This window comes from Corythoichthys intestinalis, chromosome 18 (assembly GCF_030265065.1).
Source record: "Corythoichthys intestinalis isolate RoL2023-P3 chromosome 18, ASM3026506v1, whole genome shotgun sequence".
In the NCBI taxonomy this organism is placed as follows: Eukaryota; Metazoa; Chordata; class Actinopteri; order Syngnathiformes; family Syngnathidae; genus Corythoichthys; species Corythoichthys intestinalis.
Window position 1 is genome coordinate 30,948,990 of NC_080412.1, and position 72,089 is coordinate 31,021,078.

The following is a 72,089-nucleotide window of genomic DNA, read 5'->3' on the forward strand; positions in this document are numbered from 1 at the left end:
TTTATTTCCTATTTTGATTGTCCTGCTTTTTACGTTGTATTGATTTAAATGTGATTTTTATGATCTTCATGTCTTATAAAGCACTTTGAATTGCCTTGTGTTGAATTGTGCTATATAAATAAATTTGCCTTGCCTTGCCTTAAAATACAGCAGTTTATTTTAAAGAGGGTTGCAAGAGCAGAAACTGCTTTTTCAGTCTTGTCTGTGTTTTCCGCCGTATAAATTCATTTGAACATGCAAAAATAGTAATTTTAAATTTAACTTTCTTTTTGGGGGGATATGTTTGTATTTTATCCATTCATTCATCATCCCTACTGCTTATCCTCACAACCTCACAGTCACACGAGTCTGGGAACATTCTCTTTCTTTTCTTTTTTAATTAGATTTGCACATTAAGCGAGACAGGTCATATATATTCACTTTCGGTATAGTGTATTATAGAAAGGTATTTGAAAAATATACATCTTTAAAAATATGTAACACGTACTTTTATTTTGAAAAACTCAAAGAGAAGTGACGTCTCCTTCCGAGCGCCTATTACTTTGAAAGCGCTGCGCTTTAGGGTCTGGCTCTCAGTGTGAAAGTTGTCCGCCGTGTAGGAGGAGGAGGAGGAGGAGAAGAGCGGGGAGAGAAGCCTGACAGTCTGCCGGGGCTCGTTCACTTCCGCTCGGCTACCGCCGCTACGTTCCCTCGACTTGTTCATCTCTCCCAGAGCAATGAGACGGAAGGAAAAGCGGCTGCTGCAGTTCGCAGGGCTGCTCATCGTGGCTTTACTCTTCCTCCCCAACGTTGGCCTGTGGTCCTTGTACCGGGATCGAGTGTTCGACCGACCGGCGGCAACCACGGCGGACGAACCGGGTGGCGTCCAGCAGAAACAGGTGAGCGGTGGTGGTACTGATGGTTTTAGGATTGCTTGTAGCTTTGCGTGGGGAGGCTGGGGAACTCTCCGTGGTCCTGAACTATGCTCGGACACGATTTACTGTGGAAACTTAACAAGAACTAGTCGTGAACAACCCAACAGAATTCCCCATCATCTGAACTATTAAATTCACCTTAATGTAATCTAGTTAATAAGAAATATAGAGAAAATTCAGTCTTTTTGATCAAATTAATTTACATTTACTTTTCAAAACTGAAGCCCTACTTTTGTTCCCAGATGGCTTTTGACTAAATAACCAGGTGTACATTCGATTGGCATTCATACATTCATGTTTTATATCACTAGAACATATCCTAAAAGAATTAGGGCAACAAATAAACTTCCATCTATTTCCATTAACTGGAGCGTAACCCATCTTTTGTCAAATAAAGCGGGTCCAACCTAGAGGGTCAACCCATCTGTCCTTTTTCTATAGCGGTTTTACTCGTTAAAATGGCTTTGTCTTGTGTGTTATGCTTTTCTACCTTCTGATTAGCCATAGCACTTTCACAATTATCATTCTAATGATACAGAATTACCAGTTTGTCCTGGGTTGAGGGTCGTCCGCATATCCTTTTGTGCTGGGCGATTACAACCTTTACTGACTCAGACATGCTGCCCAGCTTACGTTAAACAAAAGAAGCGGAGAATCAGACCATTTCCATCCATTTTTGAAACTATATTCCCATCTGAAATTTAACAATAGACGCGGGATACACCCTTAATTATCATCCATCCCTTCTATTGGGCTGCAGTGGGTAGCAGGAGCCAATTCCGTCTGACTTTTGGCAAAAGAAGTGGGTGATCAATGACTGTCCATCCATTTTAGATAACAAACCTTATCCCTGCAGACTTATTATAGTAAATGATTATATGTGACTTCAAAGACTGCATAGATTTTAGTGTGCTGTGATTTTACACTACTTTGCGCTGTACCTAATATTTTGGTTGTTCATCTTCATGAGACAAAATTTAACCAGATATTTTTCAAATCATATTTTTCTAAACAGAAAATCAATTATTCCTTTAGTCAAATACTGCCTGATGTTTAACACAATGAAACAGTAAGCAGACACGAGTACTTGTATTAGTTATTGAGTTTCTCAATGACACAAAGAAAATGAAAAAGCCCGCCAAAAATGCGCTGTTTATCAACGTCTTTCTTAATGAGAGTGCTGCTTGACCTTACTCTAAATAACCTTTAAAAGATCACAACTCATTTTTATTCAAAGTTCCCACATATGGAACCAATGTCATTAATTTCCTCTAAGAAATAACTTTTTTTTTTCTATCTTCTACTTCTCTCACCAAAGATTGCTTCAATGGTCCCTGGTGATTTTTTTAACAGCCTCAATGCTAATTACGTGATATGCCATCACAGCAGAATTGATCCATTTATCAATTGCCAACTATTCATAAATGAGCTTAATTTTGGGGAGACTCGCAGGGATTCTGAAAGTCAATTAAATCTGGGCCTTTTAATTATTTTTGCACAATGGTTTGCTTGGCTTTAATTAGGATCCGACGGTTAGAACTTTATTTTTTTTTAGTTCTACAGAAAGTTCTCTATAATTTGATGGATTTGCAATTGAAAAGGACTCTTTTGAAACTGACTGTTTTGTTGCAAAGACTGGTCCTCAAGAGCTGCTGTGGGTGCAGGTGTTCGGTCCAACCGATCGAGCACAGACATTTTAACCAATTACGTTTCTGCTGAAACAAGTGGTACCTGATTACAATTAACTGATTATTGAAAGATGCCAGATGGGTGAAAATGTGTCCTCTTGATTATTTGGAATGAAAACATGCACTCACTGCGGCCCTTTGTGTAATAGTTTGGCCACAAGTGTTCTGGCATAATGCATACATAATGTAACCAAATGGCATATTAAAGATAAGACAACAGGGGCGCGTAATAGGTTAATGTAACAAGCTCATGTAAGAAAGTAACAGCGTACCTAACAGATTAATGTAAAATTTTAATTTCTCAATTTAGTGGTAAAAAAAAAGGTAAACACAATAGTTGAAAGTTGAATGCAATTTAGCACGCAAGAAATTTAATGCAACAGCGTAGTTAAAAGCTTGACGTAAGATAACAATGTAACAGCGTAATGTATAAGTGTTTTGTAACTGTGCAGTATACCAGCACAATGCTGCAAGTTTGCAATGTAATGTAACAGTTCGACAATACTTTTGTGTGACTAGATAATAACATAGTAATAATATGTAAAAACATAAGTTACCAAATTAATGTAATAATGTAACAACAACATATACAATAAAGTAACATGAGAATGTAAGCAATAATGTGACAATGAAACATTACCATGTAATGTAACAATGTAGCATATCAATGTTAAGTACAGTGATCCCTCGTTACTTCGCGCTTCAAACTTCGCGCCCTCAGTCCATTGCAGATTTTTTTTCCAATTAAAAAAATAAATACAAATGAGCTGTCCAGATCCGATCATGTAGTCTCCTGCTACCTCCTGCTGCTTTTCTTGGTCCGGCAGTGCACTGGAGTTGCTTATTAAAGTTAACGATGATGACAGATGTTAATGTTTTATCTTGCCATAGATGCTTGGAAGCCAAAACTTCAAAGCGCCGCATGCGTCAGTCATCCTTTAGCTTGTTAAACAGTTGCTATGGCAACTTGTAGCAGCCCCTCGGAATGACGATGTGAGATCGACTGATGTGCAAGGTTTCTTTATTTTCCAAACGTCCTCACGACACCGTGAAACTAAAATTCATTACAAAACAATTAACATTTCACAGTGATCAGTTTATGTGTAAGTGATCATTATGTGTAAGTGAGCAGCTTGAGCGGATTTGAGTGGACTCACTCAAAGAAGGGATGCTTTTCGTGGTCTGGCAGTGCACTGGAGGTGCTTATTAAAAATCACGATGATTGACAGACTATCAGGGTTGATCTTGTCGTTTATGCTTGGAAGCCGAAACTTGAAAGCGCCGCATGCGTCAGTTACCCTTTAGCTTGTTAAACAGTTGCTGTGGCAACTCATTGCGTGTAAGTGAGCAGCTTGAGCGGATTTGAGTGTACTCAATCAGTGAAGCATTTAATAAAGACAAGCATTTTTCTAGTTTATTCTTGTTTAAAAATAATTTGGTGGGACAGTAACATGTTTAAAAATTATCTTAATTATTACATTTGAAGTGTTTAAAAACACATTTATTAAAATATATACATTAAAGTTTTTTTTTGTTTTTTTTTTAAATAATACTTTGGGGAAATTCTTTCCAAAGCTAAATCTAAATACAATGAACATTGAGGTTGTTTTGGAGGGAGGGGGGTGTTACTTCGCAGTTTTTCAGTTATCGTGGCAGGTTCCGGTACCCATCAACCGCGAAAAACGAGGGATCATTGTAACAATTTAGCATAACAGTGTGACATCACAATGTAACGTAACAACATAAACTGATAATTTCACAATGTAATTGAATTTAACATAGCATAATAATATAAAAAAAAATCAGTGTAACATTTTAACACAACAATGTAATACAACACAACAATAATCTAATGTAAACATGTGTTAACATAACATAATAACAAAACAGAGTAATGTAGCAACATACAATTAGAAATGTAAAATACGTAAACGTAAAATAACTTAACAATGTAACATAACCTAATGTTAAAGCGCATTTAGGAGCACAATAAAGTATTTTAGCATGACAAGGCATAGTATTAGTGTGACACATCAGAGTCTCAAGAAAAATCAGTAAAGCATTTTGCACTTTTGTGTATTTTGAGGAAACCTTTGAGGAATATTTTAATATGGTACATTTTACAGGGGTGCAAACATTTCGTGGTACCAGTATAACTTCAAAATTGTTCTTATAAAACGGGGGGAGGCTTGTTATTATTGACAACATCAACATACCTTCATATAACAATCATGCTAGAGCATTTTCATTTCTGACAGCGTGACCAAAAAAATCATTTATTTTAAATAATGGAAAAATCAATTTTAAAAGGAAGGCTGTTGGCGGTATATACACACATGCACACCCTTCCAACCCCTCCCTCAGAGCGACATGGCATGTGCGTTCTTTTTCATGTGGTATACAAGGCATCGTCTCGTCGAATTTAATCCACTCTGATCTCGCTGGGCTGCTTTCCCGCACTCGCCGTGTCATCTCTGAGTGAAGCAGACGCAAACCAACAAGGGGAAGCAAATGTGCGCTACAAACGCCTCTAACAAGACTTATGTGGGAAAAAGCTGAATGGGATTAGCGTATTGATTTTTTATTTTTTTAACCAACTACTCGACTGAAGCAGTACCAGCCCCCCGGGATTCAGCCAAACACAAAGCGGAGACATGCGTTTTGTTCCTAATTTGTCTGTTGCTGCGCCTTTTACGGATCATCAAGCAGAGCAAATGATGAACGGTGGCATGTTGCAGTGGGAATTCACATTATGCCACCATAATATAGAGCCGTAACGCTTAAAAAAGGTTTCTATTAAAGCAAATTTACCTACAAAATTCAGAGTGTGGGGCGGCTGGGGTCAGTTGGGTCGGGCGGGGGGTGACATGACATTTGCCCTCCTGCTTCCGGCCCCACCATTCCTTCACGGGGGAGCTACAACGAGGGGCGGTGGAATGTGCGGCTGGAAAGAACGTCCACATCGCGGTCCCCCTGCCCTCTCAGTCGGTGTCTCCTATTTTAATGCATAACACTGCACTAACCTCCCCACACAACCCCATCACAGTGCTGGGTAGTGGTTGCCAGTCCTGGCAGGCACAGTGATAGGACGGTAGGTGTTCCCCCACATTTTTCAATATGGTGGGGCTCCCTGGGCTGTCGGTAGCAGTGGTGGAGTGGTTGGAGCTCCTGTCCAGCTCTGCCCCGCGGTGGCCACTTGGCGTTCTTCTGCTTTCTTTTCTGCCCCGGCATCCTCCTCGCCAGCTGGGCACCGGTGGGACGACGGGGTGTCGCCCCCTTTGGGTGTGGATCCTTTCCTGCCCTTGGCCTAGTTGTCCGTGGGGGTCTTGTTGTGTGCCGCGTCGTTTGGGGGGTTTGCGCCGGTGGCTGAGGGTCCAGGTGGATGGGTGGTGGTGGGGGCGTGCGTGGGGTGGGCGTCTCTTCATCCCTTCTCTGAGGGCTGGTTCATGGGGGCGTGGATACTACAGGGATCTGCCCTGGGTCGTGGAGGGATGACAGGGGCCCCTTTGCCGGAGCTGCGGTAGGAGGGGTGAGCCGCGTTCCCTTCACCCTGATTGGCTGGGATTGGTTTGAGTGGGTTTACGCATGACTGGGTACAATTAGACACACTCAGGTCGAGAGATTGTGAGTGCCAGGATTAGCGATCAGGTGGCATAGAATCGGATGTCAACATATCCACACTTAGAGGTTATTTACAGCATACTAGGTTTCCCACATCTCATTTGCTGAATTGTGTACGCTTCTCCCTGCCTAATCACCCCTGCATTTGACTCACTTTCTCTCCGCTTCCTCCTCAGTTATCAGGCCCTCCACATGGAGTCCTCTGGTAAATATAATTAGCTAACCATAGCACTACTATGTTCATAGGTAGCATAGGCCTGTAATAATGTATTTCTCGTTGTTGTTTGTTCTTCTCCTCATCTGTCTGGTAACCTCTTCTTGTTCACTGCCTTCTCCTAATAAATATAAAAATGAAGAACCCCAATATGAGTATATACTGTAACACTCCCCTGTGATTCAATAAAACTATTCATTAAAACTATTCAGACCACAAGGACACTCAGATTCCTATTCTCCGGCAGGCAAAATAAAAAGTTAGTGGAACGACCACCAAGAATTTTGTTTCTTTTTAATCACATTTACGATCTCTTGGCTGTTTATCCGTTTTATCAGCTTGAGAATCAGTAGAAAAGTCTGTGTTTGTCAAAAGTCACATAAAGTATTCGCTGACCATACACCATAGACTAATGCACTGGCCTGTGAAAAATCAATTATTCTGTATATGGCAGTAACAGTGAACAGTATGTGTGTAACAGTGTGTAACATAACTTGTTATTTGACACATTCTGTCACTACAGTCTTAGTGAGTGCAGTGAATGGCCCTGAAAGAGGTTTTAGTATTTTTTCCAGCACTGAAAGACTTGCTCAAGTGAGACGTGACCAACGGCGAGTAGGCTGAGGTGGGAGATGGCGACAGATGAGGAAGCGGCTGGAGCAAGTGGGAGTCAGGGGGCGGAACCAAAGAGTGACTGCTATCTCCCAGTAGGTGGTGAGGAGGAAGCTGAAAGCGAGAGGTATCGACCCTTGCAGTGGGGCGTTGAGAGAATGAACATGATGCAGTGGTATTATCGCTCTTACGGTGGGATTTGGTTCCTTTGACCAATGAATGACCATGATTGCGCTGACATTTTTGTTGGTGAAGAAGGCAAGCGTGATTTACTACAAGTCTGCCTGCTAGATCTGGGTTTTTCCTGGCTCAAATTGCGGCCTGATGTAATGAGGAGAAATTTGTAACGTTTGGATCATAGTAGCCCAATGTAAACGATCATTACCAAAAAAAAAACGTTGCGGGCATAAAGTTGTAGTATTATCAGAAAAATATCATGAAATTATGAGAATCAAATCACAATGCCATGAAAATAAATGCACAAAAGTCTATTTTAAAACAATGAAAATAAAATCATAGTGCTAGAAACAAAACATAATGTTGGGATAATTAAGATTTAACATGGGAATTGTATAATATTATGAAGAAAACCTTTGTGAGAATCAGTCATTCAATTATTTATGTAAACCAATATTCGGATATAAGTATTTGAGAATAAAATCTGAATACTTGCATAGTGATGAAGACATTAAGATACATTTGTGTGAGAAACTATGTAATATAAAATAAAAATAAATCACTATATTATGAAAATAAGATGGTAACTCAACATTTGAAAGGGAGGTTTACCATTGAAATGAAGACTGAAATGATAGAAAAATATGAGCGCGATGTACGCGTCTCTGAACTGGCTCGACAATATGCCGTAGAATGTCTACGATCTTGGCGGTCCTCCTCCAACTTCTGTTCGCCAGTCTTTATAAGTTAAGGTGACAATTGGCATTGTGGTAACATCGCCCAAAAATCACCAGCTTCGTCAGGTTTTGAATCATTTATTTCAGAACTTGTGCAACATACCTACTGTCCGCCGTAGCTGAACATGGAAAGTGAAAATAAAAAGTCCTCTCTCACTCTGTCAAGTCAGCCACACGGTGCGTTCAGGTACACCACGAAAAACACATCCGCCACTTGAGAACCCAATTCGTTACATTATTCCAGGTATTATTTAGGGCTGTCAAACGATTAAAATTTTTAATCGAGTTAATCACAGCTTAAAAATTAATTAATCGTAATTAATTGCAATTGCATTTTTTTTGTAAATTATTGATGGAATGGAAAGATAAGACACAAGATGGATATATACATTCAACATACTGTACATACGTACTGTATTTGTTTATTATAACAACAAATCCACAAGATGGCATTAACATTATTAACATTCTTTCTTTTAAAGGGAGCCACGGATAGAAAGACTTGTAGTTCTTAAAAAATAAATGTTAGTACAAGTTATAGTAATTTTATATTAAAACCCCTCTTAATGTTTTCGTTTCAATAAAATTTGTAAAATTTTCAATCAAAAAATAAACTAGTAGCTCGCCATTGTTGACGTCGCCGAGCGGTGACGTGACACGGGCTCCCTGCCGTTCTTCCACAGTGTCTTTAACTACGTAAGGTAGTGATTGAAATACACCACAAGGTGTCAATGGTGAGTTTTAAATTACTTAGAAATAAAGCCAATGAGTGTGTTTTGTCCCTCGGCTGACGCCGTAGTTCCCTGCTTACTGGTCCATCCACGTCATTTGAGTGCTGGCTTCACAACGTACGAGACCTCTGATAGTTTGTATATTGTGACTAAATATTGCCATCCAGTGTATTTGTTGAGCTAAACGAAATGTTTGAATAGAGTTTGACCAAAATCTGAGTAAGTATTATGTGTATTTTGCATAGCTATTTTGATTGGGAATGCCAGTTCTCTTTGCATTGAGCGCTTTTCTTTTTGTGAATGTTTTTTTTTTTTTTGAGAGATAGGAATATTATTTTTGTTCTGCTTTCACTAATTGATAGCGGTAGCGACTTAACTGTTCCGTCCAAATGCATGATAGAAAGTTGGGCAACCATGACTGTCAGTGGTGGCTGCAAATGGTATATGTTCTGCATTGTGTTCATTAAAGTGCGCTGTATCTTGGAGTCGTGCGATGTATGGGGCACAGTTGCAGCAAGTGTTAAGAAAAAGATAATCTCCTGTCATTTTTCCCCACATCACCTCAATACTTATGTTTTTTATGAAGGAGTTGCCGGAGCTTATGCCAATTAACGGCGCAGACCAATGAACGCCTGTGTCTACTTGCCTTTCTTTGCCCCTTAGCTCTCAATGTTAAAAAAAAAACGGCATCATTGTAATCTGTTTGAGGCAATGCAGGAGCGGGTCATTCCGCGCATGCGTTAAATGCGTCAAATATTTTAACGTGATTAATTTAAAAAATTAATTACCGCCCGTTAACGCGATAAATTTGACAGCGGTATTATTATTATTATTATTTATATTATTATTATTATTTTTATTCATAATTTATATGTTTTGTTCTGTGTAATTGCTGTTTGAAGTAGGGCCAGCAGCATTTATTAAGAATTTAGTTCAGGTTTTTGGGCTGTGGAACGAATTAATGGAATTATAATGTATTCTTATGGGAAAACCCTGCTCGACATACGACCATTTCGATTGACAAACAAGGTCCTGGAACTAATTTACTTCGTATGTAGAGGTACCAGTGTAAATTTGTAAAAGCATTAACATACTGTATGTCAATCAAAACAACAATGCCAACCACATTTATTAAAGTGTCAGGCCTTACATTTAGTGCTGTATATCTGTGAACTTGTGGCCTTCAGTTTAGTATATTTGTGATTTTTTTTTAACCCAAAATAGCACCGAGGGATTTATTGTGTCGTTCCTATTGCTGCAATGCATTATGGTCCATTGACCTTTAGTGTAGTTGCACAAATTACCTGTGGTATCCCCCACAGTAAAAACAGTGAATGATTTTTGTTTGTTTGTTTGTGTTTGTTTTTTTGACAGTCCGACATGTACAATTGGTAATTCACTGGGAATTCTTGTTTGTGTTATGAGATCATGTCAGATGAAAGGGAATAAGCAAATTAAATTGAAATCACTTGAAAGCCAGATTAATATGTCCACTTGTATTTGTGGGGCATCAAAGCTGAGTGACTTTGGCTTTTTTAGACAGACTTTGATTGTTCCCTTTGCGTGTGTATGTGTGTGAGTTCAGACTGAGACACTGGGGGGTGACTTATTTCTACTGCATATCCTCTTGTGCCCCTCTGCCTGTGTCTCCCATCCCCCATATTTAACATCCCCAGCTTTTTGCCGAGAAAATTATTTTAGGGCGCTCTTGAAATTGCTTCGTATTGCTTGCGTTATTCTTAGGCCAAATAAGCTTTTGCATGTCCAGACAGGTTTTGAATTCAGCACCCGAAGACAGTTCCACTTAGCAAAATGACATTTGGTAGACCCAAATGATAGTCCACAAGGACACATGAATTATGCCGAAACGGCCACATTAGTCATTCAGCCATTCCCAATTCAGTCTTGTCCGCAGTTTTTTTTCCCCCCTAATTTTCATTTTAATTCAGAGTACAAGCTAGTGTTAATTTTTCTGTTCATGAATAAAGTTCACTCTAGTTTAAGCCCGGTTCCAATCGCCCATTTTACTTTTCAGTGCATTTAGTCAGCCACATGCTGTTTTTTAGTGAAATTTTATTTGACTAAATGCCAAGCATTATCTATTAATGATTAAAAAAAATGTTTAATCAGATAAAATGCATACTGATTCTGTTGTAGTTATTGATTGTTCATGTGGGCTTTATTCTCATCTTTGTTATGGTGGCTGGAGGGTGTGACCCAAAACCGCAGCAACGTGGAGTCAGAAATGAGAAGGAGCCAGAGGGCGTGTTTATTAAACAAAGTAATAGAAAGAAATTGGTGAGAAGCGGTGGCACCGCACATCTCTGGACGGAGTTGGGAGGCCGCGACGGCTTGGAGTTGCTGTGAAAAAAGGAAGATTCAATAAGTCGCAAAGTTGGTCAATTGAGTGGCCTGTACTTCACCATACGTGGTTAGGACAAGCTCTGCCATTGAATGATGTGTAGACCGTGCTCTCATAGTGGCAGGCAGTTAATTGCAAAGTGGAGTTAAGGGTGGCGATTGGTGACAGGTGTGCATAGCAGAGTCAGGCCATGTCTAGAAAACAACTTTTTCTACGGTATGGCCTATCATCCACGCGCACATTTAAGCGAGGGTTCTTGAAAACTGCGGCCGGAGTGAAGATGTGCAAATTTTGCCTTTGTGGCGCCATCATCTGGACACTAATAGCTGAAGATTTAACTGTGGAAACGTCACTAACTGCGACAAACATTGTCCCTACGTCACACATGAGACCAATGTTTACATTTCGAGTAAACTAGACAAGTAATCTTTTGCTTCCATGTATTTACAAACTCTTGCAGTGCTTCATATTGAAGAACACATGCGAAGGATGGGAGTATTATAGACAATTATTTTTCGCCCATTGTTATGAATGTACTTCAAAATGAAAGAATGCGGAAGTGGAAGCTTTTTTCCCCCTACAAACGTGCTCGTGTGGTCATAATTATTTTTTTCCTGATGTATTAGATTTTCAGTTAAAAAAAACAACAACAAAAACTGCTAGCTGTAAACATGGCTCAGTGAGGCAGGAACGGAGGATGAGTGACCTGTAACAGTCCATTTTTCGTCCAATGAAAAAATGGGTGATGACAAACATAGTTTGTTTCCAACACTACTTCAAACTTGATTTCAAATCACAAGATAAAAGTTTGGTGTGAGTGACCTTTTTGAGTAAACCCACAAAGTCTCAAGTAGCCAAGCCCCAAAACCATAGCAGGTCTGCCGTATTGCTCAAAAACACCCACGTTAGTGGACGATTTTAGCCATACTTGTTCCCCATAATTCTTTTTAAAAATTCAGCTCATGGGTTAGGGTTGGGTTTCAACAACCAGCGTAAAATATGTTAGGTATGTCTAGCTATCGTGAGTACTGTACATCCCCCCCAAAATCTCCGGAAGGCATTTTCCAAAATGCCCAGTTACTCTCCCACTATTGTGAATTGGTCATTTCCGTTTTTTTTTTTTTCAATTTTTAATTAAAAAAAAAAAATGGCGGAAAACACTCTGGTGACTTGAAGTTGCGCTCTGAACCCCCCAATTTGGCCAACTTTCAAAATTGCCCAATATGCATGTACTGTATGATACATCATTGGAAAGCTTAAAATCTCAATTTTCTGATGGAAGAAAATGTTTGAACAGGAGGGCATTTAAAAACAAACAAACAAACAAACAAAAAAAACAAAACAAAAAAAAAAAAAGTTTTTTTTAAACAGCAAAACCCTATCTGGAGGTGAGAGCACGCGAGAGCAGAATTACAGACGCCATGACTTTAACAAGATATTGTCGCGTACTTACCTTTTTTTGATCCAAAAACTCCATGTAGCATGTATCACTGAGTCTCAAGACACAGCTTTGAATGACCACAGCTGGATTTATTGGGGATTTTATGGGTGAAACATGGTAATATAACAAGGGTCGCGATGCAGAAACTGCAGACATCAAGGAGTGGTCGAGATTTTCTCTTTCATATATTTACCCTTTTAAACTTTTTTTTTTTTTTTTTCCAGTTTTTCTTTGTTTGGATCGATTATTTTTCATCTAACATATCAGAGAAAATGCGACAGTAACAAAAAAAAAAATTACAATTAAGCGATAGTTATAAGGTAGATATCAGTGACGTTTTTACAGACACCATTTTTTTCATTGTGACATAATTTGTTTAAAAGTTTAAAATATGAGAGTGAATAACTTTTTAAAGTAGTTTAAAAAAAAAAAAATTAAAAATGAAATATTAGACACCAATTAATGATTCTAATCTAAAAATGACAGACATTTTGAATAATACATGTAATTAATTACCTTCGTTTTATGGCTGAGTTGAAACAAAAGTGGTTGCGCGATGTCTGTAAACGGGGGTTTCCAGGGTAAAACGGACAAATTAAAAATAGTTCGGGGGCTTAATGCACCATGAATCTGGTATGTCAGCATATAGACATATTGTTCTATCAAACACAACAGTTCTTTTGGCTTAAAATACTGCAGTTTATTTTAAAGAGGGGTGCAAGAGCAGAAACTGCTTTTTCAGTCTTGTCTGCGTTTTCCACCATATATATATATTTCTTTACGGCAATTAAGCAGCCGAACCCAGTGTCACAATTCTTGTTCATTTTTACCAACAGTACAACCAAATAATATTCACAAGACTTCATACCCCCAAAAAACTGTCATTTTGTTCGGAATCAACCATTTGTCTTTTTATCAATTTCCACGAATACAACATAAAAAACCCATAAGAACAAAATTCAAATTTCAAAATACTGAGCTGCTTATCTTGATTGAGCTTGCTCCGCAGCAAACAAATCGGTTAACCAACGACGATTACCTTAAACAGGAGTTGTATCGATTAGGACTGTTAAATATTGCTTTTCCGTAACCTTTAATGAAAGATTCTCTTCCTTCCACACAGGCGCTGAGCCAGATGAGAAAGGATGCCCAGGTGGGGCAAGATGGCGTGCGTCGGATAGACTGGCATGACTACGACGCCATTAGGAGGGATGCTGCCAGACTTGGTGAGCAAAATTTGAATGATTGTTTACAAAAATGAAATGTGTTGCATAACAATACGTCAGGTCACATTGCACAAACAGCTTGCTTGAGAAATCCTCTTTTTTCCATTTGTATTATGCAGTTGATCGACTGATTTGTTAATAAACTGGTAAATATTCACCTGTCGAGCTGGAACGGAATTGAGCCGCTGCAGCTGTTATAAATGAGAAACTAACATCGCCACTGGGGCCAGGTTGACGGATAAACAGTGATGCTGAGCAGTTATAATAGAAAGTAGTGGTTACTAAGATGGCGGTGTTTATTTATACATACAGTATACAGTGGTACCTCGACAGACGATTCTTTCGACATCCGATGTAAAATTTGACTCGTCACTTGCTCGACATATGACGACAAGCTCCAAATGGCACGATTTACGATCGCGTCGCAATTTCATTGTTGTCTCGCAGAATGGACACGCGGCAGATTTTCATGTGAGAGAAATCAACATGGGTCCCAAGTAGGTTAGTACAGGTGGTGGAAAAAAAGACACCAACCATTGAACTTAAGGGGTCGTTTACATGGTGACGCTCCGAGAATACGATCAATTTCATGTGTGCATTTATATCGTTCTGTCTCCATTCGAACGATGTCGCAATTCCGCGTGAAAACGATGTAATATTCATGCCAGGCCCTTGAGGGCAGTGCAGATTTATAAGGCGATAGCCAATGATGCCATTCCGTGACACCAACAACCTCCTCAGCCCAGAAGACAACATACTCGCCCACCCAGAATAATGGCATTTTTCTTTTGCTCCAAAAGGCACAAAAATGCAAACATTAAACATATTTCAATTTAACATATGTTAAAAACAGTAAATTAAAGCCAAAGTTCCGCCACGTTTGCCGTTTTTAATGTTTAGTAGCAGCGCTGCTAGCTGCCGTAGCTGACGCCTAAAACAACATGAAAAGAGAAAGTGAAAACTCTACCGCACCTCTCTCACTCTGTTGTCAGTCACACTGTGCGTTCAGGAACAGCATGCAAAACACAACCGCCACATAACAACCCGATTCGTTACATTATTTATTATTTATTATTATTATTCCGATTTTTATTGTCTGGGTGTCAAGGATGAGGTGGACCCAATCGCATTGAAAACAAAAGAAAAGGACGGGTGTGTGGGAACTCAAAATGCTTTCATAACAGTTAACAAAAATACAAAGTTCAATCAAAAAACCAGGGGATCAAACGAAAAGGTATCAAAACTTTAAAAATCAAAATTTTAGAGGAATTTGAACATGGGCTTGGATGTACAAATAGACAATGATACAACATGAACAGACAGCACATGGGGAACTTAAATACAGATATGGGGTAACAAGATAATGAGGCACAGGTGGGTGACACAAGAGGCAGCGGATTGGTCAACACTCAAGGAGCAGGCACAACAGGGGAAATCAATGGGGGACAACGGGGACAAACCACACTAGGAGGAAACAGACCTAACATTTATTAGTTTTGCTATGTGTAATTGTTCCAGCAGTATTTATTAAGGACTGAGCGTAGGTTTTTGGGCGGTGGAACAAATTAATCGAATTGTACTCTAATGGGAGAATCCCGCTCGACCTACGACTGTTTCGACTTACAAACCAGGTCCTGGAACGAGTTCAATTTATATGTAGAGGTACCACTGTAGTTATACCCTTGGGCATTCTAGGCTCAGAGGTTCAGGGGTGCTTCGAATTTGACAGCGGGAACGGCGGGCTTGATATTTACCACCACAATTTTATTGTAAAATGTAATTATAGTACCGTATTGGCCCGAATATAAGACAGTGTTTTTTACATTGAAATAAGACTGAAAAAGAGGGTGTCGTCTTATATTCGCGGTCTAGACATTATACCCATTCACAACGCTAGATGGCGCCACATATCATTGAAGCGATGTTCTGTCATGACAGATCTCAGCTACTCTCCCCATTCACAACGCTAGAAGGCGCCAAATATCATTGAAGTGATGTTCTGTCATGACAGATCTCAGCTACTCTCAAGTTTACCAGTTTGCATTATTTTATGTCAATGTTTTTCCTTATTCAGATTTGTTTCAAGACTACAGTTACAGTTAGACTTCACTTCACTGATGGTTTATGCAGTTATTGCAATTTTTGTTTTATCACAATAGATTGGATTATTTACATTTCAGAAACCAGAAGCCATTCATTTACGAATGTGATTGCACTTTACATATTTAAATGTTCAGATATTAAGATGTGAATGAGGCAAAATAACAGTTTTCTCTCAAATATATTGTCAATATCATTTGTTTCAGATGTACTATAATTATTTTCTGTATAAAAAATAATTTCGTGTTCAAAAAGTCTTTTTTCAAACTTGTGTCTTGAAAAAGAAGGGGTCATTTTATAATCAGGGCCGTCTTATATTCGGGCTAACACGGTAATTAATCATTGTTAATTTACAGTGAGACCGCAATATATCTTGAACTTCTTTTTGGAAATCCAGCAAAAAGCCAATTTTGGCTTCATGCAGCCCTTCTATCAACTAACTCAGAAACTTGCTCAAGACCCATTTGAAATAAAAAGTCTTAGACAGTAAATTGCCAAGCATTTTATCTTAGGTGACTTATTTCGGCATCACAGCTATTATGAGAAAAGCCACTATTTGCTTAAATATGATGTATTCTTTTTTCACTTACAGCAATAAAATAAAATATATATGGAATGTTGGATTAGTCTGGAGTAAATGTGATCCGTCCACACGGCACAAAGCGTTAATTAGAGGAGTTGATCTCTGAAATGAGCTATTAAGACGAGGGCTTCGCTCGCTCGCAAATGCTGAAAGATCGTTTGTGCTTAATGGAACATGGCGTCTCCGTGTAATTTGATGAACTCCTTTGAGTGTACATCAGCCTCGCCGCGTGTGCCCTACTGCCTTTTGCGCGCATTGACGAGAGGCTAATGGAACACCTCTATTTTGATGAGCCGCTTGAAATAAGCGCATAAACGACCGTGCATTGTGCAACGATTAGTTCTGTTGTACAAAGAGCCACTATAGCTGTTCCTTTCTGTCTTGGTCTGGTCTGAGATTTAGTTAACAAGAACAAAAGCGTTCTATTAATGTTTTTTTCATAGGAAATGGCGAACAGGGAAAACCTTTCCCCATGTCTGAGGCTGACCGTGTGGACCTGGCCTACAGGGAAAATGGCTTCAACATCTATGTCAGCGACCGCATCTCACTTAATCGCTCCCTTCCGGACATCCGCCACCCAAAGTAAGTCATGTTGGTATCGTCCAGGATATTCCTCTTATACTGTACACATAACACAAAGATTACAACGTGAGATGATAATGAGGCATGGCATTTGAAATGATGGTGAGTTCAGGTCACTGGATCAGGAACGTATAATTTCTCAGATTATGTTTGAGTGCTCACTTGTTGCTTGGATTATTCGTTCATTAGCAGTCATCAAAATAATCAAATTTATACTCTGTGTTGTTTTTGGCACTTCTTTTAAATTTCGTCTTAATCCTAGTCTTTTGGACGAAAATACTTATTTCAAAATGTGTTCGTCTTCGTCTAGTTTTAGGCAACGAAAATTTAGACAAATTTTGTCTAGTTTTACCTGTTAATTACTCCAAATGTTTTCATCTGTAAAATTAAAGTTTTAGTCCAAAAATAAATAAATAAATAAAGATTTTCGTGATGACAATACTGTACACTCTCAACAAGAAAACAGTACATTATTTTCAATTAGATAAAAAGTTGTCCAAGAGTTTAGGACGACGCTCGCCACGTTAAATGCTAATGCTAGCGCAAACGCTATGCTAACGCTACAAGTTACATTTAGTGTGTGATGATCACTCAGCACAGACCTTGAAAGGCTAAAGCAACATGGCATATTTTCTCTAGCCAAGTTAACTCACTCACTCCCAGCCATTTTCACTGGTGCAACCCCCTTCGCTCTTGGCCGTTTTACTGGATTTTGACAGATTTTGCAAGGCCCACAGAAAAATCTGTTCTATTGCTATATAAAATTGGAACCCACCAAAAGAGAGATTAGACTCTCTTCTTTCAGCAGGAAAAAAAGTTAGCTCATATCCTTTTCCATTCTTTAGAAATCAGCATTACAAAATAGCTTAGTTTGAGCAATTTTCCAATTTCTGATGAAAAAACAGAGAAATTGAGCTTTTTGTAAAAGCATACATTTCAAACAGAACTTTGACTTTAACACAGCTATTTTTTGCTTTTGTGACATCCCAAACATCTGAATAATGTTTTCCTTCTACAAAATAACATAAACAACAAGACAAGTAGAGCTTTTGATAGCAAAGTAACAATTTATTCACACATAACTAAACTATTGAACTGAGAGATGACGCTGTTGTGGCCGCGACAGCCAGGGTAAATTTTTCCCTCATCTCCGCCTGTCTCATTAAGATGGATTTTTTTGAGTATTTCTTTTGTGGTGACCACTACCTCGTGGCGGAGTTCGCCTGATGAACTTGTGTGGGGCATGTTGTGTTTCTGGGGGAGAACTGGTTTGGCCATGCGCGTTTCCGCGGGACACTGGAGGGTAGCGGGGGATGCAAGCGGCCGAGCACGGTGGCGCGGGCTCTGCTCGGCGAGCAGCACAGACCCAACGGCATCGTCCGCTGCACTGGTGGTCCCGGTCGTCCTGCACGGACTTCCCGCGCCTGGTGTCCTGGTCGTCCATTCGGTCGTCTCCGCCGTGCGGCCCGGCCGTTCGTTCCGTTGACTCAGGTTGCGGGTCTTACCAAATGCGCTACTGCCCTCCAATGGCCAGTTTTATTACTTTAAAATGGATTTTCAGCATTGTGTTTTGGAGCTAGCATCACAAGCTTTAATCTTACTGAGTAGGAATTGTGAAATAAATTTCGCACTACGCCACTTCATATTGTACAACAACTGCATCATTTGCATAATTGTCGCACTATCCCATTTACCTCTGGTCTACTAGTGGTCACTTAATTTTGCTGGATGACTCTCTGTACCTGCACAGCAGACATGGTTAAGTACCTTTGCACTACTGCTATTTTTAAATTGGTAAATGGTTCTCTGTACATATGTGTTATGTCCTGAATCTACCTATGCATGTATGGTGGCTACCACCACCACCACAATTTAGTGTTTCAAGATTTAGTTAATTATTTATGTGATATTTTTTGGACATGTATTTTCTAATGGATGCACACTTTAGTTAATATTTGTCTGAATGCTTACTGAATTTTGTTTGCCAATTTGAGGTAACGACCACAGCTGTGTAAGATCTGGCACCTACCATTTTGAAGGGGGGATATTTAAGTTGATTGAATTATGACTGTTTGGAGTAAAGTTTTCACTGTTTGTTTAAATGCACATTAGTTAACTATAGTTTGAGAATATATGTATATTTTCCACCTGTTGTCGTTTTATTAAGTTGACAATGTTTAGTTAATTTGACATACCTACTTTAGGTGGTCGTTAGTAGAGTCCGCCCTCATTTAAACGGCCACAGAAATGTGTCTGGAGGTCAGTTTGGTTGAAGCCTTTTGTTATGTTGACCTCTGTTATGTTGGGCCCAAGAAAGTTTGTTAAACTGTTTCTTTTGTGAGTTTTATTAAATTGGATTTTCACCTAGGTTGAAACACCAGTGTCCTCGTGTATGTTTGGTCCACTACAGCATGTAATAGCTTTTTTCGTTTTAATACAAGAGTTGGTTTTGGGACCGAAGACAATTTTAATTATTTGATAAAGAATTCAGATCCAGAATCTGTGGTGGTTAAGTCTGAGTCCCAAAATCTGCTCTGAAAGACTAAAGAATTGAGAAGTGAGTCACTCTGTTACACAATTCAGATGGAAGAATCTCAGTTGTCAATGTAGAAGATGGCTTCCTCCTAATTTATGTCTTGGGTTTAAAAAAAAAAAAAAAAAAAAAGGGCCTCAGCGGGTGCGGGTTTCCGTTCCAACCCATCAAGAGGAAACCTTTTCACCGATCTGGTGTTTTGTAAGCACAAAATCTGTTGATCGCAGTCAGGTGCTTCTTGTTTCAGCAGAAACCTCATTGGTTAAACTGTCTGTGCTGGATCAGTTGGAACAAAGACCCACTACGGCCCTTGAGGACCAGTTTGCCCACCCCTGGATTAGGCCTTATAAATTCTGTTGCGGTCAAAATTGGGCATGCACTGCAGAACATTTAGCTGAAAAAAGCAATTAACACATGACAATGTTTTCATCAACACTGATTCTTTGTCTGGTTTTGAAAGCTGCTTACCTGTGTGACATTTATTCTTGCTCAGTTTAAAAAGCCCTCACTTCCAACCAGTGTTGGGAATAACGTCGTTATAAATAACGCCGCTACATAGCGGCGTTATTTTTTTTCAGTAACTGGGCAATCTAACTATTTTTTCCGCCGTTACAACGCCGTTACCGTCACTGACGGTCAAAAGTGGTGCGTTACTTACTTTGAATAAATTGAAGAAACTACCAGCCGTAGCGAGTCCACTCTGCTCTGTTTATTTGTCATCCAAGACTTGGGGTGCGTTCAGGTTCATGGCAATAAAAATAGTAAACACACATAGCCTACCTTTGCAAGAACGATGGAGTTGCCGTTTGATACGGTCATAATGTGCAGGTCCTGCACCCATCCGCAGCAAAACTGTTCGTAGCTTTGTAGCAATTTGTAATTTCGGAATCGCTGATGAGTTTAGTAACATACACCAAACAATAAATACAGCAGAATGTCCATTTCGCGTAATTGTGGAAGCCCGTCGACATCTTTACTCCATTTGTCTTCGGCTTGCTCGTAAGGGTCAACATTGTTCACATCTTAAAGTTTGATGACATATCTGTTCTTCGCCTTAGTAACGAGTTTTACTATAGAGTAATTCAGTTACTAACTCAGTTACTTTTTGGAAGAAGTAGTGAGTAACTATAACTAATTACTTTTTTAAAGTAACGTGCCCAACAATGCTTCCAACGGAAAATGACAGCTGCATTCAAATTTTCAATAAGATGGCTGCTTGTAAAGCCGAACTTAAGTTATTGACACCGTGAGTGAACATGGGGATTATTAACTTCATTCTACCAAGTGGTGCATGGCCATCCGTCAAAGCTATCAAAAGAACATTATTTTCCCATCATTAAAAACCACTGATTAAAAACGAAATTGTTGCAGAACATGAATGTAAATCAGGCAATTCAACCCTATAGGGGCTGAGGTTGTCAATGACCTACAAGTCCATGGCTGTGACAACTTCAAATGATATTGGAAAGTCCACAAAGTTACATGTTCTAAACCTTTCCTCATGCCACAGAAAATATTAATGCATGAAACTGGTCCCACACACTTCACAAAAATAAAAGTTGGATGTCCCTTGCCTATAAGTACTTTGTATCTACATTGTTATTAGGATATAGTATGCACTTGAACAAATGAGTGAATGTTGAGGCCTCCAAAAGGTGATTTATTCATCAAAGGAACAGTGATTTTAAAAAGTGATTTCAAGAGGGTCTTGGCAAAAGGGTAGTGAAAGGACAGGGAGTGATGTTTGGTATTATGACGTAGTCAGACAATAATGTATATAGAGTCAATTTGCATTTGAATCACTACTCCTTTTCAGCAGTAACTGGTGCTGCTAGCCCCTTTCATGCTGCATTAAAGGCCAGCAAAATCTAGTATTTCAACTCAGAATCCCACTGAATCAATCCTAAACATTCCGATATGCTTTCATTCTCAATAGCCCATCTCTGGACATTTAACCTTTTCCTGAAAATCAGTTTCTGTTTTGTCCTATCCAGCACCTTCTCCCAAAGGACTGATGTGGGATGATATTGCTACTTTAAAAAGTCAGCTTGCTTTGACCTTAAGCGGTTCTCATTTCGCTCTGTTGGTGCTCTGCATACATTTAAGTCATGTGTCAGACACAGACCCCGTCCCTGACTCCTCCATGCGGCGTGTTTGATCGGTGTGCTGTTAATGCAACCTTGCGACTGACATGTCTGCCGATGTTTAATTGAAGTGCGTAGACATATTGAATGTCAACAGATGCACTACGGTGTCCCTCGTGGCACAACTGACTGTTGGAATTCACCATGATGAGCGGTCAATGGTCTACCACAACACCATTCTGCCTGCTGGCGGTCGTATTTAAATACAATTGTCGAGTCCGACAGCCTGAAGCAATCTCTGATTCCATGTTTAGCTCCTTGCTCACGTACCACCTGATTGGTTGTCACATATATTGAAATTGATACGACCACAATCTAAACTCATTTAACTCGTAATCTGAGTGTTGTGACCTGTCTTGAGTTTAGCGACGCATTTTGAAAGTCTTGCCCATGAACCAAACTTGGAATTTTTGAGACTGGTCAATACCAGCATTGATCTGCTATTCTTCAATTCCCTTGTTTGAAAACAAGGGGATGCACAACTATATTCCACAAATTTAGTTAGGTTTTACCAAAAAGTTTTCAACAAATGACCATCCATCACATATGCTTTCGAGAAAAGTCTTTTGTTGAGTTCTAAGCCTATTTGTAGCACACACTTCAGACAATTGCAAATCTTCAAAATGAATCAACGAGCTGAATTAATCATCAAATGGATTAAAAGATAAAAATACTGTGCAATTCTTCTTCACTCTTCATCCGTGCAAGTTGGAGAAAATGCAATTCTGAGTCTGCATTTGCCTTTGACAAATGAGAGGGTTTAACTTGTGTACAATTGTGTGTTTGCTGGAGAACTAAATGCTGAAATGGAGTGCTTTCGAGGTAATTGAATTTGAGACTTGAAGTTGAAATTGCTCGAGAAATGTGGAAGGAGAAATGCTGTTCATTATATACATCACTCCATTCCACTAATTTTTCGAATCATCAAATGTAATGAGGTTCTTGTCTGTCTCTCTAGTTGTAAAGAGAAGCTATACGCCGAGAAGCTGCCCAACACCAGTGTAATCATCCCGTTCCACAACGAGGGCTGGTCCTCGCTTCTGAGGACTGTCCACAGTGTCCTCAACCGCTCGCCTCCGCAGCTAATCGCAGAGGTCATCCTGGTGGACGACTTCAGCGATAAAGGTACTCCCTGATCTTGATACATCCCTCATCAATTTGCGATTTCTGTCACGACCCCTCGTTGATGGATGCGTTTACCTCACGTCTCCACGGTAATGAGATGTTCCGCCGCCTCAGACTCATTTAACGCACATCAGAGGCTGAAATTAAACCCTCCTGCTGCTCCCTGAAAGGGCGAATCATGCGCCTTTACAGCAAAGGCTACACCGAGAGATTAGCGATTTATACACTGTGCAGAAATGACAGCACTGTGGTTTTTCTTTCTTTCAGTGGTGTTGCTGGAGTATAACTGTAAGCTCGCACAAACTACTTTTTGTGCTATTTTGGTCAAACTGTGAGTTGTATATACAATACTTGAGAGGAGTCCTATTTTTTAAATCCTAAATAAGAATGGTGACACTTAATCCGACGTGGTTGATTTAGTTAAAGCAAACATTCCATTAAAACAGTCCATTAGGCTAAAGCTAATGTGAGCAATGCCTCATAAACAAGAAGCACTTGGCTCAACCTCACATCATTAAGCAAGTGTCATTTACATATGAATGTTAAGCAAGTATTTTGGGCTTTTTCTCTAGAATGCAAATGGTCCATCCACCCAGAATTTACATATTATCTCTGACTAATGAAAAGCAGAAACTCAAAGGATTTTCAGGGCATCCAAATACCTGGTTTTCATTGGACAGCATCAAATTGTTTTTTTATCTTTACAATGAAAACAACTGTTTTGAACATGAATTACAATATAGCAAGATTTGGGATGTACAGTGGCGCAAAAATGTACTTAGTCAATCACCAATTGTGCAAGTTCTCCTACTTGAAAAAATTAGAGAGGCTTTTAATTGTCAACATGGGTAAACCTCAACCATGAGAGACAGAATGTGGAAAAAAAATCACATTGTTTGATTTAATAAGAATTTATTTCCAAATTAAAGTGGAAAATACGTATTTGGTCACCTACAAACAAGCAAGATTTCTGGCTTTCAAAGAGGTCTAACTTCTTCTAGTGAGGTCTAACGAGGTCTAACGAGGCTCCACTCGTTACCTGTATTAATGGCACCTGTTTTAACTCATTATGGGTATAAAAGACACCTGTCCACAATCTCAGTCAGTCACACTCCAAACTCCACTATGGCCAAGACCAAAGAGCTGTCGAAGGACACCAGAGACAAAATTGTAGACCTGCACCAGGCTGGGAAGACTGAATCTGCAATAGGTAAAACGCTTGGTGTAAAGAAATCAACTGTGGGAGCAATTATTAGAAAATGGAAGACATACAAGACCACTGATAATCTCCCTCGATCTGGCGCTCTATGCAAGCTCTTACCCCGTGGCGTCAAAATGATTACAGGAACGGTGAGCAAAAATCCCAGAACCACACGGGGGGACCTAGTGAATGACCTATAGCGAGCTGGGACCACAGTAACAAAGGCTACGATCAGTAACACAATGCGCCGCCAGGGACTCAAATCCTGCACTGCCAGAGGTGTCCCCCTGCTGACGAAAGTACACGTCCAGGCCCGTCTGCGGTTCGCTAGAGATCATGTGGATGATCCAGAAGAGGACTGGGAGAGTGTGTTATGGTCAGATGAAACCAAAATAGAACTTTTTGGTACAAACACAGGTTCTCGTGTTTGGAGGAGAAAGAATACTGAATTGCATCCGAAGAAACACCATACCCACTGTGAAGCATGGGGGTGGAAACATCATGCTTTGGGGCTGTTTTTCTGCAAAGGGACCAGGACGACTTATCTGTGTAAAGGAAAGAATGAATGGGGCCATGTATCGAGAGATTTTGAGTGAAAATCTCCTTCCATCAGCAAGGGCATTGAAGATGAGACGTGGCTGGGTCTTTCAGCATGACAATGATCCCAAACACACAGCCAGTGCAACAAAGGAGTGGCTTTGTAAGAAGCATTTCAAGGTCCTGGAGTGGCCTAGCCAGTCTCCAGATCTCAACCCCATAGAAAATCTGTGTTGGTAGTTGAAAGTCTGTGTTGCCCAACGACAGTCCCAAAACATCACTGCTCTACAGGAGATCTGAATGGAAGAATGGGCCAAAATACCAGCAACAGTGTGTGAAAATCTTGTGAAGAGTTACAGAAAACGTTTGGCCTCCGTTATTGCCAAAAAAGTGTACATAACAAAGTATTTAGATGAATTTTTGGTATTGACCAAATACTTATTTTCCCACCATGATTTGCAAATCAATTCTTTAAAAATCAAACAATGTGATTTTCTGGTTTTTTTTTTTCCACATTCTGTCTCTCATAATTGAGGTTTACCCATGTTGACAATTACAGGACCCTCTAATATTTTCAAGCGGGAGAACTTGCACAATTAGTGGTTGACTAAATACTTATTTGCCTCACTGTATGCTTTATCCAATGCCTACGAATGCTTGGCTAGAGCTTGACTCATCATTGTGAACTGCATTGTCATGTGGGATAACCTTCTTTTTCCACCAAATGATTGGGACACTGGTGCACTTTATTAAGGCTTAGCTTGCCCTATCCTGCCTTTATTACTTGCTGTTCCATTTGTCTGTACAGAGCTTTGGAAAGGGACTATAGTGTATTCACCCCTTCTACATGTTACGGAAACATCGTAAATAAGTGAAGTGCTTTTTCTTTGAGCACTTTTAAATCTAATCTGAAGCCCTTGAGGCAACCTCCCTTGCTTCTGACTGTCTTTCATAAATATTGTCTTTTATTTATTGCAACTTGTAACTGTTTATAAAATTGTGTTGTAATTTTGGCTGCCTCTTAGCCAGGGCTTCCTTGAAAACGATGTTTTTAATCTCAATTGGGACTTTCCTAGTGAACAAAAATGTTGTACCACGAAGATAATTTTTTTGTGTTTTGGTTTAAATAATCTAATCTGGAGATTCACAATCTTCAGTGACATCATGAAAAGTGATTTACGATCCAAAACAGGATATAGTTTGGTTTTTCAAATTTTCAGATAAAAACAAAGCAAAGAAAAATTCTATTGACAGGATCATTTGAAGGATGGTTGCTGTCCAATCAAAAGCATGTGTGTCCGTTGCATTAACTTTTTGTCTTCTTTTAGTTAGAACATAATACTTGGAAGTACATAAGACACAGTCAAATGTGATTTTTTTTTTTTTTTTTTTTCGCAGTCTCCAATGCAAAGCACGCATCACCATCTTTTTTTTGTCTTCTTTTGGTCAAAGAGACAAAGTCAATTATTTTTTTGTTGTGTTCTCTGGAACAAAAAAAAAAGATCAAGATGCTTGCTTTTCATCCTCGACACACCAAAAAAGAGTGAAAGTAGGATACGAGAACATTACCGAGCTACATTGTCGAGGCTTTAACCCCCGCGGGCTGTCGGCTGTGATGTTCCCTCCCAGGGCCACTGCCCTTTGATTAGATCTCATTCCAACTGTAATTAAGCCTCAGACACCCAAGCAGAACGTGAGCTTCAATCGATGGTTCTCTCTGGATGAGAGACTGCCTGAGGAATGTCAGTGTTGGATAGAGGGAGCTTATGGGAACAGAGGAGGAGGAGTGTGGTATATTGGTAAAGTGTTTCTGTGCGGAATGCCACGCAAATCAATGCGCCATTCTGGTGAAAGGCCGCCAGTATAAATAGGCAGGTAGTGCATTATGGAAGAGAGAAGGGTTTCATCACGAAGCTGGAATGCTTCATGGCTATGCAAACACAATTACCATGTAAAAATGTATGAGGAGGAGGACAAGCAGGTGTGTTGCTCGTGTCCTGGTTTTTTCTTTGGTAATCATTCATGTTTCACAATATAGGTAGCCTAGATTACATTACTTTTGTGTCTATTCATGCCAAGCAGTCAAAAGGTACAAATTAGGCGGCTACTTCAACTTTGTGGTTGTCGGCGTGGACCCGCTGTTGCCATGGTGATGTACCCACAATCAAGCACAGTTATGGTTTAATTGAGTCAAACCGCAACACTCATTCAATTGTTTTTTCCTGCTAAAATTAGCATTATTAAAAATCTTAGCTAATATTTCTGTGGCCTGGGCATTATCTTATGCGAGCAGCATTTCCCTCGACATTAGATCTCATTTTATGAATACCAGGAGGGTTAAACATTTTCAGCAAAATTTCCATGGAAATTTGCGCTAGGGAGTTTTGGGACATTTGCTGATTTGTTAACATTAGATAGGAATGCATGGGGTTTATATCTGAATGTCTTTTAAGGCTGGAACCTTTTTAATGTGCCACAATGAAGTTTGGTATCCTACATTTGTGGTTGTTATTCAGAGAGAAAAAGAAACAACAAGGAATAGTAATTAAAAAAAAACCAAAAACATTGAATATATACTTAAATGCTAACTTAAGTACTAGTAAGTAGTAACAAGCTGTAAGTAGTGGTCACTGATGTCACTTACATTACACATTTTTGTAATCTGATTACTTTTTTTCAGTAATGGGCAATCTAAAGCGTTCATTTTTACAAACCAGTAATCTGATTAGAGGTTAGGGTTTAGAAAGGTTCTCACTACGCGTTCGTTTCCATGGTAGCCGCTCATAGTTACTTCCTGTTTTGGTCTCGAGCAGGGGTCACGTTAACCGAATATTTTCCGTCGTTGACTGGTTTTTTAAAACGGTGACGGAAAAAACTGAAGTCCGTCTGTCATTTTGACAGGTTGCAATTCACACCCCAGACCACAGGGTGGCGAGTGAGCATATTAATTAGCTATTGTCTCTCTTAATGCATGACGTCGTTGGCTATTCAGTCAGAATATTGTAGCGTCACCGGGGTCTGGCGGCAGCACCGTGATTGACACATCAACGCGAGGTTCTTATTGGTGCACCCGGTGTGCCAGCGCATCATCCAATTGGTGGACTAGATTGCCGCCTGTGTATAGACCCCAATCACATGACGTCACAACTCCGCCCCCCTGACTGGAACCGCCATATTGTCCGTCAGCTCGTCGTGTTTACACATTACCGCTACGTACATGCCTCCTATTCCGGCCTCCTTTTTCTGCTCGTTAACATTAATAATCAAAATGGTGAAGGCGTGTGTGGCGGTTGGTTGCAGTAACAGAGAAGATAGACGGAGAGATTTGAAGTTCTACCGTATTTTGAGAGACCCGAAGAGGAGAGCGAGATGGACTGCTGTAATTCGACAAGAAATCTGGGCACCAAACGATCACCACAGACTATGTAGTAGTCATTTTATATCTGGTAAGATGCATTTAACATATATTTAGAAGATTTTGGGCTGACAACCACAATTAAGATCATTGTGTGACGTTGGTGATTGGGGTCTATATAGTTGCCTCTTTTTCTTTGGGGGTGGAGTTGTTGTTTTGTTGGTGTTGTTGGCGGTAAGCAGAGTAAAAAGAGGGAGAAAAATACGACTTCCGTGTCTAATTTTTCGCCGCCAAGCAAGTGTTACAATATTAATTAAAAATGAATGAAAACTAAATACTATTGAATATGTCATCATTATCATTTGAAAAATTTAAGTGACGGGTAAAAATAGATTATGACCGGATTTTTATGACCCTGTCAGTCAAAATGACAGACAACGAAAATGTCTAGCGCAACCTCTGGTCTCGAGTCACACGTGCTAAGTGTTTTGGGACTGAGAGAGCCATGTGGAGTGAGGATGCACATTCCAGCCGAGTGCAGCCACCTGTTCAGATGTACGAGGGAATGTTGATCTGTGTGCTTGCATGAATGAAAGTATTTTTCCTTCATTATGTAGTGCTCCAGCAATAGGTTGTAGCTGCTACATTGCGCGGCTATTTCGTAGCTTTGCTGTTGCAACGGAGGGTAGTCTCCGAGCATTGTTTACATCATATTTGTGCTGTACATTTATGCTGTGAGGTGACGTTTTTGTTTAGCATCTTCGGGATGTGTTGTACGTCCGATTGAGTGTCAAGTGCTTAGTTGCCACCACGTTTGTTAGCCAAATTGACTGCGTGTGTGTACGGCCTACTTCCGGGTTGCGCGCGCACGTTCACGCCTGTCCCCACCTTTGTGTTTATTGCACTGTGCAATTCATTTGTTTTAACACTAGGCTTAATCTTTGAGTTAGCGGGGGTTTAGTTAGTCGGTGGAGTTCATTTCAACAAATTCCATGCAGTTTTTCAGTTATTTGTTCGTTTCAGCGCTCCGGAGTGGCTAAGCTAGCACGAGTCAATGGTGGTTGAAATCAATACCATCGACTAATTAAACCCCCCACTACCTCGAAGATTAAACCTTATGCGAAAAATTCTGATCTTCCTATTTAAGTTCACTAATCAGAAAAGTCAATTACGTGTGATGATATTTTTCCATTGTCACTCTAATGTTGAGGCAGCAAAGGGAGAAAAAAATGGTAAAAAGATACCGATAAATCACTTTTATAGTAACTTAGTTACTTTGAAAAAGAAGTAATCACTAAAGTAACTAAATTACTTTTTTGAGGCATAATCAGTAATGAAATTACTTTTTCAAGACTGGTAACGATTCAGGCTATTTACAACTACACTTACCAATAGGCCACCATTTGGGGAGGGGATACACATTTCAACCATTCGGATAGGTCAAATTAGGGTGTGACAGTGCAGGGTGAGTATGCAAGCAGTGTTCGTAATGTGTGAGGGGGACCTAGTATTAAGACAAATCACCTGTAAGCATTAGTGAGTCAACACTCGACATCCACAAAGAAACAAACACGGTGAAAACAACAACGTAGCCTGCGTCTTCTTTGGGCATTTTGACACATGGACAAGCATGTGAAGTTTGATTGTTAAAAGGTTTGCCGTACGCATTTGGCACTGCTTTTTTTTTTTTGGGAAGGTTGAGGATTAAAGCGTGAAAGCAGACGTGAAGTATTGCAAGCCTGTTGGGGGCGAGCAACAGTGGCGGGGCGTAAGCAATTGGGCCATCAATCTGCTCGTGGCAGGCCTCCGTCATTGGTTAGCTCATGTGCACAAAATTCCACAGCTGAATAAATACACACTCAGCTTGTGGCAGTGATGAACGGCACACATAAGGTGTGCAAAATTAATGCCCGAAATGGCGAGAGAAGACATAGATGGTAGATTAGCGAACATCTACAGTATGTGGCCTCAACTGCCTCAATTATCTTTGATCTGAACGCACCCAAAAAGCAATAATAATCCTGCTTTGACAAATTAGAGTCAAAGCTTTCAAAAGTTTGAAGGTTGACAACGGACTCATTTGATCTTCAACCTCAGCTATCCTTCATAGTCAATACTTTTATGTTTGAGTTTGACAAAGATGAATCATTGCTCAAAGTCTGAAGACTAGTGGAAAATGTAACAATTGGACGGATGTCACGGATCAGCTTTTTGTATGAGAACGTTTAAAATCTATAGTGTTAGTGACTATGCACAAATAGTCCTTGAAAATTGTAAGATGGGCAAAGAATGTAAGTACGACTTTTTCAAATGTTTACAGCGTATTACATTTAACCATCCATTTTGTTTATTTATTTGTTTAGATCATAATTAGATGCTAGACATTAGCTCCTTCCAAAACTACTGTGGTGATCATACGTGTAAGAGAATGTGTGCCAATATAGTACTCTATATTTTGTTTTCGCTATGTCATGGGGGACAGTTCACGCATAAACCTGGAAAAGTATTATTATAGTGAGTGTAGAAGAAGCTATTTTTGTGTGCTGCAATAACAGCCAGGCCGGCATCCTCTACTTGCAAATTATTTTAATTTCTGAATTAGACTGAAGAACAGCAAGATGACAAAACATAACAAAACAGAACATAGTACATACAGTAAGACATCTTGAAACTACAATGAGACAAAACAGACAATACAGTCAATATGTCGTCAACGAAGAATTTTTCTAATGACGATGACGTCACAATGACACGGTAAAAACATGTCTTGGGAGACTAAAACATAACGAGATGGATGCCAGTTGTCGACTGACAACATGAGAACGAGATGAAAATTTGCCAAATTTTCCGTCATTAATTGACAATGTGTGATAATATCTTATTGTATGTGTAGTTAGCACGCATTTAGCAATGGTTGGTTGTGTCACTCATGTGACTTGTTGCGCCTCCCCCAGACCCACACACATGCACGTGTGCCCATTCAAGGCTCTTCTTGTGAAACATACTGTATGTGTCAGGTGCTGCTTGGTAAGTTTTGTTTTCTTATCTTGGCTATGCCATGTTGCTTTAACCTTTAAAGGTCAGTGCTGAGTGATCATCACACACTAATCTAATTTGTAGTATTAGCACAGCGTTCGCGTTAGCATGAGCATTTAGCGCGGTGACTCGGTGAGTGTCTTAAACTCTTGGAAAACTGTTTACATACAGTTTGTGGCGTCCAGGTGAGTTTTCCTGCTGAGTGTGTATTATCATCATGGAGATGGCGATTGATCCTTGTAGACCACAGATGTCAAACCGATTCCAGAAAGGGCCAAGTGGGTGCTGGATTTTGTTCCAACCGATACCGTGCAGAGAGTTTAACCAATGAACTTCCTTCTGAAACAAGCAGCACCTGACAAAGTTTAACTGATTACACATGTAAAAGATCTGATTGGTGAAAAGGTGTCCTCTTCATTGGTTGGAAAGCAAACCTGCACCCACTTGGCCCTTTCTGGAATCGGTTTGACACCTGTGTTGTAGACTCTACAATTATGTGCTCGTGTCTCAATGCTCATTTGAAATTGTTGGAAACCTTTTATTTATCCACAGTATTTATTTATTCATTCATGGACTAAAATCTTTGAAGATTATAGACAAAAATATTTTGAGAATTGTCAACTAAAACTACTTTGTAGACGAAATTGGTCTGAGTGTTGGTTGACTAAAACTAGACAAACTAGAACTAGAATTGACGAACACATTTTGAAAGGACTAAAATATGACTAAGACTAATAAGTATTTTCGTCTAAAAGACTAAGACAAAAACTTAAAAGGCTGCCAAAAACAACAGTGGTTCCAAGAGGGTCTTGAACCACTCAGGTCTTCTGGTCTCAAACTAAATAATACTGTAAGTAAATGACCTAGATAGGAATACATATTGTTTTAAAATAATGAAATAATAAATGCAAAATAAAATTTCTCTACATGAGTCTTTCTCTACATGAGATTTTGTGCATTTTTATTGGCCATTTGCTTTTTCAATGTAAATTATGCTGTAATCTCACTGTCCCTTTAGCGCTGTATATGACCAACAGCCATTTGATGAAGGGATTTTCACCTTCAAGATGGTTTCATTAATGGGTGATGGGTGGGGCTCTGATGTCAATGAAGCTGCTGTCAAAAGTTACGCCAACCCTTAGCCATGCGGGCCATGGTTTTAGGAAATGGAGGGCAGAAACGAGGTGAAACAACTGTGGGGAAAAAAAAAAAACCCTGAATGTTGAGCATGTTTATTCATTAGGGTGTGCGAGAATGCCATCATGTGCATGTGTGTGGCTGCGATAATGAGGTAATGGCGCTCGGCACAGTGTGACGGCGAAGGCGGGATGCGACGCGACGTGACAAAAGCAGATAATTGGGCTATAGCGCTTCAGAGAGACGCCGAGCCGGTGTCAGTGGGTGCCGATCGATTCTAATGTCTTTGTCTCAGGGTGATACACGTTACCTATAGTGTAAACAACACCCGCTGTTTAGCCCTTGTCACGTTCTCCCGCCTCGGTATTAAGTTAGAGCTGTAATTCACAACTAGTGTGCTTTTGGAATTGGTCCGGAAATTTGTCTCACCTTATTACAAATAATCAGTAGGAAGTTATGATGTACAGTCAAGCGTGGTTCCTATTGATTTTGAGATTCATACAGTGAAGCTTGCAACGCTTTTCTTCTATGCTAGGAGTCTTGCTTTAATCCCGTCGTTTAAAAATGAATGGAATGTTAGGTTTCTGTGCATGTACTGACTGATAGCATTGTGTTAACTTTGTCATAGAAAAGCCTTAACACGTTAAAGGGAATGATATCTTTTCTGGTATTTACTGTTTGATTATATTGAGTTGGAGGAATACAAACAGTCAATCAGGGAATCGTATCTTTTCTCATATACACTGTTTGACTGTTTGTATTACTCTAACACACCCACTGTAAAAAAAAAAAAAAAAAAAAAAAAAATAGAATTTATATTATAGTATAAGAAAAAAAAAGCAGATTATATTTGATATTATGAACAGTTGGACTTGAAATGATTAGAATTTGCAGCGTGAAGACAACGGGGAGATAAGGGCAGAACAGATACAGGACTCATTCTGAACGTGAAAGCCCAGCGCGAGCGTCATGCAGCCAACTGAGTAAGATTGACGCTGACAAGCTGGTGATAGGCAACACATATACAAGCCCACGTCTGCATCACCAAATCCTGCAATCAGCTCTTCTGGACAGTCCAGAACAAATGGCAGGACATCTTGTCTTGCCACAAGGAACATCTGATATGAAGGAACCCGCGACAGAGAAGTGAACACTCAGCACTCACGTGGCACTGAGGATGGCAAAATCCCTAACTCTCGTTGCCCTGACAACACTAATGCCCGAATTCTCCTGTCAAATCCAGAAACGGGCAATAATCCTAAACAACGCCCAAAAACACCCTTCTTCCGGGCTACAGCCCGCCTCACCAGAGCCTTTAAAAGACAATGTTTTTAAAAGGCTGTGGGGGTTGGTCACCAACAGGCTTACACTCACAAGGGATTCAGACGATTACTGGGTTCTAGATCACAGAGCTGATTTGTGTACACTCTACCCCTTTCAACCACTTAGCTTATAGACTCTATGTATGATCTCTGGCGAGCAGCCGAGGTGGACCCAATTGCAGGGAAAAACACGGGGAGGCAAGGCAGGGTGTCGGTGTACTCAAAATTATTTTAACGATCGTAACAAAAACATAAAGTTCAAATAAAAGACCAGAAGAAGTAAACAAGACTCAGGGTACTAACAAAAGACTGGGTATCAAAACTTAGGCAGAGGAACAGGAACACAGGGCCTTGGACGCAGACTGAGACGAGAATGACACAACAAGAACAGGCAGCACATAGGGAACTTAAATACAAACATGGGGTAACGACACAATGAAGCACAGGTGGGTGACACAAGAGGCAGTGGATTGGTCAACACACAAGGAGCCCGCCACAACAGGTTTAATCAATGAGTAATGAAATTGACCAAACACACTATTGGGCCGTTTACATGGTGACGCTGCGACACAAAGACGCAACGATTTTGTTGCTGAATGGCCTAGCCTTTACATGGTGATGGCGAAAACAGAAGGCAAAGTCACAAACTTTTGATTCCGGCCTACAAAGCGAAACGATTCGATTGCGGAGATTGCGCCGCAACTGTATGTTTATATACATACTTTTTTCACGTTTTTTAACGCCAAGTTTTGTCGAGAGCATGGTTGACCTGCCTCTTAAGTGTCACAATGCTCGGGGAAAACTCAACAAAGGACCGATGAACACAATGAATGGGTTTCCGTGCTGCCACCTGCGTACTGCTATCGCTCAGCCTTTGTGCACGTACAGTTAGTGCGTAGGTGCAGCGGTGTTGACAGATTGGGGAGTTATGTTTATGTTATGACTGGGCTGGAGTCTGATTTTGAAAATAATCTGGAAACCCTGAGGTGGAGCTCGCTGTTGTCTCCCGATCTCTATACAGGGTTCCCGCAGGGTCTTAAAAAGTTTTTTAAAAGTATTGAATTTTCATATCTGGGTCTTAAAATTTTTGATGTATGTAACTTCTCCGTGTGTCATTTCAGCTCAAAAGTGTTATTTGTCATTTTGATTAAATAATGTAGCCTAAATAATTAAATGGGGCAAAGGAGCCAATAATTGAGAACGCAATGCAACTCTGGGTCAAAATCCCGTCACGTGTGAATCCCGTGTCATGATGGGAGTCCTGACAAAATGTCATGATCTACAATTCAGTTTTTTTCCACCTAGTCATGCATTGGGAAAATGTAAATTCAACAAAGCGTGGTTGAGTAAACCATCCTTTCGCCTTTGGCTCAAACCAGTGGATAGCATTGTGTTCAAGGATTTTAATGAATGCAAAAAAAATATTCCGCTGTGTACAATGGGCATGAAGGCACTAGAGTCCCATGCTAAATTGCCCAAGCACATAACCTCCATGCTAGGAAAGAAACAAACTCCCTCCATTGCTGCCTTTTTTCAATCTGCCTGTATAAGACAGCCAGCTGCTCACGAGCTTGATGAGACAGAAGCTAAAGCCAGCCAGCAAGCTGCTAATGTAAGCAAAAGACAGCAGCTAACACTAGCCAGCTAGCTGATAGTGTTGCAGCCCCCCTGCATCACAGCCCAGCTTCGATTGGTAGTGGATTTGCGAAAGTGGATCCACGCACATCGTTTGGGTCCACAGCAACCATGAAAGCAGTGGTGTTGTGGTTACCCGAGAGTTTAAGATGACGCTCGCCATGCTAAATGCTAATGCTAACGAGAACGCCTCTACTTGGCCTGTGTTCTGGTTCTGCGCTGTGGTGGTGTCGCGTAAGTAGCCTATTCAATATGTTGCATTCTTACACCCTGCACATGTTCTACATTCCACTTTCGAGAAATAAATGAACACGAATTCACGGATTTTGTTTTTCTTCATTAGGTCTTAAATGTAACTACTGGAAACCTGTAGGAACCCTGTCTATATTCGTGTGCCATGGCCCATGGGTTTAAAGTGGAAGTAATTTTTTCTCTTGTGGACCTGTTGCAAGTGGCCCATGGACCGGTGATCGAGACTGATCTGGAGCATCTATTGATTGAGATGTTGCTCTCATTTACTTACCTTCTGTAGTTTTTACCTACCTTTTACCATCAGCTGACCTAATTACATATGTACCTACTTTACACCTTAATACCTTGATACTACTACCTTCTACTTATGCATCTGTCTTCTTACCTACCCACCTCCCGGGTTTCTTCATTTACCCGGCATTCCAGATGCTCATTGACCACCGCATTCGTTATTCAGCGTACTAATAGAGACTAATGTGTTTGCCGCCATTTTCCGCGCGGTCATTAGCGTGATTAATCGTCTCCTTGTGTTGGGTAAACAATTTGAGCCGTATTCCAATTTATTGGGGGAGGGAGGAATGAACCAATCACAATTAAGCACTGTGATCATACCCCCTATCCTCCCTCTTCGGGGTCTCGTCTCACGAGAGAATTAATTTGCCACTCAGGATTTGACTCACTCAGGAGTTTTTTTTTTCAACTTGATTTATAGCAGAGCCTTTTTTTCCCCTTTCAGGCAGCTTTAACCCATTCTGTCCTTTACAGCTCTGTTGCTTTTTAAACCGTGGGTAACAAGTGGTTTTTTTCTTTTTCTTTTTTGACCATTTTTAGTATCAATCATTTGTAAGATAGTTTGGTTTGAAAATGTCCAGAATGTGACTTTTTCAAGTTCTTCTCTATGCAATCAATTGGTTATACTTTGAGACTTTGGGGAGGTTTAAAACAACCACTCGAACAGAGAGTGTGAGTTGCGGTATGCATGGTGAGCGGGGAGCCAGGATAGGGTGACTACAAAATTTGTTGATTTTTTTTTTTTTTATGTTGAAAATGTAATCACATAGCACGTTTGAACTCGAAAAATGTCTTGTGCTTCTCAATTATTTTCTGCCCGCCCCCAGGAAGACGTCAACGTTTCGCCCCCCCCCCCCCAACACTCTGCCGCCATTGTCAATAGTATCATTATTATTATAAGTACACATAACATTGGGTTCTTTTTAATGTTAATGGGGAAAAAAAGTAATATAGATCAGAACATATAACATTATTTTGTTAGTCACACAAAAGACTAAAATTGCATCAATTTGCCTGTACAGTATTTAAAAAAAAAAAAAAAAAAGTCATATCCAAACTGTAAAAATACACTCATAGTACATTTTTTGACCATTTGATTCTGAAAAATAAAAATTAATAAAATCAATAAATAATAATCAATTCAAATTGATTAGCCAAATTAATTGACTAGGACAATACAACAAACAATTTGACTGAAAAAACACAAATAAATAGAACAAAAACGACAGTGTCATTGGACACTCATCAACTTGGTATGCCACCTTATACAGTATGATGGTAACAGGGATAGCTGGTTTACTGATGTAACAGAGCGGGACGATTGTTGGCAATATTCGGCACGTTCGCTGAAAAAAATAATAATAATCAAGCGGCTTATTAGTGTGATTGGGGTCGAATGTCTAAGTGATGTCTTAATTTGGCTTCCTGCTGTCTGCTGCGAACTCTTTTAGACACAGTAAACAGACTAAATACTGTAGGAGACGAAGAAATCCCAAAGTCAAACGCTACATATGCTTTGTCATATTTTCTCGTCTTAGCTCATCATATCTGCAGTGCTCTTTGCTGTGTGCTCTTGTTTGGTTCAAAAATACTGTGCACACTCTGAAAATGAGAGCGCCACTGCCACCCACTGAGTGGATGTGCAATTACAATTTATTCTTGTATGGCATAAAAGTATATTCCCAGAGCTCAACTGCGCCCCCCTGGGGAGGCCCACCCCACTATTTGAGAAGTACTGTCTTACAGCAATCTGAATTGCTTTTAGGTATGTTTCATGAAGACAAAGTAATGCGGACTGCCCTCTTCCTTCTGTTTTTATTAAGGTGATCCTCAGTGTGCCTTGGTGCGGGATGAGCTAAATCAGTGAAAAGGACCTCATTATGTCCTTCAAATGTAACCCTTTACAGAGCACCTAAAGGCAGCGCTGGAGGAGTACATGAACCGCTTGCCGAAAGTGCGTATCCTGAGGACCAAAAAGAGGGAAGGTCTGATCCGGACCCGACTCCTTGGTGCCGCTGCTGCAAAGGCCCAGGTCATCACATTCCTGGATTCGCACTGCGAGGCCAACGTTAACTGGCTGCCTCCACTACTTGGTAAGGAATGTGTTTAATATTCATTGCGAGGCCTGTTTCAGGTCTATTGTTCATCAAATTAGTAATGAGGAAGCACTTTAGCACAATGTGAAGTGTTAATTTTGAGAATATGGTGTGATGTGAGCCTTGTGAGGTATGGGTTTTTTCCTGTGTGAATACACTGGGGAAAACAAATGACGCTAACATTTAATATAAAACAGTTAAGGGCTGCCAACTGGACTGTATGGTAATTATAAAAACAACTTCTACTTGACCATACAAGGAGCAGCAACACAACAGAGAAGGGCAGTATTACGTGTTACACTGTCACAACATTGAACTTGCACATCTCCAAATTTGGACTTGTGCATATGTTGCCACAAAAAAAAAAAAAGTTTTAAAAAATCTGGGATATAGCCAGGGTGCAAACAATGAAGCGCAATACAACAGTATAACCCCGTAAACACAATAGGGTACCATTTTATTTGAAAGTGGGTTGACTGTCATAAGACCGTCATAATTATGACCAGTGTTGGTAATTTAACTTAATATATTGAATAATTCAAGTTTGAAGACCTACTTGGGCATTATCGCTGTCTTTGTGTTTGTCAGAGTGTGCAGTCAGTGAAGCAGGGCATAAGCCGCCCACCTAGCCTATCATCATCGCATTTGCAACGGCGTCACCAGCACATCCCCTTCTCCACCTCCGGCTCTGCTCTCTCCAGGATATGCAGGCAGGCGGATGTGTGACAAAATCAGACAACTCGCGCTCCATTCAACCAAATTGTAGTAACACGCCGCTTCACATCCTCAGTAATGGTAATGGCGTTGCATAGACTTTACTATCAGTTGATGGGACACGGACGCAGGGCTGATCCGTAGGGGGCCTATTTTCAAAAACTTAAAATTCAAATATTTTCAAAGCCAACGCCGCTAGCGACCTAAAACCAAAACAGGCACCTCCCTTTGGCATATATGGTCTCCATGAGCAGCAACATAAAAAAAATTCAAAGTCGTTACCTAATAAAATCCCGATTAATTATATTTTAAATAAGTATAACAAAACTTGGCTATAGAATTCTCAAATTTTACGCGAGATGCATACAAATTAACCAAATGCAGGGATAATCACCTATATTTTCAAGATCAATAGCAACATGAAACATATAGGTTTTTGCCCAAAATAGCGAATTTTTTATTTAGTGCAAGTTTTCAACAGCTAATAAATAACTCAATTTTCACATCAGAAACCTAATACTCGAGGAAAGCATGCAGAATCATCTTAATTCTACTCTACAAAAGCAAAATTAGCATTTTTCTATATACAATAACAAATTATTTAGGTCGAATTCCGATGTTACTATTGCCTCAGCTCGTCTTGCCAGCTATCTGGCCCTCGTTACATAATATAAGACATGTATAATAGCCCTTAATTATCTGATCATTCGATGTAAAGTTACCCTATTGTGTATGGATACAAAATACAAAGTGACGGCCATCACAAAACAAAGAGATTTTTAAGTTGAAAATTCTTGTAATATAAATGCGTACATCCCGGAATTTCTATAGATATGAACATTAAAAAAAACAGTCGAAATTCTTGTTTAAAAGCACAAAAAAAAAAAAAAAAAAAAAGCAGTTTTAATTCATTTTATGTAAATATTTCAAGCTAAAGCTACCCTATCGTGAACAGATACACAATCCAACGTGGCGACTGTCACAAAACAAAGCTTTTGAAGTTGAAAGTTCTTGTAAATAAATGCGTACATCCCGGAATTTCTATAGATATGAACTTAAAACAGTCCAGATTCTTGGTTAAAAGCAAAAAAACAGGCAGTTATCATTCATTATGTGTAAATATTTCAAGCTAAAATTACGCTATTTCCATACATTTTTTTCACGTTTCAAAGTGCAAGCATGGTGCTATTTTATATATTAATTACCTTGAATCATCGACCAAATCACTCTTGAGATACTCCTGGCTGCTTGTATGCAGTAAAACTTTCATCCTGTTTCCACCTAAATCCTGTGTTTGAACGCATCATGTGTTTAAGTTTATCACAATGAAAGCCATCCCAACGCTCTGCCTGGGTCGGCCCCCTGTGGGAAACTGATGGTGAAGTCTATGGGCGTGGCAAAGACGGGAAATATAATTAATGAGATCACTCGCTACTGAAAAAAATAACGCCGTTAGAAACGCCGTTATACTCTAACACCATTATTAACAACAGTGGACATGACACAAAATTATGCCAAAAAAGTTACTTAAAGTAACATGCCGGATGACACTTATTGACATCTATCATAAGCATTCAATAATGCTCATGACAGTGTCATGTCACAATGATGATGGTCTTATGCCAGGTTTATGAACCCGCTGTCAAATAAAGTGTTACCCGCAAAAGTACTTCCCTAAATGTTTTTTGTCATTAGTTTTTTTTGTACAATTATGCATTTTTTTCATTACAGTGTTAAATCAGTGATCAATAATATCTTTTAAAATTTGTTTTGATTGACTTCTTTTGTTTTCATTAAAAGAATGTATGTATGAATGTTTTTTTACTCAAACTCATGTTACTTTTTTCAATTTCAAAGTAAATATATGTATTTTTGATTCTCATAAGATTTATAAATATTTCCATCATCTGCTACGTCTGCACACACTGAGCTACAATACATCCAAAATCGAGAATTATGAATATTTAAGCGCACTAATTTTCTTGCTATAAGATTTATAAATATTTCCATCATCTGCTACGTCTGCACACACTGAGCTGCAATACATCCAAAATCGAGAATTATGAATATTTAAGCGCACTAATTTTCTTGCTAAATACAAAGCAAAACACCATAAATAAATAGTAAATAATTGAAAATACTGTCAAAATGAAAATGGTGGTGCAACAAACTCCAAAACAACTTGAACGAATCATTGTTTTCTCAGACCGGATTTCCCAGAATCGGAAGACGGTGGTGTGCCCGATGATCGATGTGATCGACCACGACAACTTCGGCTACGACACGCAGGCAGGCGATGCCATGCGCGGGGCCTTTGATTGGGAAATGTACTACAAGCGCATCCCCATCCCTGCGCAGCTGCAGAAGGACGACCCCAGTGAGCCTTTTGAGTGAGTGACATAAAGGGGTCTTCGTATGAAGTTGAATTCCAAAACTGCGCCCACCATCACCTTTTGGGGCTTCTCTTGTTTTTTTATGATTATCTTGAACTGAGAAGCAGACAGTTTTGACAGCTTTCGTCGCCCCGGCACAAACGTCGGGAGCCAGCTGACAACAAGACAAGGTCACTCTGATAAGAGCGCTGCCTTTTCCGCTTGACACAAGGATGGAAACTCATGGGGGAAGGGTGGCGACATACAGCAGTCGTACAGTAGAGCCACTTTATTATTAATGTAGAAAAACACATACTGTATATTTTCCTTTCAGTAGTTACCCAAGTGATAAATCTAGAGCTGATTGGCTATTCATGTTGACATGACCAAATGACTTTCAATGGTATCAAACGTTGAAATAAAAAAATGCCTCATAGTCAAGGGCGTAGGTTTGCATTGGGACCGTAGGGACATAACACTGCTGAATTTTCAGGATCCTCAAATTGTTCTCACCAACTTTTAAGCAACCTTATTTGAATTATACAGTATATTGACTTCACTTATATAGTTAATTTAGATGGTCTTTCTATATGTTGTAAGTTTAGAAATGACCATTATTAAGTGAGTTATTTTCATTATGTTCAGACTTTCATTTACCCCCTTTCACTTGCTGAATGTGCCAGTTTTTTATTTTGTCAATTTATTTTTCCTCAAACGCACATTTGATTGGCTAATGACTTGCCCCCCCTCTCACACACACACTCACACACTCACCCCCCCGACAGAAATACAACATGTCGACAACATTCCGCCTCCTCCGCCCCCTTCGAAGAGGAGGTATATTAGACGTTTTTTTTTTTTTTTTTTTGGCCAGCAGCAGCAGCAGCAGCCAGTGTAAGTGATGTAAAAAGACGTCAATGTTGTGGAGGTGGGGAACACAACACCAATTTTGCTACTGGAAATCCCACCTGCTTCAGAGTTAGCATAACATTAAACTGTGTGAATTTGTTAACCTGCAAAACTCGAGTAGAAAGCTGCTTAGAAAGAAGTGTACGTGTTTTGTACCACTAATAGTAATTAAACTGTGAGAAATATAGTGAACTGAGGTTTACCCCCATCTCCCCAGTTTCCATTTTTATTTTATCCAGGTCATAAAGCAGCCCAAAGGAGCTTTCATTTATTTGATTTAAAATATTTTTATTTGCAGCCTACGCAGACATTTTATCAGATAATCATACATTTATCATAATCAAGGTAAAAGTTTTAATTTTTTGTTGCGTTTGGCTTCGCTTGTGGACAAAAACAGTAGTGTTTTACCTGAAGGAAGGCTCCATTTTTATTTATTTTTGTTATTCCTTAACTCAAATTTCTTTCAGTTATATTTAATTTCTTTATTTAGACAGACAATATTACAGGCGTGAAAATCCCTCACCTTTTTGCGAAATTCGCCATTTTGAAGTAAAAAAGGGTGACCTATGTGAATTGTGTAGAACCGAGATAAAAAATTTTAGGGGTGGGGTCGGAAGTCCATCTAACTAACTAACGACATGTTCTATTGAAGTTGCTAAGCCTGTCGCTATATGCAATGAATCCATTTATCGCAAGGTAAATAAAAATGGGGGCGGTAATTTTCACGGCTGCGTTTTATCACTGCATGCGTGCATACATTTGTGCGTGCGTGTAGATGACATGTGAGACTCCAGTTGTTGTGTCCACATGTTTATTGGTCAACAACACGCCGTAGAATTACAGTTCACACATACGAAATAAGGAAACACATATATATTAAACACTGTAAACGTTAGCATTGCTACACCTGGACTAATGGAGAAAAAAAGACAACCTTAGCCTGCTATAACACATTGGCAGACTTTTCCAAAACGCAAAATTGGGGTTAAAAGGTGACACTTCAACCATGAAAAATCGCTGGTCAACAGCATTTGCAAACGAAAAAAAATGAAACAAAAAAAATTATTAGTGACACCATAAGCTATGACGAAAAGTGCTTTTTGCGGAGTGTAAAGTTGTTAGCGGTTTAGCGAACGTACTTCCGGTGAACATTTCAGAATAAAAACACGTCACTTTTGTCATATAAATAACGATTTCTGGAGTTAATCCCACATACTTCAGAATTAATACGAATTAATTATTAAATATAATTATAAATATAGAATTAATATGTAAATACTATAATACTACAGAATTTTAAACTAAGAATAACTTTAAAGTGACACCCTTTTTAAAAAATATGATTGGCAATTAATGTTATAATTATTAGAATACTATTATATATACTGTAGTAGTTCACTATAATAATAATGCTAGACATTTTTTTTTTTTTTTATAAGAATTGTTTTGAATAATGTTGGAAAGGCGAAGTCAGTGTTCTGAATATGTTTACATTCCATTCTTTCGCACTAGTAAATGCTATCAGCTAAGCCTGCACAATATATCGTTTGAACATCGCCATTACAATGTGGGCATGCGCAATAGTCACATCCCAGGACGTGCAATTTTATTTGATTTTTTCAACATTTAAACCTTGGTTTTACTTCATGAACGCAGCAAGTGTGCAGATCCTGGATTAAACTGAGTTACAAAAATTAGGGCCGATGGCGCCATTTTTCAGAGCATCGGATTGGAGTGAAAAGGATCGGGTTTTTATTTAAAAACAGGGTTTTTATTTAAAAACAACATACATTCATGTTTTTCTTTTTCATGCTCGTACAGCACCATAGTGTCTCACTCTCCCTCCTGCTAGGCAGCGTGACCAAACTGTTTTTCTTCGTCAACAGTGCTGCTATCCCGAACGGAGCTATTCAAGTTATTTGGTGAAAAATTTCTCGTTATAATATCGCAATATAATATCGCAAACTCCCTAGAAATCGCAATGATAGTTTTTTCCAGTATCGTTCAGGCCTACTATCAGCATTTGACCTCAGTGTTCATGTGTGATTAATTATTGTTATTTACATGTTTATTTGTACTTAAATAAAGAATTTACTTAAACTTGTACTTAAATAAAGAATTTAAGTGTTCCAAAAATATATTAGTCGACTAATTGTAAAAATAGTCGGCTGACTAATCAGGAGAAAATTAGTCATTTGAGACAGCCCTACCGGAACATCCTCCACACCCTTCTCACCTTTTTAACCCCTGACCCATTTTCATGCCTGATATTAAGTGCTCTTAAGACAAATTTATTATTTTGTATTCCTGGATCGTTAGATAGTTAGAAAGGAGATTATTGACAAGTTTGTGTTTAGTGTGTATGTTAATATAATTTGTGTTCAAATATTTCAATTTAAATTTGCTAATAAAATCCAGACATTTATTCTGAAAGTTCTTAAAATATTTGTTTAGTAGTTTTTGAAAACAAAGGTTTGAATCGAACGGTGTATTACCTGAACCAACGCATATGAAAGTTGGTAAAAGTCAAACTGATTTATTTTACATTATCATTTAGCCTATCTATTAATTAGGTTCATATTCGTGAGAAACGTAGCCCTGACCCCTGTTCACCCAATCTGTTTGCTCTTATTAATGTCCAGTCCCCAGCAAAAAGTGTACATGCAGGTTATGCTGTTATATCGTCCCTACCAGTGTTGAGACCAAACCTACGCCCTTGCTCATAAGTACCAAAAAGAAAAAGAAAAAAAAAGAAAAATCAACATGACCGAGTTACTTTTAACTGATTGCGGATGTTGAGGGGACTTTGATGTGAAGTTGATTAGCTCGTTTCTGCGTCTCAGGTGACACAGTGTGCAAAAAGAGTGCAATAGCTCCAAGTAACTAACGAGGTGTATGACTGACAAAAACTGGAGGGTTAATTGCTTCCTACTCTCTTCAAAGCCTCTTCATGTCTGCAGTCGCACCCTCCACACGCAAAACCCAACTCTTGCCATTAACTACTATTTTAAAAATCTTCTGGTTGCTTTTTCATATGATGACACACTCATAAAGATCCACATAACACAATGTGGTTGTGTGCATGTGAATTGTACATGTTTGTGTGGGTGCTTGCTTGTGCGTATATGGGGGAGTGTGTGTGCAATATGTATATAATGTGTGCAATGTTTGTGTCTTGTGGTACGTGTGTGTGTTTTAGGTCTCCTGTGATGGCAGGCGGGTTGTTCGCTGTGGACAGGAAGTGGTTCTGGGAACTGGGAGGTTATGACCCAGGATTGGAGATTTGGGGAGGAGAGCAGTACGAGATCTCCTTTAAGGTAAAAACAACTCCACTGAAACGTTGTCCTTACAGCTTCAATTTGGGAATTTTTAGAGTTACAAACTCGCTTGATGGACATCCAAAACTGCTTTCAAACACAAAGCCTGGAATTTGAAACTAAAAACCTAGCTTTTGACTGTGTTTTCAAAGCCTCCAATATTTCCTCGAAACGTTATTTTATATTGTCATGGTCATTTTGGTATGGTTTCTTAGCGTGTCATGTTTCTTTGTTATTCTTGTTTCTTGTCCTTGTGACTACACATTCTTATCACCTGTTGTTGCCTGCTTGTTGTGCCAGATGCATCTCATATATATTTATATATATATATATATATGGCGGAAAACATCAAGGTGACTTGGAGTTCCGTTCTGAGACCCCCAATTTGGCCAAATTTCAAAATTGTCCAATATTCATGTGTGAGACATCATTGGAAAGCTTAAAATCTCAATTTACTTGGGGAAGAAACATTTCAGCAAGGCCAAAAACAAAAAGTGGTTTTTGCCATGTGGCAAAAACCACTTTTGGTTCTCGCTGTCTCTCAAAAATTTGAAAAGGAGGGTATATACAGTGGGGAGAACAAGTATTTGATACACTGTTGGCAGTGTATCAAATACTTGTTCTCCCCTCTGTATATATATATATTTTTTAAAGTTTTTTAAACAGCAAAACCCTATCTGGAGGTGAGAGCACGCGAGAGCAGAATTACAGACGCCATGACTTTGATGAAATATTATAGTGTACTTCGATCCAAAAACTCGATGTCACATGTATCACTGAGTGTCAAGACACAGCTGTGAATGGCCACAACTGGATTTTTTTTAGGGGGATTTTATGGGTGAAACATAGACATAGTAATATAACAAGGGTCGAGATGCAGAAATCGCAGACGTCAAGGAGAGGGCAATGCATGTTAGGAAGCATGGTGGGACGACAACAGTCCAGACAGCAGAGGTTGACTGTCTCCCCTAAGGGAGCAGTGATGGACAAATGAAGCTTCTTGAAGCGATGATGCCAATTGGCTCAAAGCTTCATTGTGCTTCATCTGATCTTATGACAGTCTTATGGTTATTATCTTTTGTTGTAAATATTCAATAATACAGTGAGGACAGTTGCGGCTTATAGTCCAGCGGGTTTATCTATGAACAAATGCGGTTTTCGTGTCAAATCTGGTGGGTCGCGGTTTATATTCAGGTGCGCCTTATAATCCGAAAATTAAGGTATGCATGTTATTAGTTATTTCACCTTTTTTGTGGAGTACATAATTCCACACATGTTCATTCATAGTTTTATTACCTTCAATGAAAATTTACAATGAAAACTGTCATGAAAATAAAGAAAATGCACGACTGAAAAGGTGTGTCCAAACTTTTGGCCTGTATTATACACTTGGAGGTTTTGCACCAGCTCCGTGGTTTTTGTTTTGATTCCTTGTTCCCCTGCATTTGGGTCCTCCACTACGTCTGAACGTTGATTAATATCAAGTTCTAGCAGGACAAAATAACGGCATTTATATTAAAAGCTCTTTTGAGTTCATCCATCTGCCTGCAGTTGCCAATTTGATCAAGAGCTAACATTTAGCTATGTAGCGCTTAAGTCTACTTAGTGCCGCAATATTCAATTTGGCTTGCAATTTTTAGGGAGATCCCTATTAGCTGATAGTCTTCTCGGTAGTGTTCTCCTGAGGTGAGGAGATTATCGGGCTCTTGCGCTAATCCCTACAAACCCCGAGACACACTCTCCGGCTTTAAACACATTCACAGATTTTGGGAATGGCAAGCTCTACACGCTCCCACCACGTAATGTCAGCAATGAAAACCGACCTGATAGTCATCCAGATAGCCGCTAATAATAATGTCCTTTCTTTAATTGTCAGTGGGTTAATTGACGCCTCTGTCAAATTCAATGACAATTTTAATAATTTCATTTGTGCATTAATTCTTTGCTTTAAAAATCTGCATAGGTGGGTCATTTGTGAGTCGGGGTACTGCTGTTGCTGTAAAACTTTCCTTGGGGCTTTGCCATATTAGTCGCAACTTGAGGGAAACCAAAGTAAACTGTCACCTCTCTGCAAAGAAACTGCACAGCATCTTAGATTTTGGGTTTAATTTTTTGCTGATTGCCAAGTAAAAGGCATTATTTTTCTAACGCTGCCAGGCGTACAGTGTATCACAAAAGTGAGTACACCCCTCGCATTTCTGCAGATATTTAACTATATCTTTTCACGGGACAACACTGACAAAATTTCACTTTGACACAATGAAAAGTAGTCTCTGTGCAGCTTATATAACAGAGTTAATTTATTTTCCCCTCAAAATAATTCAAAATATAGCCATTAATATCTAAACCCCTGGCAACAAAACTGAGTACACCCCTTAGAAACTACATCCCTAAATGTCCAAATTGAGTACTGCTTGTCATTTTCCCTTCAAAATGTCATGTGACTCGTTACAGGAGTGCTGTCAGCATTTCTGCAGAGATTGAAGAGGTGTGTGTGTGTGTGTGTGGGGGGGGGTCAGCCTGTTAGTGCTCAGACCATACGCCGCACTCTACATCAAATTGGTGTGCATGGCTGTCACCCCAGGAGGAAGCCTCTTCAGAAGAGGCTAACAAGCCAACTCTTCAATCTCTGCAGCAACGCTGACAGCACTCCTGTAACGAGTCACATGACATTTTGGAGGGAAAAAGACCAGCAGTACTCAATTTGGACATTTAGGGATGTACTGTATGTAGTTTCTATGCGGTGTACTCACTTTTGTTGTCAGGGGTTTAGATATTAATGGCTATATTTTGAGTTATTTTGAAGGGAAAATAAATTAACTCTGTTATATAAGCTGTACAAAGACTACTTTTCATTGTGTCAAAGTGTCATTTTGTCAGTGTTGTCCCATGAAAAGATATACTTAAATATCTGCAAAAATGTGAGGGATGTACTCACTTTTGTGATACACTGTATGTTCTGAACCAAACACCAACGTATCTGTCTTTGCGGGAAAGCGTGCGCGGGTGGCTAACAACTAGTAACGATCAATGGTTGTTTGTGACTTGCCATCAGTAGCGGTGCTATTATTGTTTTTATTAGTGATTTTTACAATTTAAATATCACAAAAAGTATTGGACTTCACGCACTGTACTCAATGTTTTATTTATTGACGCACACAAGAGATGTGGGACCAAGTCAGCTTTCTGAGCTCGGAGTTTATCTCGCAGCCACATCTTTTATTTATGGATCTGTGTGTGCATATGAGTGTGTGTGCGTGCAAATGTGTGTATTGCAGTGCAGTGCTAAGGTTAACACAGCCATGCAACAACTGCTCATGTTGAAATCGCATTTACATTTTGGCTTGAAACTGCGATATGTAACCCAAACCCAGATTTAAAACCTTGGTTTATTTACAGTTTTTCTCAATTGCTTTGGTACGTTTCTCAGATCATACTTGCAATTCTCAAAAGTACTTATTCAATCCTCACAACATCGCATCACTCGTGCACATCAAAAAAAGCAGTTTCTCATTTCTTTGAGAAACTTGCAGATGTTTTTCTGCATCCATGCAAATTATTTCGTACAATTCTCTGCTGTTTCCTACATCCTACCGGTCAACCCGAGGCCGTTGGCAATCTTACAAATAGTGACTTATACCCTTACAAATTGGTGACTAATCTTACAACATTTTAAATATATAGCGTGCAATATGAAACAAAAATAAAACTCAATTTTTAAAATAATATGAATTTATTGGTAATATTGTCACATATGACCTGGTGCAATCAAAGAACAATCAATATCTTCAGCTACATCATGATTACTAAAATTTAACAGTGACTTTTGTGATACAGTAATTGTATGTAGCACTTTTGGCAATTTCTATCATGTCTTTTGATGGCTGCACTTCATGGCACTTCAGCTCGCAATTCAGTTTGACTTGAAGGTACTATATATTTTGATTGAAGCAGCTTTTTTTTATTGAAGCAGCTTTTTTTTTTTTTTTTTTTTTTTTTTTTTGATTGAATAATGAAAACAAAAGTCCACCTCTTGCCTAGCACAGCCAAACTGTTCTCCCTCAGTTTTTCAAACACTGAAAGAATAGTCTGGGACCCAGCCCATTAACAGCCTCTCGAGCAAGTACAAAATCAGTCGACAAATCAGATTCGTTTATTTGCGTGACGTGTTCTTAACGAGCAACGTCACTCTTCCGCGTCGGAAGTCGTCTCCACAACAACACAGATGGCGAACAGGAGAGCCGAGAATATGTTCCAATCCACGGTAATATCAGTTTTAAATTACGAAAAACACATCGACACAAGTCATTGACAACAGTCTGTCTCGCGCTAGCCATGTTGAATAAACTCCGCTCTCCTCGTATGTTTACTTCTGCGCGCAAGTCCCTCGTCCCGCCCGTCGCTGATTGGTTCACTCCGCTGTCAGTTTGCTGTGGCTTGCTCCGCCCTGGAAATTTTATCCGCTTAATGGTGGCCGGACTCAATAGCTGGAAAAGCGGTGAGTCTGGAGTACCAGGCTAATCTACCTCCATATGGCTCCGCCCAGGGAATACAATTTTTGACTGGGGTAACTACATTGGCACGACACCGACGGGCGTACCATATTCAATGGATGACGATTTTGGCGAAAAGTATTGCCTAAGCAGCCTGATTTAGAATTCCCCTTAAGAATGATGGGAAACAAAAAACGCTCATTGTCAACTTATTATTATAAATTTTCTTGTAAGCTAATTTTATTGCTGACACTATTGCTGTGTTTCGGGGTCATCAACATGTTGTGCCCCCCATGCCCCAAAAGTCAAAACTCTGCCTATGGGTATGAACCTAGCCAACTAGGCTTGAAGCCCTCATTTAAAAGCATAACTCGTCCTAAATCCTAACTTTTAAATAACCAAATCTTAAGTGAATAATTTATATGCGTCTCTCTCGGCAGTTGTGGATGTGCGGCGGTCGCATGGAGGACATCCCATGCTCCCGGGTAGGACACATTTACAGGAAGTATGTCCCGTACAAGGTTCCTGGTGGAATCAGCTTAGCCAAGGTAATGCATTTCACCCCTCACACACTTCAACATACTAAGCCACCTAATCGTCCACGTCACCCTTTTCCAGAATCTGAAGCGCGTGGCCGAGGTGTGGATGGACGAGTACGCCGAGTACGTTTTCAGGCGGAGGCCCGAGTATCGTCACCTGTCGGCAGGCGACATGACGGCGCAGAAGGAGCTAAGAAGCCGTCTAGCGTGCAAGAACTTCAAGTGGTTCATGAATGAAGTGGCCTGGGATCTGCCCCAACATTACCCACCCGTAGAGCCGCCTGCCGCCGCCTGGGGCAAGGTGAAAAATCCATAGTTTTTATGAGATTGAGAATGAAAATCATCTTCATTGGCCAAGTATTGTGGGGAAGGGGTCACAGTGGGCAATTCATTGGGAACACATGAGCAACAAAACAAAACATAACAAAATTCAAGGATGTGAGAAGGATGCAAGGAGAGGAAATCTGTTCATCAGCACTAACAGTCACACAAGCCATCCATGCCTGCAGTGTGACAAAGGGAGGAGGTTGCAAGAAGGATGTAAGATGTTGAGTCGGGCATTTCTGCAGAGCCTAACTGACAATTACTCCGAATTGCGGAGGAGTTCCGAAACCGCATCCAGTTTACGACTGAACTCGCATATCTTCTGAGCCTGATTATTGACAGCTCTGCCCATTCCGTCAGTCATGGCATGCAGCTTCTCGATTGTCAAAAGCGCTACGAGTGCATGTCAAGCTTAGCGACATATCAGGAAACGCATAATTCCAATCAGCAGAATACGTTGACGGCTAAACAGGCACAAGATTTCCGTCCCTCAAGACTCTTGAGAAACCAGCCTTGAGAGACCAGTTGATTTTTAGATTTCTGAAGAAAAGCAACCACAAAAAATGCTCCAATAGATCAGGAAAAAATGATCGCACAATACAATGTCAGCAGCAGATAATGCAGGGAGGGACCAAGGCAAGTGTCTACCTCAGCCATTGGCTGCACTTGTGGGAATAGAAAAGCAAAACAGTAGGAAACTGCAGAACTGGAAGGAAAATGATGAAATGTGTTTGCAATAAGAGCAAACGCTACTATTCACACTAAACATGACTTTGGATTGACTGGCTGGTATGTTTATGATTATCGATTAGCATGTTAGCAAAAACTAGCATTTGCCTTCAGTTTCCTAAATTGACTCAGTACAGAAGTAGATTTTTTATTATGCAGAAGTGGTTGGTTACAAAGTTCATTAGCAGCGGATAATAATATGATGATTGTTTGGTCAGTACATTACATAGGTACAGTATGTCGTTGGTTGTCAATGGGTAAAGATCAATTTACAGTATCTTCAGGTTGGTATTAACGACTAGCTTAATAGCTTTGTCAATGTGACATTTCTTGTATTGGATGTCATTTAATGGACCAAATGTAGTGAAATACTACTGGGAAAAAATATCCTGCGGCGATATGTCGCTATTCTTTATGTCCCAATACCAAGTTTCGATAATTTTTCAGAGTATTGAGACTGTAAAGCGCCAATGCAGCGCCGGCCACAAGCAAACAAACTCTCCGTCCTGCTGCTTTTTTGGTCCACAGTGCGTTGCAGTACTCATTAAAGTTAACAATGAATGACAACCGGTGAAGCTCCGATGTTGCCAGAGAAGCCTGGCAGCGCTATACTTAAAGGGAACCTCGGACTTAAAGACATGTAGGCTCTAATAAGCCACAATTGTTCTCTTTTACTAAAATACGTTATTAGACACACATAAAACATTGCCATTGTTTTAAAAATCTATAATATTTAGTACACGTTTTGACTTACATAGGGCGCCAAGTTTTATGCGCGCAATGGACACTCGAAGTGATGACGTAGTTTGTCACTCACTAGATGAACACTACAGGTGTTCTGCAATTCCTTCTAGGCGGCGAGACTTCAAACACATGCGCTCATCGGTTAAAAGTGGCGAGTACTTACTATTTGTGTTTTTATTGAGTCTTTTATTATCTTTTCATTGCCTGAAAAAACTTCTTGCATGTGTTTCACTCTCATACTTTTAAGCATTATGTTTTCTTGTGGTAGCTTTAAAGCAGATTGTTGATATGTTAAACACATTAGTCACGTAGCGTAGCCTCTCAGGTTCAAACTGAAAGGTTGAACAGATGACATGTTCGTATCGCTGGTCATACTCTGGAAGCCCGGAACCGTAACCATGTGACGTCACCAACCTGCGATGCCAACAGCAATGGCGAACTACTAGTTAAACTAATTTTATAAATTGTATAAAAACAAAAACATCAAGAGGGATTTCAACATTAAATTAATTTATCCCACAAAAACATTTATCTTTTAAGAACTACATGTCTTTCTATCCGTGGATCTCTGTAAAAGCTGCTGCCATGTGTCAATCATCGTTGAGCTTGTTAAACACTAGCGGTAGTGTGAGTGTCAACTCATTTTGAGTGTAAGTGTTCTCAGCAGCTTTTGCGGATTTGAATGGACTGACTCAATGAAGCATTTAATGAAGACAATTTCTTTCTACGTTTTTCTTGTTTAAAAATAATTCAGTGGGACAGTAACATCTTTAAAACTTTTTTGGGGGGATCAGGACTCACTAGAAAACGTGTTTTAAATAGTTTTTGTTGTACTTTGCACAGGAAGAGTTAAACATTAAATGCACTTTCCTATGTAAAAAAAAAAAAAAAAAAAAGAATAAATATCAAATGGCATCTAGTTTTAACAGAAATACAGTACATGCCTCTGTATTTTTATAAATTTTTAAAGATAATTTGCTGCCATTGTTGAAGTATTTCAATACGTATTGGATCATGACACAGGTATTGGGATACGGATCGGATCGTGACAAAAACAGATCGTCCCAGCCCGATAGTGAAACCTCACCATTGAGGTGATTGTTTTCCTTCTGTTTGGCTCTCCTGACTGACTTCCTGATTCCTCCATAGATCCGCAACGCAGGCAGCGGCATGTGCATGGAGGTCAAACACTTTGTGTCGGGCAGTCCTGTCCGCCTAGAGAACTGCGCTAAAAGTCGCGGCGATGTGGCCTGGAGTCACGGACAGGTGGGCATCTCGAGTCAATCCAGCAACTTTGGAATCTCGTGACCGTATTTGCTGCTCGCCTCGCAGGTGTTGACACTAGGTTGGCGGGAGGACATCCGCGTTGGAAACCCAGTGCACACCAGAAAAGTTTGCCTTGACGCCGTATCCCACAGTAGCCCCGTCACTTTGTACGACTGTCACGGCATGAAGGGTAACCAACTGTGGCGCTACCGAAAGGTATGCTATGAAATGCCTTGGAAGCATTTATTGCCTACTGTATGCTTTTATTAAGGGCCATGTATGACTACATTTTTTCTCCTCAATACAATTGTCCACCTTAGTAGTTCTGTTAAAGCTCTGAATTGTCACACTAATGAGAACCAAGAGCTTAGTAGTACTTTCTTCTTCTTTTTTTAAGGATAAGAGCCTGTACCACCCGGTGAGCAACAGCTGCATGGACAGCAGTATCGCCGAGCGCCGCGTCTTCATGAACACTTGTGACTCAACGTCGCTTAGTCAGCAGTGGATCTTTGAGAGGACCAATGCCACCGTCCTGGAACACTTCAACCAGGGCACAGATTAACATCACCATTGCACGGTGTGTTAAAATGACATTGCACCGCCGTTTATAGGGGGACGGGGGCATTCGTGACCTATAATGCAAAAAGGCGTGGGCAGGCTTAAGGAAAATAGCACCAATGTTACATTAAATAATTAGGGCCCGAGCACCAACTCTCACGAGAGCCCTATTTGAATGCAAAGGATTTTTTTTTCAAGGCAATTGAAAATGGCCAATTTGGAGGCCTTAACATGCACTCAAACTCACCAAATTTTGTACATACATGCAGCTTTGCGTTAGCTTTGATAATTTTGCAACGTTACGAAAAAATGTAACAAAATGGATCAGTGGCGCCCCCTTGAATTTTTCAAAACGGCCTCTCCTATTAGGTTTTTTCAACATAGAGCGATGAAATCTGGGGAGTTGATACTCTGTGCAATCCTGCTTCAAAAAGTCTCTTGCACCCATATTCCAAACTTAAGAGGAAATCGGGTATTTTGAATTGAATGTGAATTTTTTATCGATTTGCAGGTTGCACATTTAAGACCTCAGCGCCTAGAAAGTTAGTTTGATCCTCCTCAGAATTGGCGAGACTGTTCATGTCACTATGTTATGAGATCTTTAATTATCAAAATGGTGAGTTTTCATTCACGGGCCTGACCTTGGCGGGGTACCATATTCAGTAAATGACTAATAACTTCCTGATACAAGGTGCAGTCTTTTTGATATCTGCAATGTATGAAAGGTATCCCAGCCTGAACACGACTGCATTGAAATATTTACCCATTAGGCCTGGAGTCCTCTAGTGGGAACAGGAAATGGCCTTTTTCCTCCTCCAAGGGAAATAAATCCATTGACCCCAAATCTGCATCAGAGGAGCCTTAAGACATGTGTTCAGGTGCCTGATGAAAAATATTAAGGTTTCGCTAAAGCTGAGGACAGGAAACAGGAAAGCGAAAATGACCGTTGCCGTTTTGTCTTGCCACAAATTTTGAACATTTATAACTTGGCAGATATGCAACATATATGCGCCAAACTTCCCATGCTTGGTGAGAGTCGTACCCTGAAGGGTCCTGTAGGGGTCATTTGCATCAACACTGCAGCGCCATCTAGTGGCAACAGAAAGTCACTCTTTTACTTATACATGTCCAGTTCTTTTCAGTTTGGTCATTGTTGTTACAAGACCTTTTGTAATACTACATTTTAAGGCCCATGTCCACATGTCTGTCTGTTGCCATGACGACTCTGTTCACCACTAAAAGAAAGCAGATTTTTTTTTAATGGACTTAGGCAGCTAAAAGAGCCACGAAATTTGGCACACTTGGTCGAATTGGCGGTTTTCGCGGGAAAGCGGGGGAATGCAGTGAAAATATTTTTCGCTGTATTCCTTCATTTTTCGCGGGAAAGCGGGGAAATACAGTGAACATTTTTTTTCTCTGTATTCCCTCGTTTTTTGCGAAAAAGCAGGGGAATACAGTGACATTTTTCGTCGCTGTATTCCTTCGTTTTTTGCCGTTTTTGCAGAAAAGCGGGGGAATAGAGCAAGAAAATTTTTCGCCATATTCCCTCATTTTATGCGGAAAAGCGGGGGAATACAGTAAAAAAAAAAACTTTACGCTGTATTCGTGTTTTTCGCGGAAAAGCAGGAATGTAGTGAATTTTTTTTCTCCTCTGTATTCCCTTGTTTTACGCATATTTCGCGCTTTCCGTGGAAAAGCAGGAGAATGTAGTGAGTATTTTTTTCGCTGTATTCCTTGTATTCTGAGGGAATACAACCAACAAAAATTTCACTGTATTCACCCGCTTTTGCCGGTGTTCAACCGAGTTGCGCCAAACTGCGAGGGCCCGCTCAGTCCTGCTTGCAGGCCTATTTCTTATTGTGTTTTTTTTGACACTTTTTCTTACCTCTTTTTTGCGCAGATGGGAAAAAAAGAGGCTATGTAACAAGCTGTTTGACAAACAGTCGAGGAAAAGGCGTCGTGAGGGGGCTGCTCGGTCCAATAGACAATGACCATGTCCAGAATCCAATCACACCACAAGCGCTTGAGACCAGAAAGAAGGTACGTACTGGGCCAAAAAGGGCTTGGCTTGTCCTTGTCACAGTGAGTCATTCGAAAGATTTGTGAATTCAGCAGTTTTTACGCATTAAGTCTATTTTAGAGTTTGGCACTTTCAAGTGTATACCGCATTTCCTCAAATAACTGTTCCCTTGTGACTTCCATTTGTCAGCGGGTGAGTCATCCATTTATCTTAAGACAATTCAACGACTGTTTCAAATAAACACTTATCTCTATCAGTCGCCGGGTGCATCATCTGCTTAGCACAAATGAATGTCACCTTCCCAAAAAAAAAACAACAACTAATTTTGCCCCTCGGGTAAAGCAATATTCTCAAATAATTGGCCCCATCTCTCACAGACAGTTACGCTCTTAATCACCATTTGAGTGATCCGCAATTCACAACAAAATAATCAAGTTCCTTAAACACATTTCCTTTACCCCATAAAAAAAACCAAAAAAAAAACCCACGAAAAACAGTGAGTGATTAAAGTGTATATGACACCAGAAAGCATGTTTATTTCATATTATCACGGTATTTTATGCTCCTGAATCAAATGGACCGCTTGGATGTGTGTGGAAGCGATCGATATATTTATTCAGCCACTTGAATCACGCGCCATGAAAATGAGTGACTTCCAGCTAGAGTCTCGGGTTGAGGTAGAAGGTGGATGTGACGTCGGAATGATATCTCCACTATACAGCCTTACTATTGTAAGCCGAAAGACTGCGGATTCAGCTGATTTTGCGGATTAATTCGTTCATTTTTCGTGTCACGCCAGCCCAATGTGCTGCAGGCTTTTGTTGCTACACCAGGGAGAGTGGTGTGAGCTTTTTTAAGTTTCCAAAAGATCATGTTCACCGCGAAGAATGGGCAAAACAAGTCCGATAATTAAGGGACCATTGGACAAATGTCAAAAACTGGGATCATGCCACACGTTTTAATAAGGAGGTGGTTTGCATTTTGTGGTTGACAATGCTTGCCATTCGGAAGCAGGCAGTGCTTGCATTTATCGGCCGGCGACCATGGCGAGTTACAAGCTTCCTGATGTCAGCCGGTTTGTCCACCGAGAAAGTGCCATTTTCGGCGTTCATTCCCCTTCTGCGACGAGTACTCCCGCCGGATGCCTGCTGACATTGCCCTGGGTCTGGCGGGACTGCCTGCCGAGGCAGCAGCAGGGGAACGACGAGCCGAAACTTGCTCGCCGCCGGGGGCTGGCTGATCGGTGAAGGCAGTCACCCCAACCGCCGTGTGTGATATGAGTTGGGGTATCTTTATGTGATTTTTCGTGTTCAAAAGGCGAGGCAGACACTTGGAAGAACCACTCAGTTTGGGTTAGCATGCAGCCTAGCTGTCACGCCTCTTTTGTTTACTGTCTTTCCTCCGTCTCCGAGTCCCTGGCAGGGAAATGACAAGAGCCTTACTAACTCCGGTGGCATAAAATACCATTTGGGAGGTTTAAGAAGTCTGCATTTTTTACCATTATGCAGTAATTTTGCCCTGTCATACTGAATAAATGCATTTTTAATATTTCATATTCTCAAGACTATTTTTTTGTCATGACCATGCAATTAAATAGCAATTGGGGAAAAAAATACTTAGATAAAAAGAATATCCTGTTAAAATATTGAAGTTGAGAGATAAAAACAATGACATTTTGTGTCGCTCATACAGTCAGCTCTAGTCATCAACCTTGTGTTTATTGTCTCTGTTGTCTTTTTTCTCGTTCTGAATCTTCCTCTTCCTCCAAATACGACTCAAACATGTCAAATACTTCCTCTGGATCGACAATATCATTGGAAAACTCACACTTGAACCAGAATCGCTGAAATCACTAATTCTCTGACGTCATCACCAAGATGGGGGCGCCAGAAAGCTATACAGTCCCTGAAAAAAGTCTTGTCGCTTATCCATTTTGTAGAAACAATTGCTAATAACCTGACTTTTAATTATTCAATTGGTTTCAGAAGTGGGTCATATGAAAGCTAAGACCCTCCCAAATGATGTTGAATGTACAAAAATATATTTATTTCACTGAAAAAAGATTTATCATTTAATGAAGACATAAAGGTCAAATTTTGGCAAGACAAAAGTTTTGCCGCCTACAGAAAGTAGTGTGAAAATTTAACAAAAAATGTACTTCAAATACAAAAATATGTTACATAACCGAATTAAGTAGTGGTGCTGTGAGATCCAAATTTAATATTTTGTATAACTTCCATGGGCTTGAAGGACTGCATCCATGCGGTTCGGCAAGGATTCATACAATTTATTGATGAAGTCATCAGGAACATCAAAGAAAGCAGTCTTGCATGCCTCCCAAAGTTCATCAACATTCTTGGGTTTCGTCTTCCATGCTTCCTCTTTCATCCTACCCCAGACATGCTCAATGATGTTCATGTTATTAGCAATTGTTTCTACAAAATGGATTATTGACAAGACTTTTGTCAGGGACTGTACAGACAGGAGGAACTAAACAGCAAATTAAAGACACATTTCTCGTCATCTGCGCTTTGCCAAATTGTTGTATATAGTTCAATCGGCAAAAATATGATTTTAATTCCAATGATAATGCTATTTAAGATCTTTTTTTTGTCATGTCATATATACTTTAAGCTACTGTGCCCATTTGGGCTCTGTCGCTGAGTAAAACAACCTGCCATAGTATCAACATAGTGGGTTTGGTGTTTCTGATTTGGGAAATCGAAAAATGGGAACAGTATTTAAGCAAACTAGTCAAATGTAATATTAGCTTAGAGTGCTTACAGCCCAGATTTCCCCTAAAATGACAGAAGTGTATCTTCTCAGGTGGTCCTGAATGGGGGCGGGTGGTCCCCGAAGACTGGCCGAAGAAGTTTACTCTATTTCAAGCATCTGGAGTAGTGTCTCGGACAATAAAGGATGCTCACTGTGTCTTTTTCAGTCGCCATTTGTGGAAACTCTTGAACTGGTGGACGACTTTTTTTTTTTCCAGAGAACACCTTGATAGGACTTTTTATTTTGTACACAATAAAGATGTTGTCTAGTAAGAGCATTGCGTCAAGTTTGATCACTAAGGGCAAAGTGTGGCTATTTGTTCTTTTATAATTGTGTATCGGCAAATGCTTCAATGTCGTACTTAGCCAAAGAGAAGACTGTAAAATTACAGTACGTAGAGATGTAATAGCAGCCTTAATTACCTTTTGAAATTCAACTGATTCTTTGCGTCATCTGTGTGTGTGTGTGTGTTTACAGCAGTTTCAACGACATCTGCTTCTTTGCGTCATGAATCATTACTGCTAACTATGCCGAGCGAGCAACAAACAGTTTGTGTGCACGCGCCACGCCACACAGATGGAACGACCAGATTTACGCACTCAAAGCAGTTGACTGACAGTCTGTGTGTGTGTGAGAACATGCGTGTGGGCATGCATTTAAGATGACACAGAGAGGTGGGAAGCTTATGTACAGCCAGTTTTTGTCAGATGATTAGCTTCCTGGCACTCTTCCATGCAAACTTTTACTTGAGCAGATGAATGTACACGTATTGTGTACTTTTACAAGCAGAAAAAGTATGACTTTTATGCTGAAATCATGATAAATGCAGTTTCATTAGTGTGGAGATTATGAAAAATTCAAGCCCTTTAAAAAAAAAAAAAAAACATTTGTAGGATCACAAGATTAATGTCTTAATAGAAAATATAGGGCGGAAAACACTCAGGTGACTTGAAGTTTCGCCCCGAGACCCCCAATTTGGCCAAACTCAAAATTGTTTTATATGCATGTGTGATACATCGTTGGAAAGCTTAAAATCTTAATTTTCTGGGGGAAGACACATTTTCAACAGGAGAGCATTTAAAAAAAAAAAAAAATTAACAGCAAAACCCTATATGGAGGTGAGAGCACGCGAGAGCAGAATTACAGATGCCATGACTGTATTGAGATATTATTCTTACCTTGTTTCGATCCAAAAACTCCATGTTGAATGTATGACTGAGTGTCAAGACACAGCTGTGAATGGCCACAGCTGGATTTTTTGGGGATTTTATGGTTGAAACATGGTAATATAACAAGGGCCACGATGCAGAAATCGCAGACATCAAGGAGTGGTCGAGATGTTGTTTTTCATATATTTACCCTTTTACACGTTTTTTTTTTTTTCCCCCAGTTTTTCTTTGTTTGGACCGATTATCATCCAGACATCGGAGAAAATGCGACAGTAACAAAAATAAGAGAATTAAGCGATAATTATGAGGTAGATATCCGTGACTTTTCTGCAGACATCATTTTTTTCATTGTGACGTAATTTGTTTAAAAATAAGTTTTAATAATATGCGAATGAATTATTTTTTAAAGTCGTTTTTTTTTTTTAAACGAAATATTAGACATCAATTAATGATTCTAAGCTAAAAATGAGAGACATTTTGAATAATAAATTAATTACCTTCATTTTATGGCTAGGTTGAAACAAAAGCGGTTGCAGGACGTCTGTAAATGAGGGATTCCAGGGTAAAACGGACAAATTAAAAATTGTTCGGGGCTTAATGCGCCATGAATCTGCTATGGCAGCATTTAGACAGATTGTTCTATCGAACAACAGTTCTTTTGGCTTAAAACACGGCAGTTTATTTTAAAGAGGGGTGCAAGAGCAGAAACTGCTTTTTCAGCCTTGTCTGTGTTTTCCGCCATAGGTCGTTTTCAAAGGATAAAGTAGCAATATCAAACAAAACAAACAATAATAAATGAATGTCTAAGTTGCAGGGATGGGTAATATTCAATTATAATACACAAAAACCAGGTTTTGAACATTTGTTATGAGTTTACAAGAAGAAAAGAGGTCACCAGTCATCAGCAGGCACATGGATACTGCTGACTCCTTTTGCACCAATGAGTAAGTTTCTTCACATACCCTTCGCAAGAAGGCAGAGAGCTCCGACTTGGATTAGAACCTCATGTCACCAAAATTTAATTCCACATCAGGTAATAAAAATCAATCCTATAAAAAAATCAAATAAAATATCAATTCATACAATGTCAAATTGCAAGTGGTACATTCAATAAATATAAAACCTTGCTAATTCAGTAATATTTGAACAAAATTAAAGGAAACTGAAATTTATCTTCATTTCAGCAAACTCCAAAAATGCACAAAAGAATAGTGTTCAGTGTCCTTTATATACAGGCTTGGAGGTGTGTGGAAAATTTGGTGGTTAGTCCTTCTCTTGCAATTCTTGCAAAATAGGTCATAAACCTTGCTGCATGGGCAGTTATACATTGACCCGAAACCTGACAGATCTAGAGAGGATTTTTGCGGAGGAATGGGCCAAAATCCCTGTTTCCATATGTTGAAAACCTGGTGGAGATCCACAGAAAGTTTCTGACCTCTGAAATTGCAAACAAAGGCTTCTGCACGAACCCCTATGAACCCCAGTAAATTACAAATAAATTATTCAATTATCATACAATGTGAATTCCGGATTTCTTTTTTAGATTATGTCTCTACATGTGGAAATGCATCTATGATTGAAATTTCAGACCTCTACCTATTTTCTAAATGGGTCAACTTGCAAAATCACAAGGGTTGCAAATACTTTTGCTCCTCACTGTATTTCAACAAAAAATATGTCATTATTTGAGGAATGTGCCGTATTAATGGCTTTTTACAACAGAAATATCTTTCTGTTTTTTAGCATAACACACTTGTCGCCTCTACAAGAAAGTCTAACATTAATCAGACTATTTGAGAGAAATATTTTTTCATTGTTCTCTTTAGTAAAGTACAACATCATATAGTTGTCTTCCTTTTGGGGTGTTACACATGAATACTATGAGTTATTTTTAGTAGTGTAAAAAATACATAGTTTGGGACATTATTTGTCTGTTTAGGAGTGTGCAACAGCAGCATTGTTGTTACGTGCTAACTAGTAAGTAATCTGAAAAGGAATACCGTCCACTCCATCCCATGTAATTGTCATTCCAATTCCCAAGATATAAAAATGCCCAAGTTCCTGATAGTGCTCTGATTCCTTCCGTCACTCGAGTTGCAATGTTCTCATTCGAATAAAATCACCGCTCTCTCGCCCCATGGCTGAACAGCATCTGTTCGCACGGATAAGATTGCCGCGACCTTGTGAGTCTCCCTTCATCAGACTCATCGGAAAAGACGGCGGTAGCGGTGTGCGCCCCCGTGCTTCTTTGAGAAACCTGCGGTCACAGAGATAGGAAGTGACAGCTGCACAAAGGACTGTTGATTGATGTTTTGGGGTGAATTTTACATATTTGGCTTTCTTATTACGACGCACTGGCTGCAGGAAGATGACAGCCAACACAAACGGAAACACCAACCAGAAGCTGTCAGATCTACTCGTTGTTTTCTCTGGACTTGTTTCTTTTATTTGCTGGCCTGCACCGCAGAGGCACAGCAGTGCAAGTTTGGAAAATCTGCTTCACTCACCAAGCCTGCTCAAATAATAGTCATAGGCCAACTACCAATTAACATCATCACTAAATGAACGACTGTAAAACAGTCAATCTCAAGAGAAAATGACTGTGTGTTAAGGAACTGTGCTGGAGTTTAATTCAGACAGAAATAGTGTTTTTCTACCAGCCTTTGGTGTTTTTCATCTACAGTGGGGCAAATAAGTATTTAGTCAATCACCAATTTTGCAAGTTCTACAACTTGAAAAGATTAGAGAGGCCTGTAATTGTCAACATGGGTAAACCTCAACCATGAGAGACAGAATGTGGGGAAAAAAAACAGAAAATTACATTGTTTGATTTTTAAAGAATTTATTTCCAAATTAGAGTGGAAAATAAGTATTTGGTTACCTACAAACAAGCAAGATTTCTGGCTGTCAAAGAGGTCTAACTTCTTCTAACGAGGCCTAACGAGGCTCCACTCGTTACCTGTATTAATGGCACCTGTTTTAACTCATTATCGGTATAAAAGACACCTGTCCACAAGCTCAGTCAGTCACACTCCAAACTCCACTATGGCCAAGACCAAAGAGTTGTCGAAGGACACCAGAGACAAAATTGTAGACCTGCACCTTGCTGGGAAGACTGAATCTGCAATAGGTAAAACGCTTGGTGTAAAGAAATCAACTGTCGAAGCAATTATTAGAAAATGGAAGAAATACAAGACCACTGAAAATCTCCTTCGATCTGGGGCTCCATGCAAGATCTCACCCCGTGGCGTCAAAATGATAACAAGAACGGTGAGGAAAAATCCCAGAACCACACGGGGTGACCTAGTGAATGACCAACAGAGAGCTGGGACCACTGTAACAAAGGCTACTATCAGTAACACAATGCGCCGCCAGGGACTCAAATCCTGCACTGCCAGACGTGTCGCCCTGCTGAAGCCAGGCCCGTCTGCGGTTCGCTAGAGAGCATTTGGATGATCCAGAAGAGGACTGGGAGAATGTGTTATGGTCACATGAAACCAAAATAGAACTTTTTGGTAGAAACACAGGTTCTAGTGTTTGGAGGAGAAATAATACTGAATTGCACCATACCCACTGTGAAGCATGGGGGTGGAAACATCATGCTTTGGGGCTGTTTTTCTGCAAAGGGACCAGGAAGACTGATCTGTGTAAAGGAAAGAATGAATGGGGCCATGTATCGAGAGGTTTTGAGTGAAAATCTCCTTCCATCAGCAAGGGCATTGAAGATGAGCATGACAATGATCCCAAACACACAGCCAGGGCAACAAAGGAGTGGCTTCTTAAGAAACATTTCAAGGTCCTGGAGTGGCCAAGCCAGTCTCCAGATCTCAACCCCATAGAAAATCTGTGGAGGGAGTTGAAAGTCCGTGTTGCCCAACGACAGCCCCAAAACATCACTGCTCTAGAGGAGATCTGTACATAAGTACTGTATTTGTTTATTATGACAATAAATCCTCTAGATGGCATTTACATTATTAACATTCTTTCTGTGAGAGGGATCCACGGATAGAAAGACTTGTAATTCTTAAAGGATAAATGTGACTTTGTATATTGTGACTAAATATTGCCATCTAGTGTATTTGTTGAGCTTTCAGTAAATGATACTGTAGCCATTTAACTTCTGCCCAAATGCATGATGGGAAGTGCAACCATGACTGCGTCGTCCTACCAATTGATATATCTTCTCTGCGTTGGGAAATAACATAGGGTGTTAGGAAAAAAATCAACTTCTACCTGTCTTCCCCACATTAATTCCCATGATTATTCTAATCGGTGGGAGAGGGATTGTAAGGCTTTAGCCATTTAAAATAAAGGCTCCAAAGGCTGCCAAAATTCACTCTATTCGTTTTACGCTGCCTTTTAGCTCTATATACTGTATGGGTAAAACGGCGCCATTATAGATTGTACGCGACAATGCGTGAGTGGGTCGTGCAGCACATGCGTTAATTGCGTTAAATATTGGAACGTGATGAATGTAAATAATATTAATTCTCGCCGTTCACGCGATAAATTTGATAACCCTATTTAGCTTAAACTAAAGACTCTGGAAGAGTGTAGCACATTATGTCTGTAACGTTAAATACAATTAGAAAATGATTTAATTAAAAAAAATTTTTTTAAAAGGCATGTCCGATCTTTTTTTGCCGATTCCGATACTTTGAAAATGACGTGATCAGATCGATCGGGATGCGGATCGATTGGGACATCTCTAGTACATAACAAAGTATGGAGATGAACTTTTGGTACTGACCAAATACTTATTTTCCACCATGATTTGCAAATAAATTATTTAAAAATCAAACAATGTGATTTTCTGTTTTTTTTTCCACATTCTGTCTCTTATGGTTGACGTTCGCCCATGTTGACAATTACAGGCCTCTCTAATATTTTCAAGTGGGAGAACTTGCACAATTAGTGGTTGACTAAATACTTTTTTGGCCCACTGTAATTAAATATCTGCAGAAATGAAAGGGGTGTACTCACTTTTATGATACACTGTATGATGCGTCTACTGTCTCAGTCTGCACTCAATTGATTGCCATGATGTTCGCGTGGCAAGAGCGGCCAAGGCGACCAAGCGGATCAGTGGTCACTGGTCATCAAATTGATGACTCTAGTCTGAGTCCCTGTGACTCAAGTCCAAATGTCTGAATGTTGGTTTTAGAAACCTAAATCACAGCCAGAATATGTTGTCGCCCACCGGCGTAATGACCTGTAACACATGTTGTTTTTGTGCCTTTAAGCGACTTCACGTCCAACCATAAGTCTCACCGCCTCCACGGTGACCGAGAATATCGACGGGCTGCAGAAAGTTGTGGAAAAAAGATAACTAAAACCAAAAAACTTTTTTCTCTTTTCTGAGCCTGTTTGAGTGAGAAGCTGTGATATTTATGTTGTTTTTCTCTGAGCCGAAATACCCGTTGAACCCACGCCTGCTGCTATAGCTGCAAAAAAAAAAAAGAGCTGCTGACAGACAACAACGACAAATAAAAAGCCTTCTGCACTTCCGCCCCCATGGAGCCCGCACCAAATTCTCCAAAAAAAATGCGTTCACTTTTCACGTTTCTCTGTATTTTTAGCTTTTGGTATCGTGCTGGGCAGCGTCGCTTCGCGCAAAGCGTGTCAGTTGCGGCTAATGAGAGACATTTGACAGGCTTGCGCCGAAACGCCTCGGTACATATTCAACAGCCTCTTTTTGTTTGGATAGCGTTAACCTCGCTCTCACCCTATGCTTGACGGCGCCGCAGGAGACAGTAAAAAAACCCACAGCAACACAAAAACGTCGTGTTTTCAGGAAAAGGTTAAAGCCGCCGTTTGTTCTCGTTTGGCCCGGAGGCTGCCGAGAGGGTGGGCGGATCACACAAAAGAATGCGAGTTGACTTTATAGTTCAATTTGTAGCTGATTTTTGAGGTTTGCATATACATTTGAAGCCACACTTGTCTCTGAATTATGGGTGAAGACACTCATTTGATGTCTGAAAGACAAGGTAATTTGCTAGTTGTTAAGTCATTAGACAAATGAGTGTCATAATGGATGATATCTTTGTTCTCTTTTGTTACGATTTTGTCCACTTGACTTTTTTGTTTTTTTTTGCTTAATGTATGCCTTAAGTGTTGATTGTAACTTTTGGGGGACCGTCAAAACCTTCCGCTAGTGCATGCTTGTAACTTTTAAAAACTGGGAACGTGCCGTACTGCTAACCTTTTGGTTGAAGAAATCATTACCTACTGCAATTTTCGCACTATAAGGCGCACCTGACTATAAGCCACCACCCACCAAATTTGACACGAAAATGGCATTTGTTCATAGATAAGCCGCACTGGACTATAAGCTGCAGCTGTCCTTAGTGTACCGTATTTTTCGGACTATAAGTCGCAGTTTTTTTCATAGTTTGGCTAAGGTTGCGACTTATACTTAGGAGCGATTTATGTGTGAAATTATTAACACATTATGATATCATTTCACATGTTGTTTTGGTGTTTTGGAGTGACACTAATGGTTTGGTAAACTTGTTAGCATGTTCTTTATGCTATACTTATCTGAATAACTCTTAATAGCTATGGCCACGTTCGCGTTCTGCCTTTGGCAATGTGTGTTCAATTGTATTATTGACTTTTTTTATATTGAAATGTGTCAAGTTCAAAAATACACCCTTAGGTAGACATTTGTAAAATTACCCAAAAATAAGGAGAGAAGACACTCAGTTTTCTTGGCCAAGGAGAGCAAGGAGGGACTAGACAGTGAAATGCTGGATTACGCTGTATTGTCACCAAAATTGATCTAAAAAAAAAAAACTCCTTGCTCTTTCTTTTATTAGGGGTTTGTCCTAACACAGAAAGGTGCCGCCCTAAAGGGAGGGGGAAAGCAAGCTGGAACACCCATGTGATTTTGGTTGGCTATGTGTGAGCATGTAGGTGGAACTAACTAAATACACGTGTGTAAGCAAAGGCACTTAGGTAAAGTGGTCAGAATGACCCAAACACTTCAGTTATGCAACGCTGCGGCCATGGAAGATGTCCTCGAATGGAAGATTGTCCTCGAAAGTCTGGACGAAAGTCTAGATGTAAGATGCTGAAGATGTCCTAGAAGGTCTGGTTACGCAATGTTGCGGCCATGAAGCAAGGCAGTTGTCACCCCGACCCTCTTTAACACTTTGTAACACTTAAACATTATACTACAGCCTCGTATGGCAAGGAATAATCATTTACTGGTTATATCAAATAAGAAAAAATATGACAATATGTATTATGTATGTATTAGGTATATATGAGCACAAGCAAATATTCAATCAATCAAGCAAATATTCAATCAACCCTCGATAATTAACTCAACAAAATGCATGCTTTTAGTTTGTGGCGTTTTCACACCTACATGGGGGTGCACTCGCACTTGTTTACATGAAGAAGAACGCTCACACGCCACGTCTCTGAGCGAGTGGAAGAGAGACACACGGCTGTGAACCTACGTTCATTGTTTATGCTTGTAAAATATCTACACACAGGTATCGTCTTTTCTGTTGTTGTTTTGTGTTTTCCACCCGCGATGGGACACTTAGAGCCAGTTGTGTGGTTGTTTGAACGATGTGCTAATGCTAGCGAATGCATGCTAACCATTTGTGTCATTGCTGTAATAGCACTTAATTATCATTTATTTACATTGATGCAAACCTGTTTGGTATCGAGTACGAAACTGGTTCAGCAAATTATACGGACGTCCAGCATTGTCATTTGGGAGTTTAGCTCGCTTTATAGCCATGACCGAGCCGTAGCGTCCTGGTGAGGACAGTATATTCCCATTTCCTTGTTCATGCATCATGTAACATCATACTGTACACTTATTCAGCATGTTGTTCTCTATTGTATTTTTATATTAAATTGCCTTTCAAGATGATATATCTGTTCTATGTGTTAGATTTTATCAAGTAAATTTCCCCCCAAAATTTGAGTTGTACTCCGGTGCGACTTATATGTTATTTTCCTCTTCGTTGGGCATTTTATGGCTGGCGCGACTTATACTCAGGTGCAACTTATAGACGAGAAATACGGTATTATAAGCGTCTGTCATAAGACTAAATCAATTAGGGCTGCAGCTATCGATTATTTTAATAGTCGATTAATCGATGAACTTTTTAGTTCGAATAATCGAGTAATCGGATAAGGAACATGAAAAATTAAAATACCTGAGCTGAGCCTCAACCGGTATAAAAAATAAATGAGGATCTATGTACAATAATAGAACAATTGGCTAACTTACATAGCAAAAGTCTGTTAGCTTAAGTGCTATAAAATGCTAACATTCTTTTTTACAAGGCTCTTGACAAATGGTTCTGACTCTATTGATACAAAAAATGGCTAAATATACCTATAAACTAAATCACGAATGCATTAAAAAATATTCAGCTCAAACAAAAACTTAGCTTACGTTGGTCTTAACAGGGAGCAGTTGGATTCAGCCATGGGAAATGAGGCAGACCAGAGGGCAGTGTATCCAGCCTAATCCATTAAACTAAATGTAAACACTTTCAAAATAAACCATTACAACGCCACTTTGATTAAACGAATACTCGAAGCAACAAAATTTAATTCAAATATTTTTTTCTAATCGAATACTCGAGTTAATTGATTAATCGTTGTAGCACTAAAATCTATCACCATGAACCAATTGGCTGCAAAGATTCTTTGCTTCAAGAAGCTTCATTTGCCCATCACTGCTCCCTTGGGGGAGACAGTCAACCTCTGCTGCCACCTGCTGTCAACACTGTTGTTGTCCAACATGCCCCCTAACATGCATTGGAGCGCTACAGATGTAAATAACGATCAACATTCATGTTCTGTGCTAATTATTTCTTCAGTTACTGTTCTAGTTGTTTCATTAATTGCTAGTTATGGTATTTGCTAACACTTTATTTGACAGTGGCGCTATAAAAATGTCATTGAACAATCATAATTATGACATGACACTGTCATGAGCATTATTGAATGCTTATAACAGATGTCATTTCGTGTTATCTGGTCAATCATCTCACTTTTGAATGGATGTAAAAGATCCGAGCTGGACAATAATGGAGTTAGCGACATAATTTGCCAAATGACACTTAATGACATCTGTCATCAGCCCATAATAGTGTCATGTCATAATTATGACAGTCTTATGACGTCGCTGACAGATAAAGTGGCAGCGATTTACCCAAATAAATTAAATAAATAAATAAAAAGCCGCACTGGACTATAAACCGCAGGGTTCAAAATAAATGAAAAAAAATAGCGGCTTATATTCTGAAAATTACGGTCGTTGCTTTCCAAAGGAAAATTCTCGGCTAATGACTCCAACTGTTTCAGACCATGTAAAACATCAAGCGCGTATTACGTCTTCGTAGATGTACGGACACCCCGCATCGCCTTATAAAGAGCGTTTGCTCGGCTGAGAGATGTGAAATTTTGAGAAGACACAGATGAGATTTTTTTTTTCATCTTTTCCTGCGTGGCCTCTGAAAGGTTTTCTGTAAATGGGAGACTCGGAGCAGCAGCAGAGGGAAAGTAATGAAAGGCCTGGATTTCAGTTAGGGTCAAAGTTCATGGTGGAGCCTTTATAGAGTGTGAGCAGCAACGCTCTAGGATTGTTTCAAACAAGAAAACAAACACGGAGGAGACATAGAGGGACTGATGTCTTGGATACTATTTGGCATACGATGCAGTACTCCCAATGGTTTTTTTTTTTCAGTCAATAAAAATCTGCACGATAGAGATACCATTGACATTTTTAAAAATAGTTTCAGCCTTCTACCCACTTTAGGAACACTGCTAGTTCATAAAACAACATTTTTAAAAGTGATACAGCATCTTTGCATTTGTTCCCCCTCTCTGGATGTCTGAAAGGTATCGTAATGATCTTGCTGAATCTTTTAACTACTAATTCATAACACTTAGGCTACGTTCATACTACAGGTCTTAATGCACGAATCCGATTTTTTGTCATATCCGTTTTTTTGGCGTGCCCGTTCAGACTGCCTTTGTCCATTGAGACCGTTCAAGTATTACGCATGCGCAGTAATTTGCAGTCCGACACGCGTTGAGCAAGAAGACCCGCATGCGCAGAAGCATCAAAACAAATGACACACGTCATCCGTCATTCCAGGGATATCATATTTTGCTTTTCAAAAGGAGGACACAAATAACAGACATAAATAATCCCCGTTTAGTGTTAAGGCAAGGTAGGCAAAGTTGATTTGGACCAAAATGCGAACCGGAAACAGATGAAGTGTGAAGTGGTATTTATTGTACAAGGACAGAGTGTTGAGCAGCTGGTGGGTTGAATGGTCAATGGCTGTGGCTGCGAGGGCTTTGATGGGTGGGTGTCCTGATGACAAAAAACAGAATTAGTAAAAAGTTCAAAGACCAGAGTCACAAACTACAAGCTTAGTTGGCCGATGTACCAATGGTGACTGGCAGAATCATCTGGCACCTGCTTGCTGCCCAGGCCGCTCCTTAAAAGCAGAGTTGATTGTGATGAGCTGCAGGTGCACTCCCAGGTCTGCCAAGGTTGAGCTCATGCCACATAAAACAGGAAGTGTAACAACAATAAAAGCCAGTAGAGGGGAGTGTGGGCTAGGACCACCACAGTACCCCCCCCTCAACGGACGCCACCGGGCGGCCTGCCCGGCTTTCCAGGGTTGGCGGCATAGAAGTCCCGCAAGAGGGACGGGTCCAGAATGAGGCTACGAGAAATCCATGACCTCTCCTCAGGGCCATAGCCCACCCAGTCCACCAGGAACTGGAATCCACGGCCGCGAGGCCGGACATCAAGAATCCTAGAGACTGCAAAAGCGGGGTGGCCATCAATGAGAAGGGGCGGGGGAGGTGCAACGGCAGGAGGACACAGGTCACTGGAGGAAACTGGCTTGAGAAGGGAAACGTGAAAGGTGGGGTGGACATTCATGGATGCCGGGAGGTCCAACCGAACGGCAGATGGGTTGATGATCTTTGCTATTTTGTACGGGCCCACGAAGCGGGGGGCCAGTTTGCGTGACTCTACCTGCAGGGGGAGGTCCCGGGCGGACAGCCAGACCTCCTGTCCCACCTTGTATTCTGGGGCTGGTGAACGATGGAGATCGGCCAGTCTCTTGTTTTTCTCAGCGGTGCGAGCGAGGGCAGCCCTTACAGTCTTCCAGATTTCCCTAATCCTGCTGACATGGTCCTTCACAGCAGGAACGGCTATCTCCTTTTCCTGCTCTGGGAACAATGGAGGCTCAAATCCATTACAAGCCATGAAAGGGGACATACCAGTGGCCGAGCAGATGAGTGAATTATGGGCATACTCAACCCAAGGAAGGAAAGTGCTCCAGGAGACCGGATGGTGGGCGGTAATACAACGCAGAGCAGCTTCTAGGTCCTGGTTTGCCCTTTCTGTCTGGCCGTTGGTCTGGGGATGGTATCCCGAAGAGAGACTGGCTGTCGCCCCCACCGCCTTGCAGAACTCTCTCCACACCACCGAGGAGAACTGGGGACCACGGTCTGAAACGATGTCTAAGGGGATGCCATGAAGCCTGAAAACATGCTTGACCAAGAGATTTGCAGTTTCAAGAGCAGAGGGTAGTTTGGGAAGGGGAACATAGTGAACGGACTTGGAAAAACGATCGATAACGGTAAGTATAACTGTGTTACCTTCAGAGGGAGGAAGACCGGTTACAAAATCAACTGCGATGTGGGACCAAGGTCGACTGGGAACAGGGAGAGGGCGTAACAGACCAGTGGGTGGCTGATGGGAGGCCTTCCCTCGAGCACAGACAGTGCAGGCATTGACAAAGTTGCGGGTATCTTTGGCCATACCAGGCCACCAGAACGATTGTTGGAGGAAACAGAGGGTCCTATGGATACCAGGGTGGCAGGTTAGCTTGGACGAATGGCCCCATTCCAGGACTTGAGACCGCACGCCAGATGGGACATATAGGCGGTTTGGGGGACCGTTTCCTGGATCTGGATCCGCCTTTTGAGCTTCCCTGACCAGTGATGTGATCTCCCATCTAGCTGCACCGACCACGCAGGCCGAGGGGAGAATGGGCCCAGGGTCTTCTGTGTCCAGATTTGGAGAATGTAACCGTGATAGTGCATCAGCTTTACCATTGCGTGAACCTGGGCGGTATGAAAGTGTAAAATTGAACCGGGCAAGAAACAGTGACCATCGGGCTTGTCGGGGGTTAAGACGCTGTGCGGATTGGATGTACGAGAGGTTCTTGTGATCTGTCCAGATTAAGAAAGGGATCTTAGCACCTTCCAGCCAGTGACGCCATTCTTGTAGGGCCAAAACAACCGCCAGCAATTCGCGGTTGCCCACATCATAATTTCTCTCGGCAGGGCTCAGCCGCCGGGAAAAAAAGGCACATGGATGCAATTTCTGGGTAGTGGGATCCCGCTGGGACAAAATAGCCCCTACCCCAGCGTCGGATGCATCCACTTCCACCACAAATTGGCGTGAGGTGTCTGGGTGTTTGAGGATAGGGCCAGATGATTA

The 72,089-nt window shown here is 40.2% G+C and overlaps 1 protein-coding gene across 1 annotated transcript; it reads left to right on the plus strand.

The window, feature by feature from the left end:
- Positions 1-589: 589 nt before the first annotated feature.
- Positions 590-58,684, plus strand: LOC130906557 (polypeptide N-acetylgalactosaminyltransferase 10-like). The gene is made up of 14 exons (XM_057821015.1): positions 590-878; positions 13,621-13,723; positions 16,850-16,988; positions 22,624-22,790; positions 37,464-37,649; positions 40,573-40,756; positions 44,847-44,964; positions 49,898-50,005; positions 50,076-50,297; positions 52,943-53,059; positions 53,126-53,275; positions 53,457-53,636; positions 55,518-55,657; positions 58,464-58,684. The coding sequence occupies exons 1-12, from the start codon at positions 717-719 to the stop codon at positions 53,619-53,621; spliced, it is 1,821 nt and encodes a 606-aa protein (XP_057676998.1). The 5' UTR covers positions 590-716; the 3' UTR covers positions 53,622-53,636; positions 55,518-55,657; positions 58,464-58,684.
- Positions 58,685-72,089: the final 13,405 nt, after the last annotated feature.

Bases quoted from the DNA above. Each gene is read 5' to 3' on its own strand.
- LOC130906557 (XM_057821015.1), top strand. From the start codon at position 717: ATGAGACGGAAGGAAAAGCGGCTGCTGCAGTTCGCAGGGCTGCTCATC. The intron at 22,791-37,463 runs GTACTCCCTGAT...AACCCTTTACAG, and splicing joins GGACGACTTCAGCGATAAAG to AGCACCTAAAGGCAGCGCTG. The intron at 50,298-52,942 runs GTGAAAAATCCA...ATTCCTCCATAG, and splicing joins CTGCCGCCGCCTGGGGCAAG to ATCCGCAACGCAGGCAGCGG.